Source organism: Sciurus vulgaris (assembly GCF_902686455.1).
Source record: "Sciurus vulgaris genome assembly, chromosome: 11".
Lineage (NCBI taxonomy): Eukaryota > Metazoa > Chordata > Mammalia > Rodentia > Sciuridae > Sciurus > Sciurus vulgaris.
In genome coordinates, this window is record NC_136472.1 from 18,822,138 (window position 1) to 18,883,085 (window position 60,948).

The 60,948-nt window shown below is 33.7% G+C and overlaps 4 protein-coding genes and 1 pseudogene across 5 annotated transcripts; all 5 read left to right on the forward strand.

The window, feature by feature from the left end:
- Positions 1-7,649: 7,649 nt before the first annotated feature.
- Positions 7,650-8,586, forward strand: LOC306638418 (olfactory receptor 10AG1-like; the record flags this gene model as incomplete). The annotated part of the gene is given in 2 exon segments (XM_079101710.1): positions 7,650-8,117; positions 8,119-8,586. Coding segments are annotated over 2 exon segments (936 nt in total).
- A 10,663-nt stretch (positions 8,587-19,249) lies between these two features.
- LOC306639221 (olfactory receptor 10AG1-like) lies at positions 19,250-20,200 on the forward strand (the record flags this gene model as incomplete). Its single annotated transcript, XM_079102615.1, has 1 exon — positions 19,250-20,200. The coding sequence occupies exon 1, from the start codon at positions 19,262-19,264 to the stop codon at positions 20,198-20,200; it is 939 nt and encodes a 312-aa protein (XP_078958741.1). The 5' UTR covers positions 19,250-19,261.
- A 5,903-nt stretch (positions 20,201-26,103) lies between these two features.
- Positions 26,104-28,048, forward strand: LOC306638419 (olfactory receptor 10AG1-like; annotated as a pseudogene). Its single transcript has 2 exons — positions 26,104-26,109; positions 27,288-28,048. The product of its transcript is annotated as an olfactory receptor 10AG1-like (transcript).
- A 10,776-nt stretch (positions 28,049-38,824) lies between these two features.
- LOC306639226 (olfactory receptor 10AG1-like) lies at positions 38,825-39,772 on the forward strand (the record flags this gene model as incomplete). The annotated part of the gene is made up of 1 exon (XM_079102622.1): positions 38,825-39,772. The coding sequence occupies exon 1, from the start codon at positions 38,831-38,833 to the stop codon at positions 39,770-39,772; it is 942 nt and encodes a 313-aa protein (XP_078958748.1). The 5' UTR covers positions 38,825-38,830.
- Positions 39,773-47,653: 7,881 nt separating this feature from the next.
- LOC306638905 (olfactory receptor 10AG1-like) lies at positions 47,654-48,619 on the forward strand (the record flags this gene model as incomplete). The annotated part of the gene is made up of 1 exon (XM_079102355.1): positions 47,654-48,619. The coding sequence occupies one exon, from the start codon at positions 47,654-47,656 to the stop codon at positions 48,617-48,619; it is 966 nt and encodes a 321-aa protein (XP_078958481.1).
- Between the last annotated feature and the right edge of the window lie 12,329 nt (positions 48,620-60,948).

Genomic DNA, 60,948 nt, shown 5'->3' on the forward strand with positions numbered 1-60,948 from the left:
AAATGAAACTGAACACTTTTTGTGGGAATATAAATTCTTTCAGTCAATGTGGAAAAGAGCATGGAGGCTCCTCAGAATATTAGAAATAGAACTGCAATATGATCCAGCAAGCACACTAGTGGGTATTTGTCTCGAGGAGATTGATCAGTATGTTGACCAGATGCCTGTACTGGCCAGTTAATTTCGGCATGTATTACAAAGTATAGGACATGGAATAAGCCTAGTAGTATATCAGCAGCTGAATCCATACACAGAACCTGGCATATAAACAATGGGATGTTGTTTGTTCTTAAAAATCAAATGAAATCCTGTCATCATGGAAGAACCAGGAGGACATTAGAGTAAGTGATGTGGGCCAGAAACAAAAAGAAAATCAAATCACGATCTCACTACTATGTGTAATCTATAAAAGTGAACTTAGCAGCAGACGTAGAATGGAGGGTGTGAGGGTAGAGTGGAGGGATTGCAGAGATGCTCATCAGAGCAGCGAAAATGACCGGGAGGAGGAGCAGGCTGAAGTGATCTGCAGCTGCACTTCATGTTGAGTGTAGACACCAAAATTATATAGCTTGATGACTATACTTTATTTTTAATTAATTTAAAATGATATGTAAACCCAGAAGTTTACACATTAATGGGGGTACCATGTAGTGTTTTGATGCGTTCATAAATCATGTACTTTTACATCATGATTAATGTATCTATATCCAAAAGCTTTCATCATCTCTTTTTTGGAATAACTTGAAAATTGCGTTTTTCTAGGGTTTTGAATGATGGAGTACAGTATTGCTATCTCTAGTCACTCTGATGTTCAATAGCGCAGCAGAATTCTTTCTCATATGTAACTGGGAACCCGTTGATAAAACTTTCCCTTTCTCTCATAACCCCCTGCTCTCCCTGCTTCTCCTAACCAGAAATGTACTTTGAATGTATGTGAGATTAACTTTGTTAAGATTCGACATGTGAGTGAGATCATGTGGTACCTGATCTGTTCTTGGCTTTCCTCACTTCACATAATGATCTCCAAATATATCCACACTGTCGTAAATGACATGATTCTATTCTTTTAGTGTCTGTCCGTTGTATGTATGCCAATATTTTGGTTACTCAACTGTCAGTTGATAGACAGTATTATGGTTTGTATTTCTTGACTGTTGCGAATAGTACCACAATGGATATATTAATGCAGATTTATTCAACATTCTGGTTTCTTTTCCTCTGAATATTTACTCAGAAAAGGGACTGTTAGATCCCATGGTAGTTCTATTTTTAATTTTTTGAGGAAGTCCCATACACTTTTTCATAGTGTCTGCACTGATTTACAGTCTCACCAACAGTGTGCAATTATTCCCTAATCTCTACATCCTCACCAACAATTGTGTTCTTTTGTCTTGTTGATCACAATCCTTTCTGTCAAGGTGAGGTGATGTTTTGGTTTGCATTTCTGACAGGATAAGTGAGGCTGTATATTTTGTCCCATACTTGTGAATCATTTGTCTGCTTTTGAGAAACATCTATTCAACTCTTTTGCTCATTTTTAATTGGGATATTTGTCATTTTTGCTATTGAGTTTTTGGAGTTTCATACATATTCTTTTTACCCAGAGCCAGGAAACAAAGAAAATTAGACTTTTGTAGTCTACACCAATTCATCAAAAATTGGCAATCAATTTTGTATTTTGATGTATGTTGCAGTCATATAGTTTTTACACTTTCATATTTCTTTGCTTTTTGTTCATTTACTCTGTATTATGTTAGTGTCATTTTCCGATGTGATTGATATGCAGGTAATCCATTCACTCTCATTTCTGTGTAACACTCCATTATAAAGGTATCTTAATGTTATTTATTTAACATAAAGCTAAAGTCAGCACAATATGGCACATGCAATTTTTGCAACTCAAAGAAAGAAGTTATTAATATGCTTTCTATTTCTGTTTATATGACAGAGGGATAAATGTGAGTGACCGTGATAAAGTTCAGGGCTGCAAATCCTAAGATACATCAGTTTGTTTTACCTGATTTTGATCCATAGCACTACAAGCACACAAACAAATATACACATGTAAATGCTCTTCATTGGAGAATTAATGAACAGATAAGTATCAAGGTAGGATGGTTACAGATGGTATTGCTCATTGCCCAATTTATAATAAGAAATAAAATGTACTGCTCAATCTATTCCATAAGGAGACAAAATATAGTATATTATGGGTAGATTGAGAGTTATCTGGGCAAAATTTAAAAAAGTAAATAAGCATATGCCGAAGAGCTGCTCTTAATCAGAAATTAAAATGTGTATGTCGAAGAAGTTCGTGGGATAGACAGAACTGTTGATACTTAAAGAACCCTTTTAAAAGAACAAATATCTTAAAAGCAAAAGGAATATCTATGTTGGTATAAGTGGTCTCACTTTAAGCAATTTAAGCAATTTAAATATCAAAATATTTAAGCCTTACAGTGAGGAAAAAAAAACAACCCATTCAAGAAAGTTAAAAATGGACTCTTTTATCCTGATAGTGAGCTTTAATTCCTAATACAAACTCAAAATTATTATTTACAACTTTTGAGGGAAATATATGTTTTATTAAAGTAGCTCATATGTAATTCTGATTCTAGTAAATATAATTTGCAATGATGTAATTATAAAATACTGATATGAAGTTTTTTAGAGTAAAGAAACTGTACCAATTTTATTTTAAGTATAGAGAATAGTATAGACAACTTCATTTTAAGGAAACACTTTGAAAGAAATGTTTCATATATGCTTATTCAGTGTAGATTATATTTTAATTCATTATTTAAAGGAAAACAATCCATGAAGTTAACTTATAATCATTGAGGACTACAAGGAATACAGTAATATAAAAAAAAATTTTTTTTTAAATTTTTTTAATCACCAATCATTTCGCTGAGAGACACAGTTAAGATAATTCAAGTGCAAAAAATAATTAAGAGGTATCCCTGTCAACATTTAGCAGACTACACTGTGGTGGGTGGTAAGGATCAGACCAGGCCCACAGAGAGTGCAACACTTATCCAACTCACCCTAACATTATACAGTTCTGGCAGTTCCTACTGAGCTCTGTAAGGGAGGTAAGCCCTCCTCGGTCCCTTACTACATCTTAAGTAAACAAAGGTTAGTGTACAAAATGGATTCTCATCCCAGATAATCCAGAGTGATAAAGCAAAAGATCTAACCACAATGACAAATTATTTTGTCGTTGACAATATTCACATACAATTTGAATGTGAAATATCATGAAAGATCAAGAGCTACCTAAAATTATAATAAGATACTTGTGGCCTAGATTCAACAATTTCAGTTTAACAAGATAGTCTGACATACTTTCTTCAAAGGTATGACAAAATAAAAATGTCTTGAACTATGTAAAAGGGTTAATATTTATACAATGGATAAAATTCAGGTGAAAACAAAATATTCTCTATTAAATGAAATGCATAAAGTTTGGGGAAACACTACCACTTGAGGGGTTTAAATTACATCAAAACAAAAGGCACAACATAATTAAAGAATGTAACTTTAAAGTCCCTAAGAATTTTCAAAATCAAAGATTTTCACAGTAGATACAAATAAATCCAATACAACATTTAGAAGAATCAGGGTCATCAATAAACACTCTACTTGAAAATACAAAAAGGAAAGAGTGACAAACATTCACAAATGCAAAGAAAATATCAGAAAATAATGGTCAAAATGATACTGCATTTTAGTGGTTCATTCTGTGCTTCAACATAATTATTGGTGCAATAAAATACTTATAGGATGAAATTTTTCTTTAATTTCATTTTAGGGTTTAAGTTGTTAATATACAGGAAATACACAGAGAGATGAAGCTTAGGCAGCTTGCAATAGTTGGCTGAACTTGAATATTATTACATCATATGTTAAGCTTTTGGATTTTCCCAGAAAACAGGGGCTTAAATTTAAAATAGAAAAATTAAAGCATTAATAAAACATGAACATTAGCAAAACTTTTATTACCTTTGTTTAATAAAAACATAAATGTTAACCAAAGTGGAGTATAATTTTATTTGAGCATATTGACAAATTTTTGCTCTTTCTTCCTTGATTCTTTTGAGTGAAATAATATTTATTTCATTTTAGGTACTAAGAACTTCCTAACAAAATGTTGAGATTGTACAACATTAAGTTATATTTTGTTCATCAGTAAAAGTCATTGTAATAGTAAAATTATTTTTATTAAATATTGTTATTCACCTCAACAATACATGAAGATAAGTTTCTTGTCATTTCTTTCTCTTAAGATGGATAATTTAAGTAGTGTGTCTCTTACTTCAAATCATTTCCAGATAAAATACTGAGCACCATACAAAGTGGGCAAATTTTTTTTAGGATCAGTACTAAATTCAAGTAAAAAATAGTTATAGACCTTACCTCTCATATGATTTAGTGATAGTAAAATAAAAGTCTCATAGAAAGATCAGGCCAAAATTTAATACATTTGACTGAGAAGTGATTTGTATTTTGGATAGTAGAACAACAGAATAAAGAAAAGAATTTAATAAAATGTGAGAGAGAATAAAAATAAGAATATAAACAAAACTGTGAAGAAATCTCCTGAATATATCAAGTTGAGTTTGGGAATTTCTTAAATTTAAGAGATTCCTATAAGATTTCTCTCTCTCTTCCTACAATACCAGGTCAAAAAAAAGAAAAACACTTAAGAGAATATTTTTTCATGTTGCCTAAAACAGTGAATTATAGGCCTGCTAGATTGGCTGACTTCTTGGTTACCAGACATGTCTTGGTTAAAGCAACTTTTTGTAACTGCACTCATATTTATACTTGTTGTATTCTTATACATATGTGGGTTTCCTTGTATATTCAATCCTCTTTCTAAGCAATGAGCTTACTATGCCAAATCACAACAAGTACTTGCAAAGACCCTGCTTACTTTAATTAGTAAAGAAGAGGGAAATGTAGGGAACATTCCTCAAGCTTATTTGACAGCAGTTGCTGACCCCATGGTTTAAGAAAACCAAACAGTCTGGATGGAGAAACTGAGGAAATGGTAAAGACTCGCCATGGATTGTAAACCTTTGCAGTTACTGAGGCTGAGCTACAAGCTGAGGGGAAGCCTCAGCTTGCTGTGATGTGAGTTCACCCATGCTGCCTCACCTCATGCTGTGTGCTGGAGCTTGCACAGTCCTTTGTCTCAGACTTGCTTCCAGACAAAATCACTTAGGCATACTTGGTTTGTTTACATTAATATGATGTATAGCTTACCTCTAAGTTGTTTCTGTTATGTTTTAACAAGCATCTTAACATGAGTGGATAATGTGCCTCTATATTTCTTATACAATCATAAGTAAAATTAGATCTGTGCCTTCTAAGCCTGGTCTCCAATATCTATGTTTACTGGGGGACATTCCTGTCCTCACCTCAGCGGGACCTCCATTTCAAATAACTACAGTGAATAAACTTATAAGAAAATTAATAAGTAGCATTTATATAGACTTGTATAAATGCCATGCCTTCTTAAAGCTCTTTTACATATATTAGATAAGTAATTTAGATACTAGTCCTAATTCTGCATATAACTATTAGCCTGTTTCTTTGTTTTGTTTTGTTTTTTGTTTTTCTTTTGATTCATTGTACACAAATGGGGTACGACTTTTGTTCCTCTGGTTTTACATGAAGTAGAGTCACACCATTTTTGCAATCATACATGTACAAAAGGTAATGATGTTTGTCTCATTCTATTATCTTTCCTCCCTGCTGCCCACCCCTCATTTTTCTCTATACAATCCATCCTTTCCCCTATCCACATGGAATAGGGCTATTTGCATGAATCTCACAACATGAATCCTCCAATAAGAAGAGGAGCTATAATTCAATTCCAGTCCATCCTGGTAGGGCTCTGTTCCTTTTCCATGACTACCCTTATACTATGTTTGGAGGACAAGGTCCAAAGTTGCAGATTTGGAGGGATGATAGGTAAATCTGGGATTAGTGAAGAGCCAGAAACAGAAGACATCTTGGGTGCAATATCCAAAGTAGAATTCACTTCTAGAATTGTGTATATACTAAATGCTCCCTGAGAATTAAAGAATACCTCTTAAATATTTTATTTAATGAGTCAGATTTAACTTTTCATCATCCTGACTCAAAGGAAAAGAAAGAATGGAATAAAGTACCTATAGAGTAAGCCAATAACTCTATGAAATAAAATTATCTAAGCAATGTGACATCACCCTGGGAGCCAATGATATATTATCCTAATGCCCTATTTCTAAGATCTACACAATTTCAAGTATGGAAACATAACTAGATGACAATCACATTAAATTGGATCAGAGATATTTTGCCAATGTTATCTCAATAAATAAGTTACCTTAGAAATGTTAAATAACTTTTTCTTATATCACAGATAATAAACACTGGAGTTAGGATTCAAACACAAGTTCAATGAAAGAGATTTGCCTTAGCTTGCAATCATGAAACTTATCAGTAAGTGAAGAAATTGTCCATCATTATTGAGTTGAAATATGTTATTTCATATTGAGTTGAAATATGTTAGTTTTCAAAAAAACGAAAATAGAGTAGTTTGTAGAGTTTTCTGGTTTGTTTGTGGTTTTTGTTGTTTGTTTCTTTTGTTTTTAGAACAGCGGAGACTGTGAAGGACCCCCTACACATGGTGTTTAAGTTAGTGGCCAGTCTCTTTTTATCTAATGGACCACAAACTTACTCCCTATAACATACCTCTGACCACCTCGGTTTCTACCAGTTATTTTCTTGATTGATTCTATCTGGATCCATGTTCCCATACTAAGTAAAACTCAAAGTAGCTCCCACATGATAACCTATTGAAGGATACTTTTTCCTTTTGTCATAAAATATTTTCTGTAACTTCCTACAATTATGAACTACATGATAAAGGCATTTATTTTCAAATTAATTGATGGGAGGAAATTGAGTGTTGAAAAATAAACGTAAAAATGTACTCTATATTTCACAAAGGTAGAAGGAGGGATCATGAATATTTTCACAATAAGGAAATAATGTTTGAGGAAATAAATATGTATATGATTTAAATATTACACAATGATTTCATGTACAAAAACATAGCATGGTACCCCATTGATATGTACAATTGAAATGTTTTTATATAACTTAAAATGGTTTAAAGATAGGGTAGGAATTGTAGATTAATTAATGTGTGTTTGAGCCCTAGCACCACTAAAATAATAAATGATATTTATTAACAAATAACATTTAGTGTGGAAGAAAATAATCTATGATACAGAGCTGTTGAAACGTGCTTAAGAAAATACCAATTAAAACTGAGATACGATGGCAGGCCTGTGGATTCATCTTCAATGTGACCAATCCAAACTGTGACTGTGAATAGCTTGAAATATTCTAGACTGTTGACAGGAGACACTATGGGACGATTTTAAAGAAATTTCTGGGCAATGTGTGTAGTGATCGTACATAGGGTCTAAGGTAGGAAAAGGTGCAATGTGTTAGGAGTCACATTCTTACACTGCAAACAATCCCAGTGGCCTTGAGTATTGATCTGGATGACCAGATTCATTTAGAGAGCAGGCAACTATCCCTGAAGTTAAAGTGAGAAGCAACAGTTCAGTTTTTGCTTTCCACAGATGAAACACCAGGTAAAAACACCAGAAGGAAACCTAACTGCATGGACGGAATTCGTCCTTTGGGGGTTTGCTGATGTTCCCCATCTCCAGTGGTTTCTGTTTGGAATGTTCTTTGTCATCTACATGATCATCCTGCTGGGCAATGGAACTATATTGGTAATAACCAAAGTGGAACCTGCTCTCCACACCTCCATGTACTTTTTCCTTGGCAATTTTTCCTTTGTGGAGATCTGTTATGTTTCAGATTCTTTCCCCAGAATGCTCATGAATCTTGGGACCCAGAGAAGGATCATCTCTTTGGTTGCCTGTGCTACACAGATGTTCTGGGTTCTTGGTCTGGGAGCAGCAGAATGTTTCCTTCTGGCAGTGATGGCCTATGACTGCTATGTGGCCATTTGTAACCCTCTGCAGTATCCTCTAGTCATGACCCACAAGGTCTGTCTTCAGCTGGTGGCTGCCTCCTATCCAGGTAGGGTTGGCATTCCAGATTTTTTCTCTACCATTTTGTGCTTCCAGAGTAATCAACCACTTCTTCTGTGACATCCCCCCAGTACTTAAGCTGGCCTGTGGGGAAATGTTCACCAATGAGCTGATGGTCTACATGACTGCTCTGTTTGTATTGGCCCCATTTCTGTTCATTCTTATTTCCTATATCAAAATTATCTCTATAGTTCTTAAACTGCCATCAGCCACAAACAGGGCCAAAACCTTCTCCACCTGCTCATCTCATCTTACAGTGGTGCTGTTATTCTTCGGATCAGCCATTATTACATATTTAAGACCTGAAGCTAGTCATTCAGCAGAAACTGACAAAGTGCTTTCTCTTTTCTATACTATTGTGACTCCCATGTTTTACCCCATGATGTATAGCCTGAGGAACAAGAATGTCAAAAGGGCATTGAGAAAATTATTAGGTAGTTTACTTGAATCAATGTAAATTATATTTTCAGAACTTGTTTTTATGTGCATCTGTAATAAAATTCCCAGTGGTATGTATCTCTGGCTCTATGTCGTATATATCTCTTCAGTGATAACTATTTTAAAATTAAATTTTATTTTTGAAGTTCTGAAATGGTTCTGTCTGTTTTTTTTTTACACTTTGTTTTTTTATTTTTATTTTTTTAATTTTATTGTAAACAAATGGGATACATGTTGTTTCTCTGTACATGGCGTAAAGGCATACCATTTGTGTAATCATAAATTTACATAGAGTAATGTTGTTTGATGTCTTAAGCTGTATAGGTGATATATGTGTCAAAAAATTCCAGATCATTTCATTGATATTTATTTTTGTATGTGTGTGCAACTCTTATTCTTAACACACTATTGACAGCAAACATTTTAATTGAATTAGTAATATTACAGACTCTGTTTTATCACTTATTAAAAATCATGTTATTCACATCCATAGATCTGTGACAACCATTTTTAAAAAGAGATCAGAAATGGACATGAAATGAAGAACACACACAGTGACAAACACACATACACATTTATATTTTGACATAACATGACTGTTCAGAGAAAAACACTTGTTAGAGAAAAAAACATGTAGTTTCATAAATGATGTTGGTGAATATTATGACTAGCTTATGTATCTTTAAAAGTTAACATTACTATATGGTAATCACATAAAATAGTACATTTTATTAAAATGTACATATGTAATGTTGGAGAACTGGAAAAAGGAAGAAATCTGTGAATAACCCACAAGTATCTTTTTATTAAGTATTCAGGATATGTTGTTTTTCAAGGTAAAAATTCTCTTGGGGAGGTAAAAGATACAGTAGAATTGAGGAAGAGGATATAATACTTTATAAAAGCATGTATTTGATATAAATCACAGATATAGCACAATACTACTGCACCGTAGTTACTGAAAATGATGAATTAATATACAATTAATGTTCATTGTAGTGATCTCAAAATAAAATTTCCTCCTTTGTTTCTTTTATTTCACTGATATTTTAGAGTTTGTTACCCTTTATTGGTGTTATTTATGTAACAAATTAAAGTAAATGATGAATTCCATGCATGTAGTTAATAAAAAACTAAACAATGTCTTGACCTATTTTCTCATTCTATCGATATAACTAAACTCATTATTATTACTATATTCAAAGGTAACATATTTCTGAGAAATTTGACCTGTCACCAGATTTATGATTAAACAAGAATGTTATAATGTTTGCCCTTGCTATTAAAAGCATTTGTCTTTAGGTGAATAATATTTGTTCTTATTACAGTTAATGGAGATACCTAACACAGTGGAGAGAAAATGCAGTAGTACTTTCTGACTAGAAGAATATACCCAGAATATGTGATAACAACTCAAATGACATGTCTAGGAAAATAAATCTACCCCAGCTGAGATTAAAAGAAAAAAGCAGGAATAAATCACCAATAATTTAAGATAAAGCCTCTATCAGAGCATCTTAAATCTAACATAAAAAGATGTAATAGAAGAATGATAAAAGAGAGAAAAATATAATAAGAATCATTTCAGGAAAATTATTTCCTGGCAGAGATTGAACAAACCACAAGTTATTATATTTGGAATGTTGTGAGACAGATGTTGAGGAGTCATTTTTATTCTTGTTGTCCTTCCTGTGAAGTATAGAAAAAAATATTGTTTTAGAGAAGTAAGTTTTGGGAGAAGCAATGTCTATTTTCATAAGAACACAGTGCTTTTCATGATGGAATCAGTCCAATGTAACCAGCCTGCCACTAGACAGTTGGCGGGCCATTCCAGGAAATGTTGTCATATCTAGAATTTGTGGTTAATCCCTTCTCCTGATATATTAGATGTTCATCAGTGTTTCTAATTGGAATGAGGATGATGATTGGAAGTTCATGCTGCTGTGTCCATGCATGGCCTCTCCCTATGTCTGCATGGTCAGCTGGCATAACAGCCCATTGGACAATGGTAATGGAACCTGGGAAAAGAGGCTGGGTGGTAACCACTGAATGCTTTTCCCTAAACCTTTTGAATATCCAAAATCTCCTCAGCTGAGGACAACTTTTAATGAACATTCACATGGTTCAAAAATATCTTCACTTTTTTTGGATCATTCAGAGAAATATATTTATTTCTCTTTTCTAAAAATAGAGTCCCTCTTAATGATCAGTTTTCTCTTTAATTTTTTCCAAATCTCCAACTGTTCACTCAAACCATTAACTTTAACCCATGGATCGGTACACTATCTCGCATCAAGCCATTTTTCCTTCCAAACTAAATGAACATCCAGAAGCATTGCTCACAGTTCTTCCCCCTGGTGATCTGGCCCCTCACCAATGTCCCTCAGGGATGTCACAGAAAGTGACTGCACTGTTGCCAAGGTCAGCTTTAGGGTGATTCCTGAATGTCACATAGAACCAGGTAAACTATGCCCATAAGTTATTTTGCTAAGTCAGCTTTCATGAGTTCATTAATATAGAAGTACAGAGAAAAGAATGTAGCAGGAGAAAGGACCCTAAGAATCTGGGCCTTTTTATCAGGTAAATTACTGTCATCTGGACCTGTTGAAGTTCTATATATACCACTCCCGTATAATACTGGGGCCTTTTGAAGAAAAGTTCAATTTTCTTGTGAGTTAGGTGGACTATACAAATTATCCATTTCAGATTGAGAAAGGATGATGCTTTTTGGATGTTAAGGAATTATTTTTATTTAGTTGGCATATTTATAGTTTGAAAGTTATTAGGAGTATTTTTATTAGTACTTCAATAATATCTGTGAGTTGTGGTATAAAATTTCCTTTTGATCCTCCTACTATTTCCAATTTATGTCTTTTTTTAACTTTCTCAACCATCAAATATACACGCATATGTATTATTGAACTTCATAAAAACAAAATTTATAAAATCAAACATTTGGTTTTGATGATCTTTCTTTTTTTAAGTTTTCACATATATGTATATTTAAATATATGTGGGAGGAAGAAAAATAGATGAGAGGAAGCTTAATACAGAAAGGTCAAGGAGAGGAAAAGAGGAGACACTTAGAACTGAAATGGATCATATTAAATCCATGCCACTATGAGTCGAGTATGTCAAAATAAAACCAACTATCATGTATAATTATATTGAGGTAATAAAACATTAAAATTGCTGAAATACAAAACTGAATGTAAGAAGAAAAATACAATCATTAGTGAAACCCTCTCTTGCTTGGAATTTTGTTAGAGATTAATATTAATTCAATTGTTCAATTGGTATTAGAAGTCTATATAGATATTTTATTTCATATTATTTCACATTATTTTGGATGTGAAGTCATTCTGGAAGTTGGTTTGTCCAACCTACTTGTTTCCTATAAAATTATTCATATTGTCTTTTATAGTAATTTTAATTTTAATTTTTTCAGTTTAAATTACTGTTTCAAATAACTACTTAAAATTTTGTACAGGGGAAATAGAAAAATTATGTGAACACTATGCCTTATAATTACTGATGAAATTAGCATCACAAAGACTCTCTTTGATTTTTATTATTTGGACTTGATCTATGGTGTCACTTCCTTTCAACTCAAAGACTTAATTTAATATTCCTGATAGCATATGGACTTCTAGCAGCAACCTGTTATTGATGATATTATTGATTTTGTTTCTGTGTATAGATAATACTTTCTAATTTTGTTACATACCTCATAAAATCCAGTTAAAACTGAACAATTGATCTAACATCCTACAGCACCTCCAGATTCTAGTGCCATTTAGGAAGGCGTGTTTGTTGCCATATGTGTGTTTACTCTCTGGCCTGGAGTAATTTCGTGGAATCAGATTACATTGTGAAGCTGCTGGTAAAGTCTGGTCGTTATTCTTATTATTATTACTATCTTTATTATTATTATCACTTATATTCCAATGTCTGAATTCCTAAGCACTCCCCATTGTTCAGTATAGCTTAATGATCAGCCAGTGATATTTATTGTTCTTTAATAATATCGCCAGGAAGACTTCCAATATTTATTTATTGATAAATTTGTGAGTGGCTTGGAAACTTAGGAAATATATTAATTTTAGGAACTTTGCAAGTTTTGACGGATTATACTCATTGCATTTACATGTTCACTTTCACCTGGATCCCTTTCAAGACAGTCTTGAGTATGGATGTGGCCGTGCACTTGAACCCAATCATTCAGATCACTACTATAATTAGGATTTCAACAGTACTGACTTTCATTTTCCCATTCCCAAGAAAGTCCTGTTAAATTATTGGCTAATCTGTCCCAAATCTATGGACACACAAGCATAGCTATAATGTTGGCCCCACCCCCACGATGACTGTCTACCAAAGTTGACATCATTTATAAAAATTCTGGAAATCCCATCCCAATATGCTGCTTGAAGTCACAGGAACCTTCTCCTATAATAATTAGAGAGATACTAACCTATCTGGCATTTAACATCCTGGTAGATCTTCTGTTTCATGTAACTGAAAGTGGGTAATGGAAACTGTCTTGTTCAAAACACAGTGAATTTTACTATTCTTATTTAGGTTAGCTTAATTTTCTTCAACTTTTTATTGATGCAACATAGTTGTACAGTTTTTTGATAAAACTTTTCTTGAAAGAAGTTGAACTTCTATTCAGAAAACCTGAAAATTAATATTCTTGGTTCAAGAAATTGTTGGCTAGTTATGATTTACTTAGGTATAGAATGTTTAAAATAATTGTTATTGGAAGCAAATGTATGATAAAATATATGTTACCATGAGTAGGCATACATCATAAATGTTACCAAAAGCACAAACCTGAAAAGAAATTCTATAAATTGTACTTCATCAATGTTAAACATTTCATTCTGTGTTAACATTCTTAGGAAAATAAAAATACAGCCTACACACCCAGGAAAATATTGGTAAATCACATATCTATCAAAGGAAACACAGAAAATATATGGACATTTCCCTAATTGAACAGTATGAGAAAGACATGGCCTAATTAAACAATGTGCAAGATTCAAATGAAATTTAAAACAACAATTAATGTTGCATGTATACTATAATGCTAAAATTAAATTAATCACAAATAATATCATTCAAAATAGGTAAGTAAATATACAACCCTTAAATGGTTGTAGCTTTCAAAGTTTGGAAATGAGGAAGGCATATGCTTCTAAAGTATATTTTCCATTTATGTAATCATTATTCCTTTTTTCTGTGTAAATATATCTGGGTTCCTGTGTCTAGATGTAATACTGTCTCCCTGGAACTGGAGCGTGCGTCAGTGTATTTGTGTGGGGATGTGTGGGCCAGGTATAGAAACCTATTTTATTAACTTACACTCAATTTGAGGAGCTCCTTGACTAGAAAATCAAGCAATAACTTCGTAAAATTCTAGATTTTGACAAATGAAGGCAATTAACGATAAAAATAGGAAATCCTAGTTGGTCACAAGGCGATCCTGCTAGACATTACATTTCACAGTCTCCTGTCCAGGTTGTTGTAATCTGTCACTAAATTTAAACTGAGGATTCTTCCTGAAAAGTCTGAAAGACTTTTCTAGTTTCTGCAACTGACAAAGTGTGTACTGCTCTTCATTCCCTTCCTGCCCTGTTCTTTATGGAAGTGATGACAAGGTCTAACTGCCCAATGTGGATTTACAGGTGGCACACTCCTGTTGAAGACAACAGGAACATTTGAAAAACATTGAACTTCTTGAGAACTTTTAATGACACATAAACTTCTTTCCAATTGATTTCTCAGTGTTTATATTTATTAATAAGCACAAAAAGGAAGCGAGACTGAGACTATAAGGGATAGTATAGCCATTCATGTTTTAGTTTGTTATGTTAAATTCCTTGAATAGCGGGAAATTAATTTCCTCTATTAGTAAGTTACCTGGGAAAAGACTCATCCCCAGGGCAGACACTATTTCCTACTTCAGGAGCACTGCTTTTTTTTTTTTTTTTTTTTTTTTTCCTGAGAGTAGAATATATAGTAGATAAGGCTGACCCTTTGTTACAAATGAAGGTAAATTCCCAAAATATGAGAACAAACTTATTTACTATTTTCTGTCTTTTACCTATCAATAAAGGTAAGCATTATGATTAACCTAATTTCAAAATAGGCAAACATGGAATACATTTGACAAATATAGAATTCATTTTTATGTCCAGTTTTATTTTTATGAACATGAGCAATAAGTAATATTTAAAATTTTAAAAGAACTCTTTGTTGTTGGTTACTTTTTCAATTCCAAGTTGCTCTTGCATTACATTTGCATTCTTATGACTTTTGCTATTATTAGGCGAACTGAGAGCAAAATGGAAAATCCTTCTCAATATAAAGAGAAAGTATGAAAGTTTATTGTTTACATCATATTTTTAGATGTTACTATTTGCTAAATAATCATGTGATAAACACGTATTTACCTATTTCACATCAAAAGACCTGGAGATCATATCTCTTGAAAACTGAATTATATAAAATGGGTTAGAAAAATATTGAATACACAGTATAAAAATATCTCTGCATCCTACTACTATTAAGAAGGTTCCTAGTTTATGAGTCAAAAATCCATGATAAATGGATTTAAAACTGCTAGAGAAATGTTAGCATGTTCACATTTTTTTTATCTTTAGAGGTTTCTGGCAGAAGGACAGACAGCCTTCCAACTTCTGTACACTAGTATCACCCTTTATTTCTTATTTTTAATCTGGTTCCATCAACTTGCTCTGAATATAATATGTAAGACAAATGTTCTGATTAATTCCACACTATTCAAACCAAATGAAATCATTGTTTCAAAGGGGCTCACAAATAAACAAACATGAAGTATCTGCACTCCAAAAAGGTGGCTATATCTAACAGAATTACTAGTGATTTTTTTCCTCTGAGTAGTATAAGTAGCAAGTTCCAAACGTTTTCCAAAGTCAGAGAAATCAGCAAGAATGTTGGGTGAGATGAGTAAGCTTCTTATGCCCAATTGTGTCTATAATTTAAGAACAATTTGAATAATTATAAGTATAATTTTTCTCTCTTTTTAGGTATTGAGTATGGAATCCAGGGGCACTGTACCAGGAGCTTCATCCCTAGGTCTTTATTCCTTTCTATTTTGAGATGAGGTGTTGCAAATTTGCCCAGGTTAATGGAAAATTATTTATCATCTCCCATCAGTCTTCTGACTAGTAGGAATTATAATATTTTTTCTTTATATATTGTTGGGCATGGAGAATTACCATAAGTATTCATAAAATTGCAGGTCCATTTGCCAGTGGAAATTTAAGACTCCCCCACTTATGAAAAAGAAAAGGAAAGCTAAGATTCATTAACTGTAGATGAAGATGCAGCACAAGTTCTGCTCATATTGCTGTTTCTTGCTTATTATATTTTAAAGATAGGTTCTACTTTGTTTAGAAATGTACACTTCTACTTGAACAGAGGGAAATGAGAGTCAAAGGAGATTAGAAGGTACAAAAAGCAATTAAAAAGAGGGAGATGATTTAGCAAAGATAAAGAAGAGGATGGCAATTCCTAAAAGTTAGGGTTTGATACTCAACTGTGCACACACAATATATGATAGTCCAGAATAAAGTGATGATTCAATTAGCAGATTTAATAATTGTCTGCTATGGTTTGGATATGAGGTGTCCCCGAAAAACTCACATGTGAGACAATGCAAGAAGGTTCAGTGGAGAAATGATTGGGTGGAAGAGTCTTAACCCAATCAGCAGGGATTTATCGAGTGGTAACTGAAGTGCCAGGGTGTGACTGGAAGAGACTGGAATTGGGGTATGACTTTGGCGTATATATTTTGTATTTGAAGAGTGGAGACTCTCTCTCTCTCTGTTTCCTGATGATGTGAGCAGCTTCCCTCTGCCACGCTCTTGCGCTGAGATGTTCAGCCTCACCTTAAGCCCTGAGGAATGGAGCACGCATTCTATGGATTAAGACCTCTGAAATTGTGAGTCCTCAAATAAGCCTTTTCTCTTCTACAATTGTGTAGTAATTTAGTAAAAGGAGCTAAAGAGCTGACTAAAACACTGTCCATGTATTAAGTTGTCAGCTTAATTAGATATAAGAGTAAATGTTTAAAAATTTTTATGTCAGAAAATAAAATACTTTGTGGTAGAGTTTCACATACTTATAATCACAGTAAAGCCACTTCTTTTTCATCTGGGAGTTTGTGTCATCGTAGAGTCTCAGTTGTGCCTTTTTATATTGTAATATCAAAGTTTCATTTAGAGTATAAATTTGGAAGAAGTTTGAAGAACCTTAGGACTTCAATATTTGGTGGAATATTGGGGATGTAACAAGAAATTCTTATTTAACATTCCCATGTTCAGCTAGAGAAATTTCACAAGATGGTCAAGTTCAGGATGCACTTTGTTCTTTCTCCATTAGCATTTGTTTGTGAAGCTGAACTCTTGACCACTGTCCACAAAATAAGATTAGAGGTATGCATTCAAATTTCATTTATTCCCTTTGTATTTAAATTATTATTAATATGCAACATAATTAGCAAACAATGAGGTGATTGGCTTTGTCTGAAAGAGAGAAGGAAAATAAAATAAGTCCTACATACCCACCACCCAAAACACAAACACATGTACACTCACACACAAGGCATGCACTGAAATGCAGAATTCCAGGAAGGTACTTGAGTCTTGGGCATTACTTCAATTATTACACTCATTTGTAATTTATCCAAGAATTCAGCAAATCAAAACTTTTGGAAAACTATACTATACGTCATATAAAATGGCATATATAACATAAAAATAAGCTAGTGTAAAGTTTTGTAAGTTCTTTATAAATTTTGGAGATTAGTGCTCTATCTGAATTGTGTGTGGAAAAGATTTCTCCTACTCTGTAGGCTCTCTTTTCACATTAATGATTGCATCTTTCACTGAAGAAAAGATTTTTAGTTTGAGTCCATCCTATTTATTGATTTTTGCTTTGATTTCTTGTGCTTTGGGAGTCTTGTTGAGGAAGTCTGATCCTAAGCCAACATGAGGAAGATTTGGGGCTACTTTGTCTTCTATTTGGTGCAGGATCTCTGGTCTAATTCCTAAGTCCTTGATCCATTTTGAGTTGAATTTTGTGCAGGGTGAGAGATAGAGGTTTAATTTCATTTTATTGCATATGGATTTCCAGTTTTCCTATCCCCACGTGTTGAACACGCTATCTTTTCTCCATTGTATATTTTTGGATCCTTTGTCTAGTAGATTTCATCTTACTCCTATTAGAATGGCTATTATCAAGAACACAAACAATAACAGATGTTGGCATGGATGTGGTGAAAAAGGCACACTTTTACATTACTGGTGGAGTTGCAAATTGGTGCAGCCAATCTGGAAAGCAGTGTGAAGTTTCCTCAGAAAACTTGGAATGGACCCACATTTTGACCCTGTTATCCCACTCCTCAGTTAATACCCAAAGGACTTAAAATTGCAATGGAATATTATTCAGCCACAAAGAATGATAATATAATGACATTTGCAGATATACGCATGGATTTGGAGAATATCATGCTAAGTGAAATAAGCCAATCCCAAAAAAACCAAGGACCAAATGTTTTCCCTGATATGTGGATTAATGACATATAATGGGAGTGAGGGGTTGGGGGTGAAGGAAGAAAACATAAAGCTATAATATAGGTCAAGAAATAAAAATGAATGCATGCATAATATAAATGAATAATAGCATACAAACACACTCATGCTTGAACCCCATATACACAAATAAGGGAATTGAGTGAATGAAGCCAATGAACTCAGTAGAATAGCAGCCATTGTTAAGGATATGAATGATCTGCAAACATCCAGGTGAAGAGATGTGCATAATGTCTTATGTATGAACAGATCTCATTCTGAATAAAGAGGCCCACATTCTGGAAAAGACTAGTTCCTTGACCACAGATACTAATTAGATTGCCTCTTGAATATTGAGCTACTCTCTATAGGAAAATCATATTAAATGTCCCCTATCCTTCCTGAGATCCTCATTATCCTTCTCAACATCAGTTATACTATAATATCTGAACAAAATCTGTGACTTCTGATTTTATAAACATATTAAATGAATATAGAGTTTTAAAGATTAAATAGTTTTGAATTACACTTGCTGAACAATTAATCATTAATTTTCATAATGAACTATCCAGAATATCAAAGCTAAATCAGTCTTTGGAAATGTACAAAAATTTGTTTCAAAGATTAAATATCCTCTTCCTAAAATTAATAGAGATGTCTTAAACAATACTTTCTCATACATTTAATTTAGTTTTGGATTTATCATTATACACAAAACAATGCTGGGAGAACAGAAAAATAAAAGTAAAAAAGTACAATTATTGCTTCAACTGAACATACATTCAGATTTAGCTATTTAGAGTGTTCAAAAGAAAATTAAAGTGGCATGACATATCAGAGAAAGAGGAGGAATGTTTAATAACCCTCAGCCAAAAAATAAATACTAAAGACAATTCATGAAGATTTATTTTGGAACAAAAAATATCTTCATCACAATTACAGCCTCATGGAAGTTATAGACTTTTATCTTATAGGTATCTGGGAATTTGTAAAACAAACCATCTTCTAGTACATTTAAGAAAACAAAAGGAAAATGAAGTTAATTTTGTACTTCTGACTAAAACTTTCCCACAGATGAAACATGAAGAGGTAGAAGCAGAAGACAATGTCTCCACTGTGGTCCAGTTTGTCCTGCTGGGATTTTCTGAACTTCCAAACCTCCAGGGGTTTCTGTCTGGGCTGTTCTCCATCATTTACATGGTTGTCCTCATTGGGAACAGCCTCATAGTCATAATAACCAGGCTTGACCCTGCACTGCACAAACCCATGTATTTTTTCCTGGCACATTTTTCTTCACTGGAAATCTGTTATGTTTCAGTCACTCTCCCCAGGATTCTGTTCAGCCTTTGGACTCAGGATAGAAGCATCTCCTTACTGGGCTGTGCCACCCAATTGTGCTTCTTCCTTGTGCTTGGAGCAACAGAGTGTTTCCTTCTGACTGTGATGTCCTATGACCGCTATGTGGCCATCTGCAACCCTCTGCACTATCCCCTAGTCATGAACCCAAAGAAGTGCCATCAACTGGCAGCTGGCGCCTGGCTTGGGGGAATGCCAGTCCAGGTAGGGCAGACATGGCAGATATTCTCTCTGCATTTCTGTCATTCTAACCAAATCAACCACTTCTTCTGTGACATACCCCCTATTCTCAAGCTAGCCTGTGGGGACACCTCTGTGCATGAGGTATCTGTCTGTGTCATGGTTATGTTGTTTGCTGTAGTCCCTTTTATGCTGATACTTGCTTCTTATAGCAAAATTGTTCTTACTATTCTGAGGTTGCCCACAGCCCAAGGACGTGCTAAGGCATTCTCCACTTGCTCCTCACACCTACTGGTTGTGGTTTTATTTTTTGGATCAGCATCCATTACCTACCTTAGGCCCAAATCCAACCATTCGGGAGGAACTGACAAACTGCTGTCTCTTTTCTACACCATAGTGACTCCAATGTTTAATCCCATGATATACAGCCTTAGGAATAGGGATGTGATTGCTGCGTTGAATAGATTGTTGCTTTAATGATAGTGTCAGTTTTATGTATGAATGCTTGCATTGCTCCTCACACATTTATCAGAAGATTATTTCAGATTTTACATTCCCCTTTTGAGATATTGATTATTTCAAATTCATTATCTATTTGTGTTACTTCTGAACAGGAGCCTGAATTTTACTCTGGTTGTTAGTATCTTGGACAGATTAGTTTATCTTCAATATTCATATCTCAAGAAAAATATTTTCTCATCAAAAAATTGCAATGTACATGATATATCCCTTATGAAATTGACAAACAGAATCAAATGCTATGTCTTGCAACTAAAATATAGTGGCAGATTATTTACCTAAATAATTTCTTCTGTATTCACAACTGTAGTTCGTTTTCTCCTTTGATTCTTAATACATAGACTTGCCAACTGTAGTTGAATATTAAATGCTTCTGTGACATAAATACAGAAGGGAATGCATAAACCATATTATTGCTTCATACATGTGATGCTAGGCAAACTATAGATTTTAGAAAGTCACTAAGCACTGAAAGAACAATTATTTAAAACACTGTGTGTCAGTGTGAAATTATTGCAGAGAAAATACCCAAAAAAAAGGTTTATGCACATTTAATTGTTTTCCTTAACATTGCCTATCTGAGTACATGATAAAATACAATTGCCTATCTTGTAAATATTCATTCGATGAACCAACTAAAGCCATTGATCAATATGAATGCATTAGAATTTAGTCCTCGTTAACCTAACCAACTTTCTCTGGAATGCAATATCATATGATGTGTCAGTTAATAATTGTAACAGTTAGAGATCTGATCAAATAAAGACCATGTAAAGCAGTCATTACATTTCACAATGAATGTGAACACTGTGTTAGTATAAAAACCCTAATTCATGGGCTTGTGAATACAGTAAGCACATGGCAAATGGAACAGGTGGGCCAGATTACAAACTAGGAGATTAGGAGATTATCAGTCTAATCCAATCAATTACATGAACCATAAAACAGAGAAAGATGAAAGAAGAGTATGTCAGATCCATGGAATAACAAGAAAGGAAGGGGAAAGGAGGGGTAAGAAGGACTCCATTTGTCTTTTTCTGCCTTTGCATGAATGGGTCATATATGCCAAAGTGGTGACTTTGGAATCCACCAATGACAACCCAAAAACAGTTAACTGATATTCACTGAGAAAGCAAGTATCACATTTCAACATCCTCAAATGAAAAGAACAGAATTCTTCCAATAATGTATTGGGTCAAGTAAATGGATTCCCCAGGATAGCCTCCTGAAAACATGCAGTGAGACTGAGTTAAAGAGAAGTCACAGCTAGACCTACAGAATACTTTAATTTCAGTCCTGAAGTCTATCAATAGGGTAAATAAACAATCTATGGAATGGAAAAGAGTATTTTCAAAGCCTCATGGGTCAATATCCAAAGCATACAAGAAACTCAAAGTGCGTTACATCAACAAAACAAATGATCTAATTTAAAAAAATGGTGAAAAAAATGAGCAGTCATTCCTCAAGGTATGAAAATGGCCACAGTTGTGCAAGGCAACTACCCAACAACACTAATTGCATTCAAAAACAAATTAAAGGCAAAAGGTGATATCAGTTCTTTTCTGCAGAATGACGTCAACAAAAAGATGGAAGACAAAAGTGTTGTTCAGAATGCAGAAATAATAAAACTTTTAACACTTTTTGTGGGAATGTAAATTTGTTCAGTCAACATGGAAAAGAGCATGGAAACTCCTCAGAATTTTACAAATAGAACTGCAATATGGTCCAGCAATCACACTAGTGGGTAAGTGTCCAAAGAGGATTATCAGTATGTTGACGAGATACCTGTACTGCCATATTATTTACAACATGTACTACAAAGTGAGGACCTGGAGTAAGCCTAACTGTATATCAGCAAATGCATAGATACATAGAACCTGGCATAAACACAATGCCATATTGTTATTCTTAAAAATAAAGAAATCCTGTCATTTGCTGCAATGTGGAAGAACCTGGAGGACATTAAAGTTGGTGATGTGGGCCAGACACATGAAGAAAGACAAATCATGATCTCGCTACTATGTGTAATCTACAAATGTGAACTGAGCAGCAGAGAGTAGAATGGAGGGTGTGAGGGTAGAGTGGAGGGATTGCAAAGATGCTTATCAGAGCAGGGAAAATCACTGAGAGGAGGAGCAAGCTGAAGTGATCTGGTTCTTCATGTTGAATGTAGACACCAAAAATAATATAGCTTGATGACTATAGTTCATGTTTATTAATTTTAAATTATATATAATTACAAAAAAGTTTACATGTTAACGATGTACCTTGTAATGTTTTGGTACATGCATAAATTATGTACTTTTTACATCATGATAAACCTATCCATGTCCAAAAGCTTTCATCATGTCCTTCTGGGAATATTTTCAAAATTCCATTTTTCTAGGGTTTTGAATAATAGAGTACTGCTACCTCTAATCAACCTGATGTGTGATAGCTCAGCAGAATTCTTTCTCATATGTAACTCAGAACCCATGATAAAACTTGCACTTTCACTTCCACTCACAACCCCCTACTCTTCCCTGCTTCTCCTAACCAGCAATCTACTCTGAATGTACATGAGATCAACTTTTTAAAGATTTGACATGTGAATGAGATCGTGTGGTAACTGATCTGTTCTTGGTTTATCTCATTTAACATAATAATCTCCAGATAATTCCATACTGTAACAAATCACAGGATTATATTCTTTTAGTGACTGACTCATAGTTCATTGTATGTAAGCAAAATACTTTGGTTACTCAACTGTCAGTTGATGGACACTTAGATGGTTTGTATTTCCTGACTCTTATGACTGGTACTGCAATGACCAGAGGAATGCACATTCTTTCAATATTCTGGTTCTATTTCCTCTGAATAATTACTCAGAAAAGGGACTCTGAGATCCCATGGTAGTTCTACTTTTAATTTTTTGAGGAAGCCCCATACACTTTTTTCATAATGTCTGCACAAATTTACAGTCTCATCAACAGTGTGCAAATGTTTCCTTTTCTCTATATCCTCAACAAAAATTGTTATCTTTTGTCTTGCTGATTACAGTCCTTTTTATCAAGGTGAGGTGATGTTTTAGTTTGCTTCTCTGCCATGATTAGTGAGGTTGTGTATTTTGTCACATACTTGTTTGTGGGAAGCCTCTCAGCCATGTCCCGCCTGGATGAGAAAAGGGTTAACTGCCGGAGGAGAACGTTGGCTGTATATCACTCAATTACCCCCCAAACTTATCTACTCAATAAAAATACAACAGCCAATACTCTTTTTAAAATGAGAGGGGGCATGACAGGTCTGGCCATACCAGCTCTGGCCACACAGGTAAAGGGGGCCAGGACTGGGAGGAGCTTCTGTGATAGACAGAATAGGGTGGACTTAGTTCCTGGAAGCCAGGCCTCTGCACCCAATGGTTCAACCTAGTCTGATTCTGCTGAATACGGATGGCTTCCCACACTTGTTGACTATTTTATTCTTTTGTGAAACATCTATTGAGGTTTTGTCCATTTTTAATTGGGATATTTGTAATTATTGCCATTGAGTTTTTGGTGTTTCTTATGTATTCTGTTGACCCAGAACCAAATAAACAAAGAAAAATTTATTATCTCTTGTAGTCTACACCAATTCATCACAAATTGGGAATCAATTTTTTATTTTTGGTGAATATCGTAATTATATAGTTTTTACACTATTTCACATTTCTTTGGTTTTGTTCTCTTTCACTCTACATTATGTTGGTGACATTTCCTCATGTGATTGATATGCAGGTAATTAATTCACTCACATTTCTGTGTAACATTTCAATACGAAATATATCTCAATGTTATTTATTTAATTTAAAGCTAAAGTCAGCACAGCATGGAACATGCAATTTTTGGTACTCAAAGCAAGAGGTTTTTATACACTATTTCTTTTTATAAGACAGAAGGGTAAACCTGAGTGACTGTGATAAAGTTAAGGGCTGCAAATTCTAAGATATATGCCTGTGTGAGGCCTTTTCATAACTCCCAGCACTACTTGTACACAAACAAATACACACATGCAAATAGTTTTTCATTAGAGAATTAATAAACATAAGTATAAATGTAGAATGCTTATTGCTCAATTTATATTAGAGTTCTAGAACAAATAAATGAATTCAGCAAAGTAACAGGATATAAAATCAACTCTCATAAACCTAATGCATTTCTATTCATAAGTGATGAATCCTCTGAGAGACAAATTAGGAAAACTACCCCACTCACAATAGCTTCAAAAAAATAAAATAAAGTATTTGGTAATCAATCTAACAAATGAGGTGAAAGACCTTTACAATTATAACTGCAGAACACTAAAGAAAGAAATTAAAGAAAACCTTAGAAGATGGAAAGATCTATCGTGTTCTTGGATAGGCAGAATTAATATTGTCAAAATGAACATACTACCAAAAGTGCTATACAGATTCAATGCAATTCCAATGAAAATCCCAATGATGTACCTCATAGAAATAGAGAAAGCAATTATGAAATTCATGTGGAAAAATAAGAGATCCAGAATAGCCAAAGCAATCCTTAGCAGGAAGAGGGAAGCAGGAGGTATCACAATACCAGAACTTCAAGTACACTACAGAACAGTAGTAACAAAAACAGCGTGGTATTGGCACCATATTCGGCAAGTAGACTAATGAAGAAGAATAGAGGACAGAGAAACAAACCTACATAAATACAGTTATCTCATACTAGACAAAGAAGCCAAAAACATACATGGAAAAGATAGATTCTTCAATAATTGGTGCTGGGAAAACTGGAAATCCATACACAGCAAAATGCAATTAAACTCCTATCTCTCACCCTGTGAAAAATTCAACTCAAAATGGATCAAGGACCTAGGAATTAGATCAGGGACCCTGCACCAAATAGAAGAAAAAGTAGGCCCAAATTTTCATTATGTTGGTTTAGGACCAGATTCACTTATACAAGACTCCCAAAGTGCAAGTGATGAAAGCAAGAATCAATAAATGGGATGAAATAAAACTAAAACAGCTTTTTCTAATCAAAGGAAGTAATCAATAATGTGAAGAGAAAGGCTACAGAGTGGGAGAAAATCTTTACCACAGGTACTTCAGATATAGCACTAATCTCCAGAATTTATAAAGAACTCAAAAAACTTAACACCAAAAATACAAATAACCCAATCCATAAATGCGCTAAGGAACTGAGCAGATAACTCACAGAATATATACAATTGATAAATATATGAAAAAATGTTCAACATCTCTAGAAATTAGAGAAATGAAAATCAAACTACGCTAAGATTTCATCCTACCCTAATTAGAACGTCTATTATCAAGAATATAAGAACAATAGGTGTTGGTGAGATGTGGGGGGAAAGTTACACTCAAACATTGCTGGTAGGGTTACAAGTTGATGTAGCCACTTTAGAAAGCAGTATGGTAATTTCTTAGAAAACTTGGAATAGAATCACCATTCCCACTCCTTGGTTTATACCCAAAGGACCTAAAATAAACATAATGCAGCGACACAGCCACATCAATATTTATAGCAGCTCAATTCACAATAGCTAGATTGTGGAACCAACTTAGATGCCTTTCATTAGATGAATGGATAAAGAAACTATTGTATATATACACAATGGAATATTACTCAGCCATAAAGAAGGGTAAAATTATGGCATTTGCAGGTAAATGGATGGAGTTGGAGAATATCATGCTAAATGAGATAAGCCAATCCCCCAAAAACAAAGGTCAAAAGTTTTCTCTGACAAGTGAATGTTGATACATAATGGGGGGTGGCGGGGAGTTGTTTAAGGGAAGAATGAAAGGACTTTGGATTGTGTAGAGGAAAATGAGGGGGTGGAGGGGGCAGGGGAAAGGAAACATGGAGGTAATGAGACCTTACCCTATGTACTTGTATGATTACACAAATGGTATGACTCTACATCATGTACAACCAGAGAAATGAAAAGTTGTATATCATTTTTGTACAAAGAATCAAAATGTATTCTCCTGTCATGTATAACTAAATAGAATGAACAACAACAAAAAGAAATAAAATGTACTGTGTGCTCTCTTCCATAGCAGTCTAAGTATAGTGTGTTCTGGGTAGATTGATATTTATCTGGGCAAAATTTTTAAAAAGCAAAGAAGCAGATGCCTAAGAGCTGCTCTTAATCAGAAATTTAAAAGTGTAGGTGGAAGAAGTCCATGGGGTAGACAAAACTGTTGATACTGAAAGTGACCTTTTTAAAGAACAAATATCTTAAAAGTAGAAGGAATATCTATGTTGATATAAGTGGTCTCACTTTAAGTAATTTAAACATCAAAATATTTAAGCCTTACAGTGAGAAGAAAAAAACACCCATTGGAGAAAGGTAAATATGGACTATTTTATCCTGATAGTAAGCTTTAATTCATAAGACACATGCAGAATTGATGTTTAGAAATTTGTGGGTAAATGTGGTTTATTAAAACAGTTCATATATAATTTTTATTCTATTAAAAGACCTTGCAATGAAATAATAATTATAAAACACTGATATGAATTTATTTGCACCTCTGTACATTGACTGACCTAAATCCTAACAACTCCCCTTTTTTGTTTTGTATGGTCTGTTGATTAGACATGACTTGTCTTCTGTTTAAGGAAGGTGGAGGGAAAAGCAAAGCAAACATTGGCAAAAACAAGCACAGCACAATAAGGCAAGTATCATTAAACATCCTCCAATAAAAAGATGTTTGATCCATGTAAAATTTGGTACTCATGAGGTTAATCAAACTAATAAATCCAAACCTCTATCATCTTGTATCTGATTTACAATGTCTTTAAAATGATCCAATTCCTTTTGAATAGGGATACTATAATCAGTTAAATTGAAACAACGCATATTGTTAAAATCTTGGCATCTATATGATGTAACAACAGCAAATAATCATTAGCAGCCCTAATATCAACAATAGCTTGATGATACAAATTTCAGAAGAATTAACAATTTCCGGTAAGTATGGAGGCACCACCAACAGGGATTCAAAAACAGAGAAATAACACAATAATAGCCAGCATAGCCTGCTCTCCACACTCCCATGTACTTTTTCCTTTGCAATTTTTCCTTTGTGGGGATCTGTTATGTTTCAGTTACTCTCCCCAAAATGCTCATGAATCTTGGGACCCAGAGAAGGATCATCTCTTTGGTTGCCTGTGCTACACAGATGTGCTGTGTTCTTGTCCTGGGAGCAACAGAATGTTTCCTTCTGGCAGTAATGGCCTATGACCACTATGTGGCCATTTGTAACCCTCTGCAGTATCCTCTGGTCATGACCCACAAGGTCTGAATCTAGCTGGTGGCTGCCTCCTGGATCACTGGAATTCCTATCCAGGTAGAGCAGACCCTCCAGGTTTTCTCTCTACCAATTTGTACTTCCAACATAATCAACCACTTCTTCTGTGACAACCCCCCAGTACTTAAGCTGGCCAGTGGGGAAATGTTTAACAATGAGCTGATGGTCTGTATGACTGCTCTGCTCTTTGTATTGGCCCCATTTCTGTTCATTCTTATCTCCTATATCAAAATCATCGCTACAGTCCTTAAACTGCCATCGGCCACAAGCAGGGCCAAAGCCTTCTCCACCTGCTCATCTCATCTTACAGTGGTGCTGTTATTCTTTGGATCAGCCATTATTACATATTTAAGGCTAGTCATTCAACAGAAACTGACAAAGTGCTTTCTCTTTTCTATACTATTGTGACTCCCAGGTTTAACCCCATGATGTGTAACCTGAGGAACAAGGATGTCAAAAGGGCATTGAGAAAATTATTAGGTAAATAGTTTATTTAAATCAACATGTTACATCTGCAGAACTTGCTTTTTTCTGCATTTGTAATATAATTTCAAGTGGTATGCATATTTAAATTTGCATCTTACCTATCTCTTAAATAGTAACAATTTTCAAATTAAATTTTATTTGTGCTGTTGAGGGATGTTTCTCTCTTGAGTTATAGGAAGAATACATGTGTCTCCAGATAGCAAATCATTTCATTGATAATTCTTTAATTTTCTGTATGTGTGCCACACTTATTCTCAAAATACTCTCAACAGGAAAGATTGTAATTGACTTGATAATATTACAGGCTGCATGATATCACTTATTGAAAGTCATGTCATTCATATCCATAGTTTTGTGACAACCATTTTTAAAAACATGTAGACAATGGACATTAAATGAAGTACACACACATATACATACACACATATATCTTGAGCTAACAATGACTGAGGAACAAGGATGTCAAAAGGGCATTGAGAAAATTATTAGGTAAATAGTTTACTTAAATCAATGTAAATTATATTTGCAAGACTTGTTTTTTTTCTGCATCTGTAATAAAATCTCCAGTGGTATGTATCTTTAGCTCTGTCTTATGTATCTCTTCAGTGATAACTATCTTCAAATTAAATTTTATTTGTGATGTTGGGAGATGGTTCTGTCTTAAGCTGTATAGGTGATATACATGTCAAAAAATTCCAGATAATTTAATTGATATTTATTTTTGTATGTGTATGCAACACTTATTCTGAACACACTATTGACAATCATTTTAATTGAGTAAGTAATATTACAGGCTCCTTTGTTATCACTTATTGAAAATCATGTCCTTCCATCCATAGATTTATGACAACCATTTTTCAAAACAGGTCAGAAATGGACATCAAATGTAGAACAGATACAGTGACAAACACACACATACACATATATTTTCACCAAACAAGGACTATTCAGAGAAACCACTTGTTAGAGAGAAAAACATGTAGTTCCAAAAGTGGGGTTGGTGAATAGTATGCCTACCTTACATACCATTAAAAGCTATTATTCTATATAGTAATCATATCATATTATAATAAATATTATTACAAAGTGCACATAATTTAGAGTACTGTAAAAAGGAAGAATGCTGTGAATAATTGACAAGTATTTCTTTTTCTTAAGTATTGATGATTCGTTGTTTTTCAAGGTAAAGATTTTCTTGGGGAGATAAATGATACAATATAATTAGGGAAGAGGATATAATATTATAAAGGCATGTATTTGATATAAAGCATAGCTATATCACACATACTTTCACACTGTAGTCATTGAAAATGATGAATGAAGATGTAATTAATGTTCATTGTATCTATCTCAAAATACACTATTCTTTTATGTTTCTTTCATTTCACTAATAGTGTAGAATTTATTGCCATTAATTGGTATAATTTATATAATGAATAGTATCAAATGGTAAATTATGTGCATTGTGGTTAAGAAAAATGTAAACAGTTTCTTGTACTATATTTCATTCTATTGATATAAGTAAACATTATTAGTATAGGCAAAGGTAACATATTTCTGAGAAGTCTGACCTGTCCCCAGATTTATGATTAAATGAAAATGTTGTAACGTTTGCACCTGCTATTACAAGCATTTGTCTTTAAGTGACTAATATCTGTTCTTATTACATTTACATGAAGATACCTAACAGAAAGTGGAAACAAATGTACTGGTATTTTCTGATTTGCAGAAGATATCCAGAATATGTGTTAACAACTTACACGACATGCCCACAAAAAGAAATCTACCCCAGCTGAGATCAAAGAAAAGCATGAACAATCACCAATAATTTCAGATAATGCCTCTATTAGAAGTATCTAAAATCTAACATAAATGATTAGTAATAGGAGAATGATAATAGAAAGAAAAATAGAGGAGGGATAATTTCAGGAAAAATAATTTCCAGGCAGAAATTGGAAAAACCGTAAGCTATTGCACTTGGAATGCTGTAAGATAGAAATTGAGGAGTCCTTTTTTCTTATTGTTCCTACTATGAAATATAGAAAGAATATTGTTTGAAAGAAGTGAATTTTGGAAGAAGCAACATTTATCTTTTTTTTTTCTGTGATAACTTTTTTTTAAATTTAAACAAATGGGATACATGTTGTTTCTCTATTTGTACATGGAGTCAAGGCATACCATTTGTGTAATCATAAATTTACATAGGGCAATGTTGTTTGATTCATTCTGTTATTTTTTTTCCCTTCACCCCCACCCCTCCCACCCCCTCTTTTCCCTCTATACAGTCCTTCCTTCCTCCATTCTTACCACTCTCCTTATCCATAACCCTAAACCTAACCCTAACCCTAATGCTAACCCCTCCTATCCCCCATTATATGTCTTCATCCGCTTAACAGAGATCATTCGTCCTTCAGGTTTTTGAGATTGGCTTATCTCACTTAGCATGATATCCTCCAATCTCATCCATTTGGGTGCAAACGCCATAATTTTATCATTCTTCATGGCGGAGTAATATCCCAGTGTATATATATGCCACAGTTTCTTTATCCATTCATCAACTGAAGGGCATCAAGGTTGGTTCCACAATCTGGCTATGGTGAATTGAGCAGGTATGAACATTGATGTGGCTGTATCTCTGTAGTATGCTGATTTTAAGTCCTTTGGGTATAGGCCAAGGAGTGGGATAGCTGGGTCAAATGGTGCTTCCATTCCAAGCTTTCTGAGGAATTTCCATACTGCTTTCCAGAGTGGCTGCACTAATTTGCAACCCCACCAGAAATGTATGAGTGTACCTTTTTCCCCCACATCCTCACCAACACCTATTGTTGCTTGTGTTCTTGATAATCGCCATTCTAATTGGGGTGAGATGAAATCTTAGTGTAGTTTTGATTTGTATTTCTCTTATTACTACAGATGTTGAACATTTTTTCATGTATCTGTTGATTGCTTGTACATCTTCTTCTGTGAAGTGTCTGCTCATTTCCTTAGTCCATTTGTTGATTGGATTATTTGTATTCTTGGTGTAGAGTTTTTTGAGTTCTTTATAGATTCTGGAAATTAGCGCTCTATCTGAAGTATGAGTGGCAAAGATATTCTCCCACTCCGTAGGCTCTCCTTCACATTACTGATAGTTTCCTTTGCTGAGAGAAAGCTTTTTAGTTTGAATCTATCCCAGTTGTTGATTCTTGTCTTTTATTTCTTATGCTATGGAAGTCCTGTTAAGGAAGTCTGATCCTAAGCCAACAAGTTGAAGGTTTGGACCTACTTTTTCTTCTATAAGATGCAGGGTCTGTGGTCTGATTCCGAGGTCCTTGATCCATTTTGAGTTGATTTTTGTGCAGGGTGAGAGATAGGGGTTTAATTTCATTCTGTTGCATATGGATTTCCAGTTTTCCCAGCGCCATTTGTTGAAGAGGCTATCTTTTCTCCATTACATATTTTTGGCTCCTTTGTCTAGTATGAGAAAATTGTATTTATTTGGGTTTGTGTCCATGTCCTCTATTCTGTACCATTGATCTACCTGTCTATTTTGATACCAATACCATGCAGTTTTTGTTGCTATTGCTTTGTAATAGAGTTGAAGATCTGATATTGCGATACCCCCTGCTTCGCTCTTTCTACTGAGGATTGCTTTAGCTATTCTGCGTTTTTTATTCTTCCAGATGAATTTCATAATCTTTGAAAGAACACAGTGCTTCTCTTTTTATGATGGAATAGATCCAATGTAATCCACCTGCCCCTAAAGAGATTGAAGGCCAGTCCAGGAAATGTTGTCATATCAAGAATTCTGGGTTAATCACTTCTCCTGACAGATTAGATATTCATCAGTGTCTCTAATCAGATTGAGGATGATGATTGGAAGTTCATGCTGCTGTGTCCATGCATAACTATGTCTGCATGGTCCCTGGCACAGCAGCCCTTGGACAACGCTGATGGTACCTGGGCAAAGAGGCTTGGTGGTATCCACTGAATGCTTTGCCCTAATTCTTTGATTATCCAAAACCTCCTCAGCTGAGGTCAACATTTATAAACATTCACATGATTCACAAATATCTTCACTTCTTTATGAATCACTCGAAGAAATATATTTATGTATCTTTTCTAAAGATAAAGACTACTTAATGATCAGTTTTTAATTTAACTTCTTCCAAATCTACAACTGTTCACCAATTACCTTTAACCCATGGATAGGTACACAATGCCACATCTAGCCATTTTCCTTCCAAACGAAATGAACATTCAGAAGTTCAGAATTCTTTCCCCTGGTGACCTATCCCCTCACCAATCTCCTTCAGGGATGTCCCAGAAAGGGGCTGCACTGTTGTGAAGGTCAGCTTTAGGGTGATTCCTGAATGTCACGTAGACAGGTACACTATGCTTAGACTATGCTATGTCCACTTTCATGAGGTCATTAATGAAGAATTAGAGAGAAAATAATGTAGCAGGAGAAAGGACTCTGAGAATTTGGGCCTTTTTCTCATGTAAATTACTGTGTCATCTGGACCTGTTGAAGTCCTATACACACTGCTTTCATATTACATTGGGGTCTTTTAAAGAAAAGTTCGATTTTCCTGCTAGTTAGGTGGTCTATACAAATTATACATTTCAGCTTAAGAAAGGATGAAATTTTGTGCATTTTACAGATTTGTTCTTATTTAATTGGCACACTCATAGTTTGACAGTTAAAAGTATTGTTATTAGTATTTCAATAAAATATATGAATTATGGTGTAAAATTTCCTTTTGATCTCATATTTACTATTTGTGATTTATCTCTTTTTAGCTTTCTCAATCATTTAATATATATGTGTATATATTATTGAACTTCATAAAAACAATATTTATATAAAACAAATATTTTGATTTGATTATCTTTCTTTCTCTAAGTTTCAACATTTATGTATCTTAAAAAGTATGTGGAAGGAAGATCAACAGATTAGAGGAAGCTTAATACAGGAAGGTTGAGGAGAGGGAAAGAGGAGACACTTAGAACTGAAATGGATCAAATTAAATCCATGCCAGCATGAGTTGAGTATATCAAAATAATCTCAACTCTTATGTATAACTACAATGCAGTACGAAAAGCATTACAATTGCTGAAATACAAAACTGAAAGTAAGAAGAAAAATACAATCATTAGGGAATGCCTCTCTTACTTGGCTTTTTGTGTAGAGATTCATTAATGACTGATTCAATTACTCATTAGAAGTCCATGTAGATATTTTATTTTACATTATTGCATATCATTTTGGGTGGGATGTCATACTGGTAGTTGATTTGTCTAAGCCATCTAATTGTTTCTTATACAATTAATCATATTATCTTTTAAAGTAATTTTATTTTTTTCAGAATCAGCTGTAAATTTTGCAAAATTACAGCTTTAAATTATTGTTTTAAATTGCTACTTTAAATTTTTTAAAGGGACAATAGAAGAATCATATAAACACTATGCCTCATAATTACTGGTATAAATAGTTTCACAAAGGCTCTCTTTGGTTTTTATAATTTTGACTTGAACTATGGTGTCACTTCCTTTCAACTCAAAGACTTTATTTCACATTCCTCATAGGGCAGAAGCTTGTAGATGCAACTTAGTATTGTTGATGTTATTGATTTTATTTCTGTGTATAGATCATACTTTTTTGTTTTGTTACATATCTCACAAAGTCTGGTTAAAACTGAACAGTTGATCTAACACCCTACAGTATCTCCAGATTCCAGTGCTATTTATGAATGTATGTAGTTGCCATCTGTTTGTTTGGTCTCTTGCCTGGACTACTATCATGGAATCACTTTATGTTATAAAACAACTGATAAAATCTAGTTATTATTGTCATTATTATTGTTGTTGTTATTGTTGTTATGTTCCAATGTCCACATTTCTAAGAATCCCCCATTGTTCAGTATAGTTTAGTGACAAGCCAAATGATATTTATTTACCTTAATAATCTAGGAAGAAGACTTCCAAAATTTATTTACTGATTAATTTTTGTCTGGCTTGGAAACTTGGGAAATGTATTAAACTTTCAGGAACTTTCCAAGTTTTAATGGATTATTCTCCCTGCACACATGGTCATCTTCACCTGGATCCTTCTTGGGACAGCCTTGAGTGTGTATGGGGTCTTACACTTGCACCCAGTCATTCAGATCACTACAATAATTAGGCTTTGAACAGTACCCATTTTCATTTTCTCATTCCCCAGAAACTCCTGTTAAATTGTTGGCTAATCTGTTCCAAAGTCTATGAACAGCCTGGCATAGCTATAATTTTGGCCCCACCCCCACAATGACTTGCAATCGAAGGTGACATAATTTATAATAATTCTGAAAATTCCACCCCAATATGCTGTTTGAAGTCACAGGAACCTTCTCCTCTAATAATTAGACAGCTGCTAACTTATCTGGCAGGTAATATCCTGGTAGATCTTCTGTTCCATGTAACTGAAAGTGGGTAATGGAAACTATCTCATTCAAAACACAGTGGAATTTTAATATTCTTATTTATGTTGGATTAATTTTCTTCAACATTTTATTGGTACAACATATTTGTACAATTTCTTTGAGAAGGAGACAAAGACTTCTTGAAAGAAATTGAACTTTTATGCAGAAAACCCAAAAACTAATATTCTTGTTTTAAGAAATTATTGACTTTGTTACTTATTTAGGTGTAGAATATTTAAAATATATATTTGTTGGAAGAAAATGTATGATAAAATATGTGTGATCATGTATAGGCATATATCATACATTTTACCAAGAGCAAAAACTACAAAATAAAATATTTATAAATTAGACTTCATCAATATTAAACTTTTTTTCTGTGTTAACATTCTTGGGAAAATAAAAATACAGACTACAGACTCAGGAAAATATTGGAAAAGTCACATATCCATCAAAGGAAATGTATATAAAATACATGAAGATCTCTCTAACTTAACAGGATGAGAAAGCCATGGCCTAATTAAACAATGTACAAATTTCAAATTAAATTTAAAACAACAATTAATGTTGCATGTATATTTTAATGTTAAAATTAAATTAATCCCAAATAATATCACTCAAAATAGGTAAGTAAATATATAACCCTTAAATAGTTGTAGCTTTCAACGTTTGGAAATGAGGAAGGCATATGTTCCCAAAATGTATTTTCCATTTAAGTAATCATTTTTCTTTATGGTTGAATACATATATTCCAGGTTCCTGTGGCTGGACCTAATATTTTCTTCTTTGAACTTGTGAATGTGTGTCAGTGTATTTGTGTGGGGATGTGTGGGCCAGGTATATACAACTATGTTATTAATTTACACTCAATTTGAGGAGCTCCTTGTCTGGAAAAAAACAAACAAAAACTTCTTAAAATTCTATATTTTCACAAGTGAAGGCAATTAATGATAAAAATAGGGAATCCTAGTTGGTCACATGGCGATCTAGCTAGACATTACATTTTACAGCTTCCTGTCCAGGTTGCTATAGTCTGTAACTAAATTTTAACCCAGGGGTTTTTCCTGAAAAGTCTGCAAGACTTTTCTAGTTTGTGCAATTGGAAAGGTATAGTAAACACTGCTTTTCATTCCCCTTCTCTCCCTTTCTTTATGGGGGTGTTGATGAAGTCTCAGTACCCAGTGTGCATTTATAGGTGGCATACTCTTGTTGAAGAGGACAGGAGCAACTGAAGAGCCTGAAACCTCTTGATGACTTTTAATGACACATAAACTAAACTTCATTCTAATTGACGGCACTGAACATTTGCAGTTTTGTTAGAATAACTTAATTTGTACAATAACTAATTTGCAGTTATTAATTGTTGATTTCTCAGTATTTATAAGCACAGAAAGGAAGTGAGACTGAGAATATAAGGGCAGAATAGCCATTCATGTTTTAGTGCATTATATTAAATTCCTTGAATAGCAGGAAATTAATTTCCTCCATCAGTAAGCTACCTGGGAAAAGACTAATCCCCAGGGCAGACACTATTTCCTACCTCAGGAGCACTCTTTTTTTTTTTTTTTTCTTGTATTTTTTCCCTGAGAGTAGAATATATATTAGACAAGGAGACCCTCTGTTACAAATGAAGGTAAATTCCTAACACGCATGAAAAGAGCAAACTTATTTATTATTTTCTATCTTTGAACAAACAATGAAGGTAAGAATTATGATTAACCTAATTCTAAAATAGATAAGCATGGAATACTTTTGACATATATAGAATTTGTTTTCATATCTACCTTTATCTTTATGAATATGAGCAATAAGAAAAATTTAAAATTTTAAAAGAACCCTTTGTTGTGTACTTTTTCCTTTCCAAATTGCTCTTGTAGATTAAATTTGTTTTCTTGTGACTTTTGCTATTATTAGATGAACTGAGAGCAAAATGGAAAATCCTCTTCAATATAAAGAGGAAACATGAGAGTTTATTGTTCATATCATCTTCTTACATGGTAATATTTCCTAAACAGTTATGTGATGAACATATATTTAACAATTTCACATCAAAAGACTTGGAGATCATATCTCTTGAAAACCCAATTATATAAAATGCGTTAGAAAAAATATTGAATACACCTTATAAAAATGACTCTGCAGCAAACTACTATTGAAAAGTTTCCTGGTTTAAGAGTCAAAATCCATGATAAATGAATCTAAAAATGCTAGAGAAATGTTAGCATGCTTATATTTTTTCTATCTTTAGAGATTTCTGGCAGAAACACATCCTTCTGCTTTGTGTACACCTATACATCCTTTTATTTCTTATTTTGAATTTGGTTCCATCAACTTTCTCTGAATATAATATGTATAACAGAAGATCCGATTAATTCAACACTATTTATACCAAATTAAATCATTGTTTCAAAGTAGCTAACAGTTAAATAAACATGAAGTATCTGAACTCTGAAAAGGTGGTTATATCTAACTGAATTACTGGTGATTTTCTCTCAGAATAGTATAAATAAAAATTTCTATAGGTTTTCCAATCAGAGAAACCAGCAGGAAAGTTCGGTAATTTAAATAAACTTCTTATATTCAATTATATCTAGATTTAAGAACAATTTGAATAATTATACTTATAATTTTTCTCTCTTTTTAGGTATTGAGTATTGAATCCAGGGTACTGTAGCAGAAGCTTTATCCCCAGGTCTTTAATCCTTTATTTTTGAGATAAGGATGTTGCAAATTTGTCCTGGCTGATCTAAAAATTTTCATTCTTCACTCTCAAACTTCTGAGTAGTAGGAATTATAAAATTTTTTCTTTATATACAGTTAGGCACAGAGAATCAACTTAAATATTCATATAGTTGCTGGTCCATTTTACAAATGGAAATTTGAGACTCTCCCACCTATGAAAAAGAGAAGGTAAGATATCATTCGCTGTAGATGAAGATGAAACACAAGTTCTGTTTATATTGCTGTTTCTTGCTTATTATATTTTGAAAGCTTGGTCATAAATTGCTTTATCAATGTACACTCCTACTTGAACAGAGGGAAATGAGAGCCAAAGGAGATTACCTTGTGTAGAAACCATTTAAAGAGTGAGCTGATGTAGCAAAGAGAAAGAAGAGGATGGCATTTCCTAATGATTAGGGTTAGATTATCAATTGTGGGCAATAATACATGATAGTCCACAATAAAGTAATGATTCAATGAATGGTTTTATAATTGTCCATGTAGGGCTGGGGAAATAGTTCAGTTGGTAGAGTGCTTGCCTTGCAAGCACAAGGCCCTGGGTTCAATCCCCAGCACTGAAAGAAAATTATATATATAATATATATATATATTATATATATATAAAACTGTTCATGTATTAAGCTCTCAGGTTAATTATATACAAGAATAAATGTTTAAAAAATTTTATGTCAGAAAATAAAATACTTTGTGGTAGAGTTTTATATCCTTAAAATCACAATAAAGCCACATTTTTTTTTCATCTGGTAGTTTGTGTCATCAAAGAGTCTCAGATACACCATTTTATATTGTAATATCAAATTTTCATTTAAAGTAATTGTATAATTATGGAAGAAGTTTAAAGAAACTTAGAACATCAATATTTGGTGGAATATTGTGGATGTAATAAGAAATTCTTATTTAACTTCCCCATGTTTAGCTACAGAAAGTCCACAGGATGACCAAGTCCAGGATGCACTTTGTTCTTTCTCCATTTTAATTTGTTTTTGAACCTGAAATCTTGACCACTGTGTACACTTCACAGAATAAGATTAAAGGTACACATCCTAATTGCATTTAGTCCCTTCATATGTGAAATATTTATAACCAATATGGAAAATATTTAGCAAAAAATGAGATGGTAGAATTTTTCTGCAAGAGTGAAGGAAAATAAAATAATTCCTACATACCCATCTCCAAAAACACAATTAGATGTATACACACACAGAAGGCTTTCAAGGAAAATCAGAAATCAAGGAAGTAAAGTTTGAATTGATCATCATAGAAAACAATGTTTGGCGAGCTGAAAAATTTAAGCTAAACTAGTAAAACTATGGCTTCAGTTGAAGCTAGATTCAGATATAGAATTTTGAGGGTTTAAATGAAAATTAAAGTGACATACCTTATCACAGAAACAAGAGGATTGTTTAATAGTCCTCAGCAGAAAATAAATACTAAAAATTTGGAACAAAAAAAAATCTTCACAATTTCAGCCAAATGGAAGTCATAGATTTTTATCTTACATGTATCTGGGAAATTGGAAAGCAAACCATCTTCTGTGTACATTTAAGGAAACAAAAGGAAAATTAAGTTAATTCTCTATTTCTGATTGAATCTTTCCCACAGATGAAGCATGAAGAGGTAGAAGCAGAAGAAAATGTCTCCACAGTGGTCCAGTTTGTCCTACTGGGATTTTCTGACCTTCCAAACCTCCAAGGGTTTCTATTTGGGGTGTTCTCCATTATTTACATGATTATACTCATTGGGAACAGCCTCATAATCATAATAACCAGGTTTGACCCTGCACTGCACAAACCCATGTATTTTTTCCTGGCAAATTTTTCTTCACTGGAAATCTGTTATGTTTCAGTCACTCTCCCCAGGATTCTGTTCAGCCTTTGGACTCAGGATAGGAGCATCTCCTTACTGGGCTGTGCCACCCAATTGTGCTTCTTCCTTGTGCTTGGAGCAACAGAGTGTTTCCTTCTGACTGTGATGTCCTATGACCGCTATGTGGCCATCTGCAACCCTCTGCACTATCCCCTAGTCATGAACCCAAAGAAGTGCCATCAACTGGCAGCTGGCGCCTGGCTTGGGGGAATGCCAATCCAAGTAGGGCAGACATGGCAGATATTCTCTCTGCATTTTTGCCATTCTAACCAAATCAACCACTTCTTCTGTGACATACCCCCTATTCTCAAGCTAGCCTGTGGGGACACCTCTGCGCATGAGGTGTCTGTCTATGTCGTGGGTATGTTGTTTGCTGTAGTCCCTTTTATGTTGATACTTGCTTCTTATAGCAAAATTGTTCTTACTATTCTGAGGTTGCCCACAGCCCAAGGACGTGCTAAGGCATTCTCCACTTGCTCCTCACACCTAGTGGTTGTAGTTTTATTTTTTGGATCAGCATCCATTACCTATCTTATGCCCAAATCCAACCATTCTGGAGGAACTGACAAACTGCTGTCTCTTTTCTACACCATAGTGACTCCAATGTTTAATCCCATGATATACAGCCTTAGGAATAGGGATGTGATTGCTGCATTGAATCGATTGTTGTTTAAATGATAGTGTCACAAATTAATGTATGAATGCTTGCATTGTTTGTCACGAAGTTATCAGGAAAATGTTTTAAATCTTACATTCCTCCTTTGAGATACTGATTACTTCCAATTAAGAATCTCTTTGTGTTACTTTTGAACAGAAGCCTGAATTTTAGTCTGATTGTTCCTATTTTGGGCAAATTACTTTATCTTCAATAATTGGTATCTAAAAGAATATTTTCTCACCAAAAACATTGCAGTGTATATGAAATATCCCTTGTAAAATTGACAATCAGTATCAAATGTTATGACTTTCAACTGAAATAAACTGGCGGATTATTTACCTAAATAATTTATTATGTATTCACACCTGTAGTTGTTAGTTTTCTTCTTTGATTCTTAATATATTTATTTACCAATTGTAAGTTGAATATTAAAATGTTTGTTAAGTGAGTGGTTAAATGAGTGAATGCATAAACAATATTTTTTGCTTCATGCTTCAGACACTTGGCCATCTCTACAGATTTTAGAGCATCACTAAGAATTAAGAACGCATTTATTTAATTCACTATGTCTCAGTGTGAATTTACTCCAGAGATAATATTAAAAAAAATCTTATGAGCATTTAATTCTCTTCCTCAACTTTTCCTACCTGAGTATATGATAAAATATAACAAGCCTATCTGGTAAGTTATTCATTCCATTAACCAATTACAGCCATTGGTTAATATGAATGCATTGGAATTTAGTCCTAAGAACCTAATCAACTTTCCCTGGAATGCAATATTATATGATGTGTCAGTTAATAATGTTAGTAGAGATCTGGTCAAATAAAGACCATATAAACAAGTCATTGCATTTCCCTGTAACACTGTGATAGGCAAAAAAAAAAAAAAAAAAAAAAAAAAAAAAACCTAATTCATGGGATGGTGAATACAGTAAGGACATGACAAATGGAACTTTGCACAAGTGTGCCAGATTAAAAACTAGGAGATTAAGAGATCATCAAGGCAACCCATGACATGAGACCCCCAAAAAAGAAAGATGAAAGAAGAGTATGTCAGGTACGTGGAATAACAAAAGAGGAAGGGAAAAGGAGGCATAAGAAGGATTCAGTTTGTCTTTACTGCCTTTCCATAAATGGGCCATATATGCCAAAGTGGTCACTTTGGAAGCCACCAATGACAACCCAAAAACAATTAGCTGACATTCACTAAGAAAGCAAGTATCACATTTCAATGTCCTCAAAGAACAGAATTCTTCCAATAATGTAATTGACCAAGTAAATGGATTCCCCAGGATAGCCTCCTGAAAACATGCAGTGAGACTGAGCAAGAGAGAAGACACAGGTGGACCTACAGAATAGCTTGATTTCAACTCAGGAGTCTATCAACAGAGTGCATGAACAACCTACAGAATGGGAAAGAGTATTTTCAAATCCTAACCGGTTAATATCCAAAGCATACAAAAAACTCAAAGTGCTCAATACCAAGAAAACAAATAATCTAATTTAAAAATGGTGAAAAAAATGAACAGACATTCCTCAAGGTATAAAAATGACCACAGTTATGTAAGGCAACTACTCAACATGACTGTCATTCAAAAGCAAATAAAAGCAAAAGTGATATCACTTCATGTCTGCAAAATGATGTCTTCCAAATATGTTGGTCAGAATAAGGAAAAAATAACACTTTGAACAATCTTTGTGGGAATATAAATAAATTCACCCAATGTGGAAAAGAGCATGGAGCCTCCTCAGAATATTACAAATAGAACTGGAGTATGGTCCGGCAATCACACTAGTGGGTATGTGTCCAAAGTAGATCGACCAGTGTGTTGAGGTGATACCTGTACTGCTGTGTACAGCATGAATTACAAAGACATAGAGTAAGTCTATCAGTACCTCAGCAACTGAATCCATACATAGAACCTGGTATATAAACAATGTGATGTTGTTTTTTCTTAAAAACCAAACAAAATCCTGTCATTTTTAGCAATGTGGAAGAACCGGGAGGACATTAGAATTGGTGATGTCGGCCAGACGCAGAAAGAAAAACAAATCACGATCTCACTCCTGTGTGTAATCTTCATTTGTGAACTCGGAAGAAGAGTATAGAATGGAGTGTGTGAGGGTAGAGTGGAGGGATTGCAGGGATGCTTATCAGAGCAGGGAAAATCACTGAGAGGAGGAGCAAGCTGAAGTGATCTGGTACTTCATGCTGAGTGTAGACACCAATATAGCTTGATGACTATAGTTCATGTTTATTAATTTTAGATTATATGTAATTACACAAAAGTTTACATATTAATGGTGTACCATGTAATGTTTTGGTACATGTATAAATTATGTACTTTTTACATCATGATAAACCTATCCATGTCCAAAAGCTTTCATCATGTCCTTCTGGGAATATTTTCAAAATCCCGTTTTTCCAGGGTTTTGAATGATGGAGTGGAGTACTGCTCTCTCTAGTCACCATAATGTGCAATAGTGCAGCAGAATTCTTTCTCATTTGTAACTGGGAACCCGTTGATAAAACTTTCCCTTTCCCTCACAACCCCCTACTCTTCCCTGCTTTTCCTAACCAGCAAGGTACTCTGAATGTACGTGAGATCGACTTTTTTAAGATTCGACATGGGAACAAGATCATGTGGTACCTGATCTGTTCTTGGTTTTTTCTCATTTAACATAATAATCTTCAGATAAATCCATGCTGTCACAAATCACAGGATTCTATTCTTTTAGTGGCTGACTCATAGTACATTGTGTGTAAGTAAAATACCTTGGTTACTCAACTGTCAATTGATGGACAGTTAGAGGGTTTATATTTCTTGGCTGTTGTGAATGAATACATGAATGTGCATTCATTCAATATTCTGGTTCATTCATTCAATATTCTGGTTTCATTTCCTCTGAATATTTACTCAGAGAAGGGACTGTTAGATTCCGTGGTAGTGTTAATTTTAATTTTTTGAGGAAGTCCCATACACTTTTTCATAGTGTCTGCACTAATTTGCAGTCTCACCAACAGTGTGCAAGTGTTCCCTAGCCTCTACATCCTCACTAACTATTGTTTTGTTCTGTTGATCACAGTCCTTTCTGTCAAGGTGAGGTGATGTTTCAGTTTGCATTTCTGCCATGATTAGTGAGGTTGAGTATTTTATCCCATACTTGTGGATCATTTTTTGCTTTTGCAAAATATCTATTCAACTCTATTGTCCATTTCTAATTGAGATGTTTGTAATTTTTGCTCTTCAGTTTCTGGAGTTTCTTATATATTCTGTTTAGCCAGAACTACGTAAATAAAGAAAAATTACTAGACTTTTGTAGTCTATACCAATTCACCACAAATTGTGAATCAGTTTTGTATTTTGAATGAATATTGTAATTATGAAGTTTTTACAGTGTTTCATGTTTCTTTGCTTTTTGTTCTCTTTCACTCTACATTATGTTGGTGACATTTCTTGATGTGATTGATATGCAGGTAATTCATTCACTCTCATTTCTGTGTAACATTCCAGTAAGAAATGTATCTTAATGTTATTTATTTAATTTAAAACTAAAGTCAGCATGGTATGGCACACGCGATATTTGGAACTCAAAGCAAGATGTTATTAATATACTGTGTATTACTGTTTATATGACAGAAAGGTAAACCTGAGTGACTGTAATAAAGTTCAGGGCTGCAAACCCTAAGATATATGCTTGTGTGATGCCTGGCTGTAATCCCCAGCACTATGTACACATGAATAAATACACACATGAAAGTAGCTCTTCATTGGAGAATTAATAAAGAGGTAAGTGTCAAATTAGGATGGTTACAGACGATATTGCTCATTGCCCAATTTATATTAAATAGTAAAATGTTCCATGCATTCTATTCCATAAGGAGCCTGAAGATGGTGTATTCTGGGTAGAATAAGAGTTTTCTGGGAAAAATTATATAAAGCAAATAATCAGATGGCTAGGAGCTGCTCTAATTAGAAATTTAAATGTGTAGGTTGAAGAAGTCCCTGGAGTAGACAGAATTGTTGATATTTGAAGAGCAATTTATAAAGAACAAGTATCTTAAAAGCCGAAGGAATATCTATGTTGATATAAGTGGTCTCACTTTAAGCAATTTAAATATAAAAATATTTAAGACTTATAGTGAGAAAGAAAATCTACCTATTCAAGAAAGGTAAGTACGGACTATTTTATCCTGATAGTGAGCTTTGCTTCATAAGACAAATTCAATATTTATGACTGGAACACAGTGAGAAAATGTATTTTTTATTAAAGTAGCTCATATATAATATTATTATATTAAATATAACTTGCAATGAAATAATAATTATTAAACACTGATATGAAGTTATTTGAAGTGAAAAAAACTGTTCTAATTGTTGTATTTTAAGCAAAGATAATATTATAGAAAAACTTCATTTCAAGCAAACACTGTGTAAGCAATACATTCCATATATACCTATTCAATCTAGATTACATTTTAATAGATGATTTAAAGTCAAACAATTCATGAAGTGAACTTATAATCATTGAGGAATACAAGCAATATAGTAGTATAGAAATATAGGATAATTTTTTTAAAAAATAATTATTTGTGAAAAAAAGACCTATAGGATGTATTTTTTTCTTTAATTTTAATTTAGAATTTAAGTTGTTAATGTGCAGGAAATATACACACAGAGATGAAGCTTAGGGAGATTGGAGTCATTGTCCCCACTTGATATAATTACTTATTACTTTAATCTTTTGAATTTTTCCAAATACAGGGGCTTGAATTTAAAAGAGACAAACTAGAGCATTAAGTTTTTTTATGTTTGGTTAATACAAACATAAACATGTACCAAAATGAAGGGCAGTATAATTTTATTTGAGCATATTGACAAATTTCTGCTCTTTCTACCTTGCTTCCTCTAATTGAAATAATATTCATTTCATTTTTAGGTACTAATAACTTCATAACAAAATGTTGGGGTTTTACAACATTAATTTAGATTATATTTATCATGAAAGTTATTGTAATAGGAAATTATTATTTTAAAATATTGCCTTTTACCATAACGATAAAGATTGAATTCTTTTTATTTTCTTTCTCTTAAGAGGGATAATTTTAAAAGTGTCTTTTACTTTTAATCATTTCCGAGTAAAATATTGAGCACCATAAAAGGTGGACAACCACTTTTTTACAATCTGTCTTGCTCCGACATAATAAATAGTTATAGTCTTTACGTCTCAGATCATTTACTGATAATAAAAGGCATACAGAAAATTCAGACCAAATTTCAACCCACTGGGCTGAGGAGTCATTTGTATTTTGGGTAGTAAAACCACAGAATAGAGATAAGAATATAAACAACAATGTGACAGAGAAGTTATGGATATTTCATATTGAGAGTTTTGGAATTCCATAAGTTTAGAAGATTATTCAAAGGTCTCTTTCTATGCCCACAATATATATATCGGTCATGGAAAAGAATAAGAATTTTAAAATGTTTTTCCCCTGTTGCTGGAAATTGAATAAAATTAAAAGAATCTTAAAAAGAATAAGCAGCATTTAAATAGGCTTACATAAATATCATGCCCTCTAAAGCTGCTTCACATATATTAAGATCAGTAACTGACATATTAATCCTAAGTCTGGGTACAACTCGTAGACTATTTTTTTTTGAAGACCTGTGGCACAGGGAATAGAGCAATTTGCATGAATCTCACACCAGTAGGAAGAGGAGCTGTAATTCAATTCCAAACCATTGAGGTAGGATTCCGTTACACTTCCATGGCTACCCTTATTTTGTGTTTGGGGGACAAGGTCCAAAGCTGCAGGTTTGGAGGAATGACAGGCAAGGCTGGGATTAGTGAAGAGCCAGAAGCAGAAGACACCTTGGCACAATATCTAAACTAGCAGTACCTTTTAGAATTGGGCACTTACTAAATGGCCCCTGAGAACGAAGGAGTACCTCTTAATTATTTTATCAAAGGAGTCAACTTCAACTTTCCATCATCCTGACCCAAAGGAAAAGAAAGAATGGTATAAAGTGCCTAAAAGTAAGCTGTTAACTCTATGGAATAAAACTTTTTAAGCAATGTGTTATTACCTTAGGGGCTAATGACATATTATCCTAATGCCCAGTTTCTATACTCTATACAATTATTAGTACAGAAACATAACTAGATGACAATCACCTTAAAATGAATCACTGATATTTTTCCAATACTGTCTCATTTAATTCTCACAGATGAGATACCTTAGAAATGTTAAAATACTTTTTCTTATATCACAGATAATAAATAGTGGAGTTGGGATTCAAACACGAGTTCAATAAAAGAGATTTGCATTAACTTGGAATCATGAAACTTATGGGGAAAGGAAGAAATTGTCTATCATTATCAAGTCTCAATATGTTATTTTCTAAAACAAATGAAAATTGGAAAGTTTATAAAGTTTTTTGGTTTGGGGTTTTTCTTTGTTTTGTTTTTGTTTTTCATTTTTAGAACAGCAAAGACTTTGGTCCCCTGGACATGGAGTTTAAGATAGTGGCCAATCTCCTTTATATACATGTGCCATAGCCATGCACCTGATCACATACCTCACTCCCCATCCTGGTTTCCCTCAGTTACTTTCTTAATTGATTCTATCTGGATTCAAGTTCCCATAATAAGTGAAACTCTTTGGTACTTCCCACTTAATATCCTACTGAAGGATGCATTTTTCCTTTGGTCATAAAATATTCTCTATTTTTCCAACTTCCTATAATTATGGAATATATAATGAAGGCATTTATGTTAAAAATCAATTGATGGGAAGAAATGGACAGTTGAAATGTCCACATAAAAATGTACTTTATTCTTGGTGTAAAGTTTTTTGTGTTCTTTATGTATTCTGGAAATTAGCACTCTATCTGAAGTATGTGTGGCAAAGATTTTCTCCCACTCTGTGGGCTCTCTCTTCACATTGCTGATAGTTTCCTTTGCTGAGAGAAAGCTTTTTAGTTTGAATCTATCCCAGTTATTGATTCTTGCTTTTATTTCTTGTGCTATGGGGGTCATGTTAAGGAAGCCTAATCCTAAGCTCACATGATGAAGATTTGGACCTAATATTTCTTCTATAAGATGCAATTACCCTATGTAAATGTATGATTACACAAATGGTATGCCTCTACTTCATGTACAACCAGAGAAACAAGTTGTACCCCATATGTTTACAATTAAAAAAATACTTTAATTTGAAAAGCTAGAAAAAATGATCATGAAAATTTCACGATAAGGAAATAATGTTTGTGGTAATAAATGTGTAAGATGATTTAAATATTTTGCAATGCACTCATACATCACACATAACATGGTACCCCATTGTTATATACGATTTTAATGCTTTTAAATAACCATTAAATTTTTGAGCTATGAGAGCTGAGAGTATAGCTCTATGGATGTAGGTATGAGTACCAGCTCCACCAAAAATATAAATAAATAAAATTTTAAAAACTGTGGGAAAAGGTAATCTATGATACAGTGTGATTGAAGCATATTTGACAAAATACACAAGACATGCTGGAGGAGTTTCACAAAATGCAATTAAATAACCTAATTAAATGTAATTAATTAAACTTCAGATACCATGGCAGACCTGTGAATTCTTCCTCAGGAGTTGCCAGTACTATAGATGACTACGTTTAATTTGGATTATCCTGAATTATTGACAGGAGATACCCTGGGATGATTCTGAAGAAATTTCAGAACAATGTGTACAGTGATCATCCATAGGGTCTAAGGTAGGTAAAGGTGGAATGTGTAAGGATTCATATTTTGGCAGCACAAACAATCCCGGTGGCCTTGAGTATTGCTCTGGATGACCAGATTCATTTACAGAGCAGCACCTATCACTGAAGGTAAAGTGAGAAGCACATGCTGAGTTTTTGCTTTCCACAGATGAAACACCAGGTAAAAACACCAGAAGGAAACCTAACTGCATGGATGGAATTTGTCCTTTGGGGGTTTGCTGACATTCCCTATCTCCAGTGGTTTCTGTTTGGAATGTTCTTTGTCATCTACATGATCATCTTGCTGGGCAATGGAACTATAATGGTAATAACCAAAGTGGATCCTGCTCTCCACACCCCCATGTACTTTTTCCTTGGCAATTTTTCCTTTGTGGAGATCTGTTATGTTTCAGTTACTCTCCCCAGAATGCTCATGAATCTCGGGACCCAGAGAAGGACCATCTCTTTGGTTGCCTGTGCTACGCAGATGTTCTGGGCTCTTCTTCTGGGAGCAGCAGAATGTTTCCTTTTGGCAGTGATGGCCTATGACCGCTATGTGGCTATTTGTAATCCTCTGCAGTATTCTCTGGTCATGACCCACAAGGTCTGTATCCAGCTAGTGGCTGCCTCCTGGATCACTGGAATTCCTGTCCAGGCAGGGCAGACCCTCCAGGTTTTCTCTCTGCCATTTTGTGCTTCCAATGTAATCAACCATTTCTTTTGTGACATCCCCCCAGTACTTAAGCTGGCTTGTGGGGAAACCTTCACTAATGAGCTCATGATCTTTGTGGCTGCTGTGCTGTTTGTTTCTGCCCCATTTCTGTTAATACTTACATCTTATAGCAAAATCATACCTACAGTTCTTAAGTTGCCATCAGCCACAAGCAGGACCAAAGCCTTTTCCACCTGCTCATCTCATCTTACAGTGGTGCTATTATTCTTTGGATCAGCCATTATTACATATTTAAGACCTGAGGCTAGTCATTCAGCAGAAACTGACAAAGTGCTTTCTCTTTTCTATACTATTGTGACTCCCACATTTAACCCTATTATATATAGCTTAAGGAACAAGGATGTCATAATGGCATTGAAAAAAATATTATTTAAATAGTTTACTTGACGAAAGCATATATTTTCAGGGCTTGCTTTTTTCTCCATTTGTAATAAAATTTCAAGTGGTGTATATTTTTAGCTCTGTTTCTTATGTATTTCTTCAATACTATTTTCAAATTTTTTTCTATGTTGAGAGATGTTTCTGTCTTCATCTATATGGGTGATATATGTGTCACCAAATTTTAAACCATTACACTGATAATTATTTATTTTTGTATGTTTGTGCAACATCTATTATTAACATACTATTAACAGCTCTTACTGTAATGGTACTACTAATATTACAGACTTTGTTGTACTACTTATTGAAAATGATGTCATTCACATCCATAGATTTGTTACAACCATTTTTAGAAAAGGTAGATAATGGACATTAAATGAAGAACACACACAGTGACACACACACATATGCACACATATTTTGACCTAACAATTGACTATTCAGAGAAACCACTTGTTAGAAGAATGAAAATATATTTTCATAAATGATGTTGGTGAACATTATGCATGGTTTATGTACCCTTAAAAATTAATATTCCTATATTGTAATCATATCGTATTACAATGAATGTTATTAAAATATACACATGTAATCTGAAGAACTGGAAGAAGGAGAACTCTGTAAATAACTGACAAGTATTTTTTAATGAATGCTGACAATTTGTTTTTCAAAACAAAAATCTTGGGGAGTTAGGAGATAGAGTTGAATTAGGAAAGATAATTACATATTTTGTGAAATCAAGTATCTGCTATAAAATCACTGGTATATCACACTTTTACACTGTACACACTGAAAATGATGGATTAAATATAATTACTAATGTTCATCTCAGAATAAATTTTTCTCTTTGTTATTTCACTGATAGAGTTTATTATTAATTTGTGCTATTTATGTAGTAAATAAGCCAATGATAACTCAATATTCAGTGTGGATAAAGAGAATCTAATAGTTTTTTGTGACATTTTAAAATTTATATTGATATAGGTAAACTTATTACTGTTGCATACAAAGGTAACATATTTCTGGGAAACCGTGACCTGTCACCAGGATTTATGATTTAACCAAATGTAAATTTTGCCCCTGTTTAAAAGCATTTTCCTTTAAGTGAATATTCTTTCTTAGCACATTTATATGGAGATGCCTAAACCAAAGTGGAAAGAAAATGTGGTACTACTTTCTGTGTAGCAGAAGACATCCAGAATAAGTGTTAACAACCTAAATGACAACCCAAGAAAAGAAGTCTACCTCAGCTGAGATCAAAGAAAAGCATGAGTAAATCACCAGTAATCTCAGATAAAGCCTCTATCAGAAGCTACTGAAATCTAACATAAATGATTGGTAATAGAAGAATGATAAAAGAAAGAAAAATATAGTAAGAATAATTTCAGAAAAAATAATTTCCAGAAGAAATTGGACAAATCATAAGCTATTGCCTTTCAGAATGGAGTGAAACAGAACTTGAGGAGTCTTTTCATTCTTACTGTTCCATCTTTGGAATATAGAATGAGACACTGTTTGAGAGAAGAGAGTTTGTGAAGAAGCAATGTCTACTCTAGTGACCACAGGGCTCTTATCATGGTGAAATATATCCAATGTATTCAACCTGCCATTAGAGAGCTGGGAGGCCCCCCCAGAAATGATATCATACCAGGAATTTGTGGTTAATCCCTGCTTCTGACAGATTGGCTGCTCATCAGTGGCTCTAATCAGATTTAGGATGAAGATTGGAAGTTAGTGCTGCGGTGTCCATGCATAGCTTGGCCCCATGTCTGCATGGTCATTTGGCACAGTAGCCCAGTGGACAATACTAATGGTAACCGGGAAAGAGGCTGCTGGTAATCACAGAATGGGTTTCCTTACCCATCTGATGATTCAAAACCTCCTCAGCTGAGGTTAACCTTTGAAAAACATTCACATGGTTCACAAATACCTTCACTTTTTTTTTTTTGATCAGAGAAGTATGTTTATGTCTTTAATAAAGACTTCTTAATGATCAATTTTCAATTTAATTTCTTCCAAATCTCAGATTATTCACTCAGACCATTACCTTTAACCCATGGATGGGTACACATCTGGCCATTTTTCTTTCTAAACTAACTAGAACAACCAGAAGTGCTGCTCAGAGTCCTTCCCCTGGGAACCTATTCCCTCACCAGTGTCCTTGAGTCATGTCCCAGGAAGGGGCTGCACTGTGACAGAAGTCAGCTCTAGGGTGATTCCTGAGTGTCACATAGAAACAGGTAAACGACTTCCATACATTTTTTTATTAAGTCAATTTTCATGAGGTCATAATTATACAATTAGAAAATAATGTAGCAGAAAAAAAAAATAATGTAGTAGCTGAGGAAAGGACCCTGAGAATTTTGACCTTTCTCTCAATTAAATTACTTGCAACATCAGTTCTTGTTGAAGACCTTCATACACCACTTAAATTTGATTCTTGGTTCTTTAAAATAAAAAAATAAATTTTCCTGCTAGTTAGATGGACTATACAAATGATCTATTTCATTTTGAGAAAGGATGACTGTTTGTGGATTTTTTTTTTATTGTAAACAAATGGGATACATGTTGTTTCTCTGTTTGTACATGGCATAAAGGCATACCATTTGTGTAATCATAAATTTACATAGAGTAATGTTGTTTGATTCATTCTGTTATTTTTTCCCTTCCCCCCACCCCTCCCACCCCTCTTTACCCTCTATACAGTACTTCCTTCCTCCATACTTGCCCCCCTCCCTAACCCTAACTCTAACCCTAACACTAACCCTTCCCTCCCCCCCATTATGTGTCATCCTCCACTTATTAGTGATATCATTCGTCCTTTGGCTTTTTGAGATTGGCTTATCTCACTTAGCATGATATTCTCCAATTTCATCCATTTGCCTGCAAATGCCATAATTTTATCATTCTTTATGGCTGAGTAATATTCCATTGTATATATATGCCACAGTTTCTTTATCCACTCATCAATTGAAGGGCATCTAGGTTCTTTTTATCTATCTGGCATATATATAGTTTTAAAGTTATCAGGAGTGTTTTCATTAGTGCTTTAATAATATCTATGAGTTCTGATGTGAAATTTCCTTTTTTTCATCTTATTTACTATTTGTGATGAATCTCTTTATCATTCTCAGTCATCTAATTATACATACATATATATTGAACTTTATGAAAATAATATTTTGGTTTGATGATCTTTGCAGAAAGGGAAGAGGGAAGGGATAAAAGAGACAGTAGGAATGGAAATGGAACAAATTGAATCCATGCCAGTAAGATTATATCAAAATAAACCCAACTATTACATATAATTATACATATAATTATAATGCAGTATAAAAGCATTAAAATTGATGATAAAAACTGAAAGTAGGAAGAAGAAATGGATTCATTAGTGAGGCCATCTGGTACTTGGCATTTTAGGCAGTGATGTTTTTAATTTTTAATTAAATTACTCATTAGTAGTCTATGTGGATATTTTATTTCACATTATTTCACATCATTTTTTGTGTGATGTCATTCCAGTAGTTGATTTGCTTAGCTGTGCAATTGTTTGTGATAAAATTGTTCATATTATCTTTTCAGAATCAGTTGTAATATATGCAAAATCACAGTTTTTAATTTTTGATTTGGAATTCCTACTTTATTTAAGTGGAAAAATAGAAAAATGTTTAAACACTATGCCTTATAGTTCCTGATATAACTAGCTTCACAAAGTCTCTCCTTGTTTTTAGTAATTTTGACTTGCTTTTTGGTGTCACTTCTGTTCATCTGTAAGACTTTAATATTTCTCATAGGAAAGGGCTTCAAGCAGCAACCTGCTGTTGCCAATGATTTTGAATTTGTTTTTGTATACAGGTCACAATTTCTTGTTTAGTTACATATTTCATAAAGTCTGGTTAAAACTGAACAATTTCTAAACATAATATAGCAACTTCAGATTCTAGCACCATTTAGAAATGGCTGTTGTTGACATTTGTTTGTTTTGTCTTGCCTGGACTAATTTTGCAGAAGCTGTTTTCTTTATGTTGTGAAACTACTGATAAAACCTGTTCATTATTATTATTATCATTATTATTATTAATTATCATTGCTTATATTCCAATATCTGAACTCCTAAGTATTCCCCATATAGCTTAGTGAAAAGATAATGACCTTGTCCTTAAATACCCTAGTCAGGGAGGTTTCCAACACTTATTTATGATGAATCTGGGACTGGCTTGGAAAATGAATTAAAATTTCAGGAACTTTTCAATGTTGGTTGAATTGTATTCTCTGCATGTACACAATCATTCACCGGATCCCTCTTGGGACAGCCTTGAGCATGTGTGTGGCCTTGCACTTGCACCCAGTCATTCAGATCACTACAATGATTAGGATTTCAATAGTACCCACTTTCATTTTCTCATTCTCCAGAAACTCCTGTTAAATTGTTGACTAATCTGTCCCAAAGTCTATGGACACCCAGGTATAACAATAATCTTACTCCTGTCTTGATGATTTCCTACTAAAGTTGACATCATTTATAATAATAACCCAGGAAATTTCATTGCTATATGCTGCTTGAATTTACATGAATCTTCTATAATAATCAGAGAAGAGCTAACCTTTCTGGCATGTAGAGTCCTGGTAGATATTCTGTTCCATGTAACTCAAAGTGGGTAATGAAAGCAGTCTCATGCAAAATGCAGCAAATTTTCTCTGTTCTTATTCAGGGTAGTTTAATTTTCTTAAAAATGTTGGTGCATCGTAGTTGTACATAATTTTTTGAGAAGTACGCAAAGACTTTTTGAAGCAAATTGAACTTCTATGCACAAAAACGGTGAACTTAAATTTTTGCTTCAAGAAATCTAACTCAAAATGTCTTATTGACTTAGCTGTAGCAGGTTTAAAAAATATAGTTGTTGGAAGAAAATGTATGAAAAAATATATGTCACTATGCATGGACATATATCATGAATATTAGCAAAAGCACCAACCAAAAAAGAAAATCTTTATATATAAATTAGGCTTCACCAATATTAAGTATTTTGTTCTATGTTAGAATTCTTAGAAAAATATAAATACAGACTATAGACTCAGGAAAAAATTGGCAAATCACATATCTATCAAAGAAAATGTATATAAAATATATGAAAATATATATAACATAACAGGATGAGAAAGACATGGCCTAATTAAACAATGTACAACGTTCAAGTGATATTTAAAACAAAAATGAATGTTTCATGTAAAATGTAATGGCTAAAATTAAATTGATCACAAAAAATATCACTCAACATAGGTAAATAAATATACAACTCTTAAATAGTTGTAGCTTTCAAAGTTTGGAAATGAGGAACGCATATGTTCCTGAAATGTATTTTCCATTTATCCAATTATAATGTGAACAGACACACGTGTGTGTGTGTGTGTGTGTGTATTGTTTCTGTGGTTGGATCTAATATTGTCCCCTTTGAACATGTGTGTCTAAGTGTGTTTGTGTGTGGATACCTGGAGCTCCTTGACTGGAAACTCAAGCAGTAACTTGTTGTAATTGTAGGTTTTGACAAGTTCAGGCAATTAATGATAAAATAGGGAATCATAGTTGGTCACACTGCAATCTATCTTGAAATTACATTTTATAGCGTCCTGTCCAAGTTGTTGTAGTCCTGATAACTAAATTTTACACTGGGGCTTCTTCCTGGAAAGTCTACATGACTTTTCCAGGAAAAGCGAATACTGGTCTTCATTCCCCTCCACCATCTTTCTTCACATGGGGGATCACGAGGACTAACCTCTCAATGTGGACACACAGGAGGCAGATTCACGTGGAAGATGAGACTGCCAAAGAGCTTTGAAACTCTGGAGAACATTCCATGACACAAACTTCTTTCTAACTGAGGCCACTGATCATTTGCAGCTTTGTTAGAATACCTTCATTTGTATCATAATTAATATACAGTTATAAATTTCTGATTTTTCAGTGTTTATATGTCTTAATAACCACAAAAAGGAAGAGAGACTGAGAATGTGAGGGGTAGTACAGCCATTCATGTTTAGTTTGTTTATAAAACTACTTGAGTAGAAGGGAACCATTTTCCTCAATTAGAGCTACCTAGGACAGAATTTATTCCCAGGGCAGTCGCTATTTCCTACCTCGGGAGCACTTTTATCTTTTTTACTATCCTGACAGTAGAATATACATTAAAAGGACTTACCCTGTGTTACAAAAAAAGATAAATTTCTAAGTTATAAAAAGGACAAAGTTCTTTATTACTATCTTTTACCAATCAAGAAGGTAAGCATTATGATTAAAGTAATTCTAAAATAGATATGCAGGAACTACTCTGACAAATAGAATTCATTTTCAGGTCTACTCATGTCTTTATTAGCATGAGCAATAATAAATATTTAGAATTTAAAAGGAATACTTCATTGTTGGTTACTTTTTCAATTTCCAAGATGCTTTTCAGATTATATTTGTACTCTTGTGATATTTGCTATTATTAGGTGCTATTATCCTTTTCAATAAAAAGAGGCAGCATGAAAGATTATTGTTTACATCATTTTTTAAGGTGCTAATGTTTGCTAAATAATTATGTGTTAAGCATGTGTTTATTTTACATTAACAAGATCTAGAAAGCATATCCCTCGAAAATCCAATTGTATATAATGGATTAGAAAAATATTGAATACAGTATTAAAATGCTTTGCATTCTACTACTATTAAGAGGGTTCCTGATTGTGAAGAGTTCAAATGCATGATAAATGAATTTAAAAATGCTAGAGAAATGTTAGCATGGTTTTATTTTTTATCATTAGAGATTTCTGGCAGAAGCACATCCTTCTGTCTTATGTACACCGATGTCTACTTTTATTGCTTATCTTTAATGTTGTTCCATCAACTTGCTTTTAATATAAGTATTATGTATTATAGAAGCTCTAATTTAACTCCACACTATTTATACCAAAGAAGATCATTGTTTCAGAGAGGATAACAGTTAAATAAACATGAAATATCTGAACCAAAACAAACATGGATACATCTAGGTTAATTACTAGAAATTTTCTCTCTTAGTAGTATAAATAGATGTTTCTAAACATTAGTATAAATAGATGTTTCTAAACAATAGAGGCTTCTAAACATTAGAGATAGCAAGAATAACATTGAATGATTTGATGAGGCTTCCTATGTCAAATTGTGTTTAGAGTTTAAGAACAATTTGAATAGTTGTGAGTAATCATAATATTTCTCTTTTTAGGGACACTTTTTTGAATACAGGGACACTCTACCATTGAGCTTCATCCCCAGATCTTTATTCCTTTCTATTTTGACATAAGGTTTTGCCAAGTTGCCCAAACTGTTCTGAAAGTTTTCAACCTCCTGCCTAAGCCTTCTGAATAATAGAAATTATAATAATTTTTTCTTCACATACAGTTGTGCATGAGAATTACATTAAATATTCATGAAATTGCTGGTCTATTTTACAAATGAAAATTTAAGACTTTCCCACCTAGTAAAAGGAAAAGAAAAGGACAGGAAATAAAAGAAAAGAAAATATAGATTTCAGTGGCTATAGAGGAAGTGCAACTTCTGTTCATATGGCTTTTTCTTGCTCATTATAGTTTGGAAGATTGGTTGTAATTTGCTTTATAAATGTATACTCCTACTTGAACAGAGGAAATAAGAGCCAAAGGATATTACAATGTGCAAAAAGCATGAAAGAGAGTTAGCAGATTTTGCAAAGAGAAAGAAGAGAATGGCAATATCTAAAAATTAGGGTTGAATAATCAAATGTAAGAACACAACCCATGGAAGTCCACAAGGAAGTAATGATTCAATCAACAATTTTTATAATTGTCTGAGTATTAAGATCTAGGCTTAATTAATATAATAATAATAATGTTTAATTTTTTAATTTTGTTGAAGCAGGAAAAGTACTTAGTGGTGTAGTTTCATATCCTTGCAATAATAGTAAAGCCACCTCTCATCTGGTAGTTTGTGATCCTCTTAGAGTCTTGGTTACACCTTATTAAATTGTAATATCAAATTTTCATTCAGAGTAATTGTACAATTATGGAATAAGTTGAAAGAACCTTTAGGACTTCAATATTTGATGACCTATTGAAGACAGAACAAGAAATTATTATTTGATTTTCCAATGGTCAGTTACAGAAAGTCCACAGGATGCCAAAGTCCAGCATGGACTTTGTTCCTTCTCCATTTACATCTGTTTTCGAAGCTGAAATCCTGACCACCATGCACACTTTAACAGTCTTAGAATAAGATTAGTGGTATCTGTCCTCATTGCAGTTAATCCCCTTGTATTTAAATCATTTATTACTTATATGGAAATTATTTAGCAAATAATGAAATTATGGACGTCTTCTACAAGAATGAATAAAAATATAATAACTTCTACATAACCACCACCAAGCACACAAACATGTACATGTACACACGAGGCATGCATACAAACTCAGAAATCCGTAAACCTGTATACTTTAGTCTTAGGCATTACTTCAATTAGTTGACTTATTTATAATTTACCAAGAAGTCAGCAAATCAAAGTTTTTGGAAAACTATACAATATCTCATATAAAATACTGTATATAGTATCACATAATATTATAGGTATAACAAAGGACAAGAAATAAAAAGTAATTCATTCATAATGCAAACAAACAAAGCATTCAAATACACTCATGCATGAACTCACAAATACACAAGCAAGGGAATAGATTGAATGGAAAAAATGAACTCTGTAGAAGATCAACCATTGCTAAGGTCATGTAAGATTTAGGAAAATCTCCAGAAGACTTGTATTTAATGTTTTATGTATGCAGTAGATTTGCATTCAGAATAAAGAAGTGCACATTGTAGTTAGGACTGGTTCCTAGACCACATCGTTATTGAAAAATTTTTGTGATAATTTTTTATCGTTATTGAAAAATTTTAAGTTTTTATTTATTGCTCTCTTTTCCTTTTGTTTATCTGTTCCATCAGAGTCTTTTTCTCTCTTTTTTGCATGCTAACATCCAATTTATTTGATTACACTCTCAACCTTTCTATTATCTAGAACATCTGATATTCTTTTCTTATCCCATTAACAGCCACATTCTACATCCCTCTGCATCCTCTTTGTCTTCCATTTGAAACTGCAGACCTTATTGCAAATATGTTTTGCTGAAGATAATATTTGAACTCATTCTGTTTATTATGACAATTATGTTATTGTCCTCATAGGGGCTATTTGGTCTAGGATTGCATGGTGTCTGAATTGGGCACTGCTAATATTGATCTCCCCTTAAAGAAAGGATTTTGGAAACCTACAAGGCCACTATAAGCCTATAAGGGGAAATCTGCAATACCCCAAATCTGCACTGCTAGAGGGGAAGACACATGAGCAACATGAAAAAACAAGGGAAGAAAATGATCCAAACAAATCTAGATTCTATAGTAATAGAATCCAATGACAGTATGTTAGAAGAAATGTCAGAAAAGGACTTCATATTATACATGATCAATATTTGTTAAGCAAAGGATGAGCTAAAAGAACAAATGCAGGCAATGAATGATAATACCAATAAGCTGAAAGAGCAAGTGCAGGAAGCAAAAGATCATTTCAACAAAGAGATAGAGATTATCAAAAACAAAAAACAAAAAACAAATGGAAATCCTTGAAATGAAGGAGACAATAAACCAAATAAAAAACTCAATGAAAAGCATCACCAAAAGACTAAACCACTTAGAAGACAGAACCTCAGACATTGAAGACAAAATATTTAAACTTAAAAATAAAGTTGCCCAAACAGAGAAGATGGTAAGAAATCATGAACAGAATCTCCAAGAACTATGGGACATCATGAAAAGACCAAATTAAAGAATTATTGGGATTGAGGAAGGCACAGAGATACAAACCAAAAGAATGAACAACCTATTCAATGAAATAATATCAGAAAATTTCCCAAACCTGAAGAATGAAATGGAAAATCAAATACAAGAGGCTTACAGAACACCTAATGCACAAAATCACAACAGGTCCACACCAAGGCACATTATAATGAAAATGCCTAACATTCAAAATAAAGACAGGATTTTAAAGGCTGGGAGAGAAAAGCAGCAGATTACATATAGTGGGGGATCAATATGGATAGCAGCTGACTTCTCCATCCAGACTCTAAAAGCTAGAAGGCCCTGGAACAATGTATTTCAAGCTCTGAAAGAACATGGTTGCCAACCAAGAATCCTTTACCCAGCAAAACTACCCTTCAGATTTGAAGATAAAATAAAATCCTTCTATGATAAACAAAAGTTAAAAGAATTTACAAATAGAAAGCCTGTGCTACAGAAAGTTTTCAACAAAATATTCCATGAGGAGGAAATGAAAAACAACAATGGAGGTCAGCAAAGGGAGGAACTACCTTAGAGAAAAAACACTCAAAGGAGAAACCAAGCCATCTTAAAAACCAAAAATAAGCCAAATGACTGGGAATACAAATCATATCTCAATAATAGCCCTGAATGTTAATGCCTAAACTCATCAATCAAAAGGCACAGACTGGCAGAATGGATAAAAAGGAAAGACCCAACAATATGCTGCCTGCAAGAGACTCATCTCAGAAAAAGTCATCCACAGACTAAAGGTGAAAGGATGGGAAAAACCTACCATGCACATGGACTCAGTAAAAAAGCAGGGGTTTCCATTCTTATATCAGATAAAGTGGACTTCAAGCCAAAGTTAATCAGAAGGGATAAAGAAGGAAATTCCATAGTGCTGAAAGGAACCATAAATCAGGAAGACATAATGATTGTAAATATTTATGCCCCAAACAATGGTGCATCCCTGAACATCAAACAATTTCAGGAATCACATAGACCACAACACAATAATTCTGGGTGAATTTAATGCACCGCTGTCACCACTAGATAGATCTTCCAAACAAATTCAACCAAAGAAACCATAGAACTCAATAACACAATCAATAACATAGACAAAATAGACATACATAGAATATTCCATCCATCAATGAGCAGATTCACTTTCTTCTCAGCAGCACATGGAACCTTCTCGAAAATAGACCATATGTTATGCCACAAAGCAGCCCTTAGGAAATGCAAAAAAATAGAGATATTGCCTTGTGTTCTATTAAATCTTAATGGACAAAGAGTAGAAATCAATGACAAAATAAAAACAGAAACTACTCCAACACCTGGAGACCAAACAATATGCTATTATATGATGAATGGATAACAGAAGATATCAGGAAGGAAATTAAAAAATTCTTAGAGGTAAATGAGAACAAAGAAACATCATATCAAAATCTCTGGGATACCATGAAAGCAGTACTTAGAGGAAAATTTATTTCATGGAGCACATTCAATAAAAGAAGAAAAAATCAACAAATAAACGACCTAACTCTACAGCTCAAAGCCCTAGGAAAAGAAGAACATACCACCACCAAAAGCAGTAGAAAACAGGAAATAGTTAAAATCAGAGCAGAAATAAAAAAAAAAAAAAAATTGAAACAAAAGAAACAATTCAATAATTGAAAAAAGTTGGTTCTTTGAAAAAATAAACAAAATTGATTAACCCTTAGCCACACTAACAAAGAGAAGAAGAGAGAAAACCCAAAATACTAAAATTCGGAATGAACGAGGAAATACCACAACAGACACGATTGAAATACAAAACATAATTAGAAGCTATTTTGAAAATCTCTGTTGGGGGCTATGCCATGTGGACTACGCCAAGATGGCGCCCGGCAGCCAGCCAGAAGTTTTTTTTTTTTTTTTTTTTTTTTCACATTGGCAGTGAGGAGGTTAATTAATATAAGCACACTCAGGTGATTTGTCATTGGCCGTATTCAATTAAGTCCACACATACAATGCATGCACATATGTTCTTGAGTGCTCCTGATCATGCCTGCTCGTTTTGACATTTACCATGATTGGGCAGTTGGCTCCTTGCCGGATCTTCACATAATTGGCATCAGTCCTACCCTTCACCTCCTGGAGGGGATATAAGCCAGCTCTCCTCGAGTGCTGGGGTTTCAGGTTCCAAGTTTGGGTTCCTGGGTTTCTTGAATCTACAATAAACCATTCCTAATTCAAGAGCTTCACTATTCCTTTATCTCCTTCGCCAAATTGACTCGCTGGATGGCGTCCAATGGTGGCCCGTACAGGGAACTGTACAGATGGAGAACTCTGCATTCCTATGGAGACTGGTAACATTTTATACAGCTATCAGCACTACAAGGATAAGGTAAGTAAAAGACAGTTTCGCTAGCATAATTAATGAGAAAATTAGCATAATTTTCCCTATTTGAGGAAACGGTGGCCTTAA